We start from the raw sequence: 72,089 nt of genomic DNA, 5'->3' as shown, positions 1-72,089 counted from the left end.
AGTTGGTTGTCGTGTTATCAGAGGTTAGAATGTTGAGTGGTTGATACTGTTTTTATAATATTTATCAAAAACAAAAAGCCTGTAGTCACCCAAAGGCCATTTTAAAACCATTGCTTTTGCGTGCTTGAGCTTGAGTTCAATTCATGTTCTCCTTTTCAGAGCCAGATAAAAAGCCTTTGTAAAATAACGACTCTTTCCATTGCCCCATATAAGGGAATCCGAGACAGCTTGGATTCTTGATTCCACGCCGTGGATTCCGGATTCCAGGTACTGGATTTCAGTCTTGGTCATTGGAACACGGATTCTGGATTCCAATCGGGTCTTGGGATACTGGATTCCTTGACTTGTACTTAGGATTCCAAAGCGTAAGATTCTGGATAGCACAAGGAATATTTTCCCGGATTCCCTTACGTCGGACACGCGACTTTCCAGGAGAGCCGTTTTCTTTTTCCCAGAAAGTACACTGGAGATTTCTGCTTGAACTTAGAGTTAACTCCTGTAACCCTTCTACCACCACTAGAATAACTTCTGTTTCCTTTTGCTTCATTCGTCTTCATTAACTATTCGCAGGACAAGTACTCTCAAAATTAACATTTTCTTAGATTTTTATGTCTGATTGACCGTAAAAATAGTACAAAACAAGCGTGTGTGTTTAATTCGATTGTAATGTATTTTAGGAGCAGACTGGAAATGGGGAGACCAAGATGGGGGGGCCGGAAATATTGGACGTGTTTTCTCCGTTCGTAATGGAGTTGTAGAGGTAATTTACTTTTATTTGGCATACTTTTATTTGTTTATATGCAGAGCCCCCCCCCCCCCCCCCCCGTCCCCTGTTTATATGGCACAAAGAACCAATAGAGCGTTTTCACATGACGTCAAGACTAATCCTGTCTGAGTTGAACTCTTTAACTGGGCTGCCTGTGGCGAGTCCAGTTCAAAAAATGCCCTCGATTTTTCCATCGCGGGGGTATAAGAACCAAATTGAGAAATGTATTGCTTGTTGACAGCGTTTTATGACCCGCAGAACGACTGTGATTTTTGGAATTACCGTTTAGGTCAAATTAGTCACGTTATACTGTTAGTCTATGTCACTCTATATTTTTTGGGGGGAGACAGAGGGATTGGGGAAGGGGTGCTTGAAAATAACGTTTATTGTTTCCTGCTTAGGCTAACTTGCCTACTTTTATTTATAATGGTTGAACTTGAAAAGTTACTATTTACAACCCCGACTAAATAATGTTACTCATTTTTCTTGTTATAAGTGTTCCAAAAGGGTACAATGTTCAAATGAGTTTATCTTTAACTCTCACAGGAGATGCTATGTCACCCAATGGTTTAGCGACAAGGTTATGTGGTGACCTAAGTGTGTACAGCACCCCTCCCCCTGGAAAATTGCCTTCGGCAGTCCAGTTAAAATCGCTTTTGGGCGATTCTTGTTCCTAATATGTAAACGCTAATTCTTTTGTTCCAATAAAATTGCAAAGATGCTGGCCACGTGGTGAGTGGAAAAGCTCTTTGTACATGTTGTTTCGTGCAGTCGAAGGGCACTTGATGCAAATTCATGCAGAGCGAATTACGAATTTCAGGGAAGAAGCGTTACACACTTTTTTCATACTTTCTTGAAACACTCAAAGGCTTTTCGAGCCCAACCGGAGAGCTAGCAAAACTAGCACCATATCATGAAGAATTTGCTTTTTTGTAGGTCCGTTGGCCAAATGGACATCAAAACACTTATCGTTATGGTGCCGAAGGAGCTTCTGACCTTTTGATTCACCCAGCGGTGAGCCCTCTTTTATTTTGTCCATCTTGTCATCCATTTGTCCGTTCGTTGGTTCGTATATTCCGTCCCTATCATCCCTACTTCGTCCATTTGTTCATTTCCTGGTTTTTTTTCTAAAAGGCTTGACGTTAGTAACTCCTCTCTCACCTTGTAGCTGTCTACTTACAGTCAACTGTCTCCTAAATGACACCTACCGAGTCCAAAGGCGGTAAAAGCGAACAACTAACCAAATAACAACATAGAAATAGCCCAATTTGTTGGTTGGTGGGTGGGTCTGTTGAGGGGGGTCTAACTGTCCTACGGTATCTGTTTTATTTTTTCAGTGATATATGCTAATTCTCTTCGAAAAAAGGTTATATTTGTGTGTGTATGTATAAATTTCTAATTCTACCACTGACTTAAAGAGTTTCTTCTACAATGTTCTGTTTTCTCAATCTAGGACGTTTTGTTGATTGGCAGTCGGCCAACGTTGGGAAGGCCAACGTTGGGAAGGCAGGCATCGTCTGATGTGTGCAACGTGATGTAATGAGAATCAACAATGAAGCTAGATTGGTCATAATCCTCGCGACAAAGCATTAACCGCAAGATTGCCTTAAAAGACTTATAAACTAAACTGGTATAATGTGCACAGTTATTTGGCACCGTAAAGAGGGAATTTATTTGTCTCAATTCAGACTTTAGCAACACTTTGAGGAGTCGAAAGACATGATTTTGAATCAAGGGAGCACTGATTAAAATTTTTACCCCTTGAGGGCTGTAACATGTAATTTGATAACGTAATAATAATAATAAGTAATAATAAAAAACAAAACAGTTAATTGAATAGTTAGTATTAAAAAAAATGGAAATACCTCCCTCGGCTTTTGTTGGGTAATTTTAGAAATTTTAGGAGACATACCTTCTTTTTAAATATAACTCTTTGTTTTATAAGTGTGAAAGTGTATTTACCTGCTCTTTTAGCTAGCTTACAGGCACTCCTAAAATTGAGTGAGTTATAACTTCTAAATTGACATGGCGTACAAAGTTTTGTTGTGGACTTACCTTTAACAATAAAGAGTCAATTTTTTAAAAGGCGTTTTTATTTATTAATTTGTTAACTTTTCCATCCAATTTTATGGGCACTATCATGAGAGATGGACAAACCCAAAGGCAAAAATGTTCCTTATTGTTTTGTAAAGAGGCGCTTTTTAAGATCTTAGATCTAAGGTTGTCTTTTGTCCTTTTTTTAGCAAATTGCTAAAAATAATACGATTTTGCTTTCCTTCCATTGAGCTACTTAAAATATACATCATTATTGATTCCAGGCCGTTTAAACCCTAATATTTTTTAGGATATAGCCCATCACTGATCAACGCATTTTCCGTGTAATGATCACAGTAGGTACACAGCATTTTCTGCTCGACTTCCTATTACTAACAATTATCTACGGCAATTAATCGAAGTAGCGCCTAGGGTGTTTTTTCAGGGGTCGCTCAACTGGGACGGGGCGCTTATTATTTGGGCGGTGCCCAAATATAGATTTCTAGTTCGCCATATTTGCTTCAATTGGGCACGCAAAGCCTGGTCAAGCCTGCGAACGCAGCGGTATTTGCGGTTGTCGCGCTCCCTGGAAACTGAAAGACATCTTGCTTTCAAGGCTAGGACAGGGCGCTCTAAAAAATAATTATTGCAACTTAATAGTTACTTAGTTACAAGTGAAGCTGTATTGCCCTCGCACCTCATTTGTTTACTTTCAAGTCTTTCTGTCTACGATATACAATCCGCCCAAATGAACGCTTTCAAAGAGTCTTGTTACTTTTTGAACAACAACCCAATTAGAAACATGGCACGAACGATAATAGGAACGGTACCAGTGCAAATACTGTGCTCAAATACAGTCGAACCTCTCGGTACGGACACCTCTCCAGTACGGACAGTTTCCAAAGTCCCGACAAAATTCTCATATATTTTCTTTCAAAAAACCTCTATAATACGGACTCTCTCTAATACGGACAACGGACTCTAAATCTCGCCCCCAGAGAGTAAATATGTATAAACTTATAATAACCTCTTTATTACGCACTCTGCGGTGATCTGGTGAATCCCGAATCTCAATCAGGTGAATCTGCACAGGGTGAATCCAGTATGGCTGCAAGGTGATTTCAAAAGCCCAGTCTTTGCATATTAAACAAGAATTTGCGAAAGGTGTATTCAGGAACATAACCGAATTTTTTAAGGCTTGGATAACTACAGTTAGCATAAAGATCTTTTCTATTACATTTTGTACTCTAGTTACTGTTTGCTGCACTTGCAAAACAGCGAAAGACGCTTTCAGAATTGTGCTTAACGTTACAACTCAATTACCAGACGTCAGTTGATTTCAAAAGCCCAGTCTTTGCATATTAAACAAGAATTTGCGAAAGGTGTCAGTTGTAGCTGAGATGTACAATGTTCTATGCTACTGAAGGACAGTGTCTTTGTACTGTAATTAATAAATTGAAATGTAGTTTAAAGATTAGTGTGAGCATAGTTTTAGCTATTCAACACTTAAAACTGTAAGTGGAGTTATAAAATTGACGTCATCATAGTGACCTCTTTTATACGGACATGGCTTAGTAATACGGACATTTCGCTCTGTCCTTTCGGTGTGTGTATTAGAGAGGTTCGACTGTATGCCTCTGTTAGGAATCAATCGTTTTAAGGAGCGTAGCAAGACATTTTCCTGACGTACAAACAGTTTTGCAAATCCACCCTACCCCGTCCTCCAAATAATAGGGAGTTTTAGCAACGACGACGGCGACGGCAACGAGAACGCCAAAAACAGCAATAGGTTTCTTAAGCAAAACAACAACTCTGAACGTGCATCACGCTTTTGTGTTATTTCTTTGCCGTCACTGCACGACTACGACGTGAAAATGCCTGATTTCACGCTTTATGGAGGACGTAAACAAGCGACGACGAAATGTTCTTTCTCTTTCTAAACTTGAATGCGGTCCTCAAGAAACAACTCTAGGGAAATTCGCCTACATTATTATAATTTTGACATTTTCAGCGGATTGGAATAAACGCGACAACGTTTCAACAAACGCGAATACCATTTCAAAGCGACGTTTTCTCTACCGTCGCCGTTGGCGATGCTAAAGCTCCCTAATTTCCACGCGGATGACTAGATTAAATTCAATTTACGTTTCTATCCAGTTTGGTGAAGTAAGCATCTTTCCTGCAGGCGGGCAGGATCGTGTTCTGACGCCAGTAACAGCCTGGCCGCGGTCCAATTCAATACTCAGCTGGGTCTTTAAAGAAGTGAGGAGAATATGCTGCTATTGTTATGACATTGCCAGTCTACTGTTCTCGGATAATGACGATATGATAATGATGAGCTTCGTGTCACAAACCTTGCACATACGATCAAATTCTTTGGGACGTTAAAAAACCCACACACCATTCCCTTAAAATCCCTGAAGGATATGGATAGTATATTTGCAATTTACAGTAAGCTGTTTCTCCTCGACCTCAACGCCCTGACCATGCAAGAAAAAAGTATTCAAACATTGCAAATCTCCTAACTCCTTCCTCGTTACGAAAACGAGGCAAAGGCGTAGAAACTGGTTTGACCTGATTCGTTGTTTGGGTGTTTATAAATAACTGGATGCACTCTGTTTTGTATATCCGAAGAACAGAACTGATTCTCCAACACTTTTCAAGTCTCGACTTTCTAAATTGAGGTATGTGTCGTGAGGAAAGTCTTTTTAAACGAATAAAAAGATAGATTTAATTTCTTCATTAGGGTTCAATGTCGACCTCAGTGCTAAGGGATAAATATTTTTCGGGCGGAAGTGGCGGAAGTTAGTTTCGGTTTGAAACCTAGCTGCTGCGCTTCGCCTGGAGGAAGTGAAGCTTACTTCATATGCTACACCAGACGGAGAGTATATAGCACCATTGAAAGCTTGTCAGAGCAGCTAGAAATCTTGAGGACATTTGTATAACAAAACAGTGAAGTTAAGTCAATGTTGACAGTTATGAACTTCGCTTTTTTGGAATTGTATTGTTATGTCTGTGCAGAAAGTTATGAATTATGACGCAGTATAGTTAGTTCTTGCATATCAAGAAAGAAATTGCATAGGTGTGTTGAAGAAAAGTTAAAGCTATGACAAAACTCTCTTCTTGTAGTTCCAAATGCTTGCTGTGGAAAGAATTAGATCCTTCTTGAGCTTGGAACCCAGCTGTGAGCGTTCAGAGCCGCGCCTAGCGAAGGCTTTGGCTTTTTAAAATGACTTTTACTGATACTTGTATATTATCTATCGCAATACACCTTTCTTAGCACAAAGTTAAAGAAGATGCCCCTGGATACAGTTCTGTGCCTGGATACCTCGGGCTCCATGGGCTCTAACAATAATGAAGGTATAAACCAGCTCAAGGCTGCAGCCTCGAAGTTTCTTGATGGAGTGGAAGACACTGCAAGACAAGCGGGTTTACAGGTAACCAGTTGCTTTCTTGTTTTTAAATAGAGAAACGGTTATAGCCCTAAACGAATTATTTTTCTTACTGCCAAAGATATCGATTGATATTTTGTTCCTTTTTTTTTAATTAACTGTTGATTTCCTTCTTAAAACCACCATTCGTGGTTGTGCGATCTTGTGAATAATTGTTGTTTACAGCTAGATCATCAATTTCTCAGAAAGCAGCTCCTTCCGGCCTTAATCGGAAATGACTTGTTTACGATGTTTATCAAGAAGCCGAGGTCCTATTTTTACGACAAAATATAATTGTAGAAATTTCTGTACGCTCATTGGTCAAAAAAGCCGTCAATAAGAGTTTTAAAAAATATTTAGAATTCCTCAGGCTCTCCTTGACTGAGAGCTATTGTTAAGACAAGACAAGACAAGACACGATTTTATAATAAATTTTCTAAAGAATATTTTTACAAGTGTCCTGGCACCGCAAATAGCTGTAGCTCGTCTAGGCGGGCCAAGAATAATACGAAAAGAAAATAACTGCAATTAAATTGAGGTAAAAAAAGTAGAAAGCGAGAGAGATTCATCAGTTTTCAAATAAATATTTGGCGGTTAACTAATTGCAAAAATTATAATCTTACGAAGACAAAGAAATGAAAAAGATGCATTTAAAACTCTAAGGAGGAAAAGAAAACAAAACATTAGCTCGCTGTCTTTATAGGCAGGATTATAAAAAAATTGGTTCTGCTTTCTTCATTGTTAAACAATGTGACTGTGCTTCAATTTTGTTTTTCTCTGCTACGCGCGCGCGCGTGATTTTCCAAGAAACGACTCCTTAACTATAAGTTCAAAGATTACTCACTTGAGGCGTAGTAGTGGAATCCTTTACAGGAAATCGACACGAACACATTAATGCAGTGATTGTGGGGGAGGGGGTGGGGGGTGGTGATGTGGAGGTAAAGGTTATATTTGCACTACCGGACGTCCTTAATTCTTCTAGTTCCATTTCATTAATCAGTGAATTCCACTTGACTTAACCGTCCTTCGTATTATACGTTCGCATAGTTAATTGAATTTTATTTTTTAAACTGACTTTTCATTTCATTTGAACAGGAAAATGTCGCCATCGTGGAATTTGGAGCAAAGACGCAAGTTTTGCACAGCCTGTCAACAGATTACCCCAGCATTCGTAGAAAAATTGGTAAGTGTTCTGAATTTATGTGTGTAAGTGTTAATATATTGGGAAAGCTCGAGCTCGGGAAAGAATCTAGCACGTTATTTTATGTTACGTATAGTGTATGTTCGGTTGGATGCTGCTAAATGTATTTCGGAAAGTGGTGGTGGGGATTTGGATAGGGGAAAACAATAAAATTTTCCTTCACTACCAAATATGTGACAAATTCGGCGAAGAAACATGATGTGAATGTTGGAAATAGCCTTCGCAGTAAACAATCAATAATGAATTTAAATAACTGCCAAGGTAACCGACCAGCCTCCATCATCTCAGCGTTTGGTTACTTACCGGGGCCCATACTCGTAAAGGGCCAGATCTATTGCTAGTTTTCAAGTTAATTTCCAAGGTGGTCTATAACTGAAGCGTCGACGTGTTACAAATTATTAATTATTGGATAATGCCATTCTGGAGCTATGATGGCCTTAGCCATCATGGTATATCAGCCATTATACCATGCTCTCCAAATATGGTAACTGTACGCGCCCGTTCAAAATTAAAAACAAGCTGAAAATCGGTTGTTTTTACAAATAAAATCGCACTTGCTGGATATGAGATAATTATGGCCAACGAAGCGCGTAGCACATCCAACGCGCACTCGTGGAATAATTGTTAAAAGATCCTACGTAACGTCTACCATCACTGATACTCAGTTACCTCTTCTTCCTCTTTTAGCTGGTCTTAAAGCTAATGGTGTGACTCCTATGAAGGACGGCTTGTTGACAGCACTGAAAGAAATAGTGACCAACGGTAAGACGCCGCTGTCCACGTTTTAGTGATAGAACGATTTCCTGACATCAGGTTTCAGCTGCCCTTCGATGTAAGCTCTGTAAGATTTTAGTGGACCTGAATTTCTTTAGCCCTACACATACCTTGCCTGCATCGCAGACGCTCTAAACCTTCTGTATACAAATGATTTAGACGAGTACGCGGGCCGGTTGCAAGGCAGGCTACACATACCAGTCGCCCAAATATTGCCTGAGGCGTAGCTTTTGACGATCTACGCGTTACATCTAAATTGCTGTCACGGGGTGGGGTACATTTCATATTTTGCATTGTCAGCCATCCCATTCGTGCTTTAATACTTTGTATCAGTAAATCCGCAAACTAATTACATGAGAACCAATGCTGTTTGAATTTAACCTGTAATGCACTCAAACATTTTCATTGAGTATCTAAGAGCCCCTAACTGCCATGAACGGCATTAATTTAATAAACAACGCTTTATTTTACCAGCTCTAGTTGTTTTCTTCAACTTTTTAGGGGGTGTGGTTAATGTAAACGGAAGAAAACTCTGCCCACGTATTATCCTTATGACTGATGGAAAGCCTACGGATGAAAATGGACGCGACACGGAACAAGTAAGGCTATGATTTCTCTGTCAGTTAAAATAATCTAAAGCTTGCCACTTAGTATTTTTTTTAAACCAGCCGAAATCGTATGACAATGATAAAATTCAAAACTTAAACTTTGAATGTCAAGTCAACACGTCTGAAAGCAATGCAACCTTGTGTTCAAGAAATCCTGAAAGAGGGGAACTGTCCGGATCCAAGAAGAACAGAAACGTAATGAAACGGTGTGACAGAATAAATGCGCAAGGAGGTACTGTTTAAGTCGAAGGGGGCATAGGAGTTATTTGTGACCTTGATTCCGGTACATTTTACAGTTGGTAGCGCGAATCGCCTTCACCGTATAATGTAGATTCGATTGTTTGACCGATTAAATTGGACATGCGATCTTGTTACAAATCATGGTAATTATCCAAAATTTTATCCAATGCTCCCGCTCAATAGGAACGAACGACTCGCCCTACAGGCGACCCATTCGAAAAGCAAAGCTTTCCTAGCGAGGCATCAAAGGTGATTCGCGCTTTCAGCTGTAACCTTTAACTGGAATCAAGGCCGCAAGTAACGTCTCTGCGCCCCGCGTTAAAGTTTTATGACTGTACGTCTTAACTGAAAACAAGAAAAAAGAATAGAAAAAGCCACGCGCTGATGTAATATTCACCAGTCGTCTGGCTACGTTCGCCTGTTTTTATTTGTACTCAACTAGAGAAGGAGGTGGGAAGTTTAGATGTTTCTGGATTGTTTTCACAGGCCTTGAAAGAAGTGTTAGTCGCTGCAGTTCTTTTTGGAGCTCGCTGGCAAGAGGTGGGCCTTCCACATAAGATTCCAATTGCTTGTGTTGGGTGTGGCAAAGCAGACAAGGTAAGGACAATTTTGTTTGTCTTTTCGAATTTGACTGAGACTATGATGAAGCTGTAAAAGATCTAAAATTATAATTGTTCTAACGTTCTCCTTAACCAATTTAAACCCATAGTTGCATTTTGCTTGAAAACTAGTTTTAATTCATGACTCAAGAAATAAAGATACTAGCCGGTCTTTGTTGAAGGATTTCGTGGTAATGAACAAAATGACCGACATCTGCTTTCCTGGAATGTTATAGATTAATTATACAACTGACCACCTTATATTTCCGCGTAACAAATCAAAATAATTAACAATTACCTTGGCTATAGGGAAAGACTGATGATCATCTTCGTCAATTTTTTTCTGCCAGCTGGAGTAATAGAAAGTATTAAAATTAATGATTTGATCTTTTTAATTAACTATTAATTTGGAGTTTTTCGGTTTTTTTTTTACCACGCGTATATTGAAATAATCGAATACTCCCGCTAAGACATATTATTATATAACATTACGCGGCTACTGTCCCATTAAACTTTCAATTTTGCCTTCCTTATGAAAGAAACTTCTTGAAAGCATCGCTCAAGTGACTGGAGGGATGTACGTGATGGTTCAAGACATGCAAGAGCTTAGTACATTCTTCAAGAGGCAGGTGCTATTGTCGCGTTTCATCGCTAAATTTGCTCACGGTGAGTGAAAACAAGTTATCCGTGTTTCCAGTTATAATATTAGCCCTGGATACGACGTTGGTATTGATTTTCTACAGCTTTTGAGATTTACGTACAGTTGTGAAAGAAGTAAACAGAGGGGCTCTTTTATTAAAATTGGTCTAGCTTTTGTTTTAGAGATGTCCGTTTTACACTAACTACGGTAGACACTTCTTCTGTAATGCGATTAGTCGTTGAACTTTGCCCATTTAATTTTGGGGCCTTTCATTTACTAAGGGTAGGCAAAATTGTGGGGAAGGATATAGCGGGATATTTTGGGAAGCCTTGTTAGTCGGGTTCATAAATTTTTCTGATAAGAAAAAATGTGAGGAAAGTCAAGCAAGGAGTTTGTGATTGCTATTGCTCGCAGAGGGGAAGAGTTAGGAATTTCATGCAGACATAACAACGGCGTTTGACTAACTTTAAGTCGTTCTGATTGGTTCATTTAATAAGACGATCAAGAGAGAGATGGTATGCAAGTTCGCCGTACTACAACAAAGTGCGTTAGTTCAATAAGTAGAAATATGGGCGTTTTAAAAGGCTTTATTATCGAGTTTTGGCTCGTCATCAGAACGAATAATTCACCCGTTCCTCACTTCCAGCTCTACAGTGTATTACATTTAGCTCATATTTACTTCCGTTTTTTCTTTCCAACAGATTTGGCCCAGCTCCATTCTTTGATTGCTTTGCAACAATTTATGAGAGGACTTGGCGAGGAAATGAATGAAACTGAACTGGTAGAGAAATATATTCATGACTGGTTCATCAAGGGGTCGGGTAGAGGGGACCTTCCCCCTTTTCTGTGATATTTTCTATAAATTTCAGTAAAATAAAAAGTATCCATAAAGCCGATAAGTAAAAAACTGAAATATTGTGCAAAAAACACTAGCCTCAGTCGCTTTTAGCTAAGACACTAACAAGGTAATAAAATGTTTTCGCTGTTAGCAAAAGCCCATCGGGCTAATAAATTCATCTTCCGCACTGTACGAACACCATCCCCCGACGGATACTAAAGTCTCCCATTAGCTACTCCGATACGTTGTTAGGGCTTTGTCACGCGTTCGTTCCCTACGAACGTTCTCCGTTAGGAGATGATTGCGTGACGACTTAAAAGAGCCTGTGCTTGGGAGACTACGGACACAATTTTTTTAATGGTTAGACTTTTGTGATTGGTTTTCCGGTAAATGATCAAAGCACACGTTTAAGCAAGCAAGAGTGTTGTTTGCTGGTTAATCCCTAACACCAGTAGAAGTCTCTAACCATTTTAATATTCAAGAAGCACTGGTACCTACTGTTACAGATACCGTGTTTTGAGGCCGATTATCCACCAGTAATTTCACCTAAGAAACTTACTTTGAATTATACGGTGATGGAAAATACATTTGGTAAGTTAAATAGCAAGTCTGAAACGGTACACATAAATTTTAGTGTCATTTTGTCAATAAAGACACCAACATTACTTCCACTTAACGTTTTTTCCCACAGCGTCCTCTGATGGCCTTACTTTTGGCAATGATTGTAGCAGACGACGATAGTGATGATAACTCTGGGGTAAGTTCGTGGGTGTTTTTTGTTTTCAAGGAACTTTTGGTGATCTTAACGGTGTGATTGAAAGGGTGTCCAGGCAGGGGCGTTTTTGTACCCGCGTTAGCTCAAAACTTGAAAGCTCATTCATTACTTTTAAATTGCTTTTTAGTTAGATTAGATTGAATGTCCTTAATACTGGTTTTTGGCACAATGATAATCCGAGATGTCGTATCCAAAATGGCGGGTATTCCGATTTTAGACCAAATTTTAAATAGCAAGTGATGCGGTCACGAGACGTTACTTGTTTAAAGAGACACCGACGCACTATAACCCCCAAGATTCATATTTGTTTCTTTGTTCTAAACAAGAGTAACTGAAACTTGCAAACCATATCATGTGAAAGTCGATTACCTTTCACTGTTTAATCAGTAAAATCTTCAGCTTGAAAAGAAACCTCCTAACAAACTTCATACATTTACTTTTAACTCTGATTCCATTATCTACCTAATGGGATTTGACCACTTTACCAATTTGTGTTACGTCAAAGCTCTTTTTTTTTTTACGGCTAACCTATCGTTGCAGACTAAAGTAACATAAAAAAAGGACTAAAATGGAGATCATATCCAACACTGTTACGATTATCACAATTCTAATCGTTTCTTTCTTGGACTAATCTACTATTATTATCCAAATCCACAATCGGGTTTGTCTCTCTCTCCTCCGCAGAGGCTGGCTTCCACTGGGAATCCTAATAAAAAAAGCAATGATCGAGAAATAACAAGCGCCCTGGGGAAGATGGGAAGAGGGAAAAGATGGGAGTCTCTCTTTCTCTCTTTCCCCTTCCCATCGTCCCACGCGCGCTTTCTTTTTTCCCTCTCCCCCGCCCCCTTACAACACAAAGAGGCCTCTGGGGAGGAGACAGGGTTTGTCTAATTTGTTCTTCCTTTTCATTGCATAGAATTACCCCAAACCCCCTCCGGTGGGTACGCGAGTACGCAGAGGACCCGACTGGAAATGGGGAGATCAGGACAAACATGGACCTGGCACCATTATTAAAAACGACAGTACACCCGGTCAGTGGTGATGCTATATTGTTATTTTCGTAAGAGTTAGTGTGTTTTGTCATTGATTGATGAATTCATTTTAATCGTCATTGTTAATGACATCATCACCAACGTAAAACTGCCATGTCCGCCTGCGAAGGCGCCATGTCTCGAGGTATTTAAAAAATAAAATTCTCTAGAACCCAGCTGTGTTTGTCTTGGATATATGGCCTTGACAGCTATTGACTACATAATTCGCTGTGTGCCATGTTTTTAAATAGAACAAGTTTTAATTAGCGTTTAATTTGAATTTGCTCTGCACATCGTGATCTAGTTTAGGGTAGTCATTTGCGAACCTGTATTGGTTATGTCAGAGAGACCGCGATCCTCTCCCCTTGCCTGTAAATGGCTTACATCCTTTGGTTAATTTCAGGGTGGGTGGATGTCCAGTGGGATTCAGACACCAAAAATTCCTACCGCTATGGAAAAGAATCTGCATATGACATTAAGGTGAGACAGACAAAATATCCCTTCTTAGACCTGAAGCGACACACCGAGACATAGGGAGCGAGGAACCGAACCTCGCAAAGCGTTGACGAAGTTTGCTCGACAGACTAAGAAAGCGAGGGGGGGTAGGTGTCTCGTAGTCAACCCGATTAGTGCCAATTTTTTTTATCAGTAGCGAAGTCGTTTGCGGAGGCGGGAAGAATTCAGGAAGAAGACAGCAACCGGATGACTATAACACAATCAAAGTGCCGCGACGTTGACATACACGACCGCCCAAAGTAATTGCTAGAAATCTGTTACATGTGAGTTGCGATTCATCTTGCAGGGAGAAAGAAATCGAGCGAGACAATTTTTAAAATTATTCGGTGGATTTGACATTATTAAACGTTTTAGGTTGTTGATGAAAACAGACGCGTGATCATAGATCTTGAGGGAATTCAAGTTGGCTGTCGTGTTATCAGAGGTTTGAATTTTTGAGCAACTTACCCAAGGTGAAACCCTTAGTTATTACCAAAACCTGTCCTGTACATATAAGCGAGACACAGTTTAGATATCGTGCAGTGTAGAGCATTAAAGTGATTGACCTCACAATGACGAATCTAGGGCCAAAAGGACACCAGGGATCCCCGGGTAGCCTCGGCTTAAATTATGGACCAAAACCGAAGTACTTCATTTCGGTTAGACAACACCCGACATTTCCTCCTTAACTAGAGGTCCGGCGGATTCGCCAGTGATTAAGATGCAAATATAAACAATCAGCGGTAACCTATTGTTTTTATATACCTATATTCTTTTTGTTTTAAATTTAGGACGTTGTGTCGATGCCCTCTCTTAGCCGTCAACAAATCCGAACGCAGCAATCTAATGAAGTCTGTCTTGTGATGTAAAGCCGGGCTTGGGAACTCGCCGACAAAACATATAATACACTGAAGTAGGAAATAAGCATTATCAAGAGAGAGTACTTCAGCTAGTAATGAAATCCCTACCTGAAGCATGAAAAAGGTAGTACTACCACTTTCAGGCGGAGCCTCCCCGTATAGGTCATCATAGAGAGTGATTCCCCAGTTAGTGTACACATCTGGCTTTTGTATCAGAAATCTTCAAACATGATGGAATTCTTCTTGATTAAAAAGAGCCTTATCAGTTGCGGAAATTTCGGTTTCTACGTTTTCTTTTCTCTCTTAGCGCAATCAATCAGAGCTTTGACCTTTGCCGCGTGCCTGTTTAAACAATTATTTCAGTGACCTGCACAGTTTGCGGAAAATTAAATTTTAAAATTACATTTGTTTGAAGAGTATTTCAAGCTTATACCCATGTCTCGTATATTTACTAAGCATGTTACTATTAAATAATGTAGACGCGATCAGACTTAAATATTTACAATGTGATCGTATTAATGAAAATGCATGTGTTAGATTTTGATTTTGTATATTCAATCGGTTCTCATTAGATGCGTTTTGCTCTTGATACCGTGTAAGACCACGCCCATTTACTCTTGTTTTTAATGATTTGAGTTTTTTTAATGATAATGTCATGCCTTAAGCTTAGAATCATAAAAATAAATGAATACTCGAGTTAAAGAGATAAATAAATAGGCATAAAATCAAAAAGGCTGCTTTTCTTTGTCGGTGGGTGGAATCGAATTAAATGTGACGTCGTTTACTTGTTCTAGAGGGCGGTGGGTAGGGGTTGTCTTCCAGTTCTCCCTAAAATAAGATGAACCCCATCATGTCAAACTAGTAGATACTCAACCTTCATATACTATAAATGAACAATATTCATTTCAGATGCACATGAACTGAACTCTGTACAGTATATATAGGCTAAGGCCCGGTTCAGACGCCAAACTTTTCACGAGCCGAACCTAATTCGAATTAAGGCCGAAATATCTGAAATATCGCTGTTTCAAGACTGTGGATTTGGCAGATTTTAGCGTGAAATTCCAATAGAGCTTAATTATGTTTCGGTCTTGTTTTCATAACAAAAAAGGACGCTGTTAATCGTTTTGAATTTAGCTGAAAATTGCTGTATATGAGGGCCACGATATTGAATTTCAGGATGTCATCGAAAATGCATCAGAGACCACATCATCACAAACGCTGCCAGTTCAGGTGAAAGACTGGGATTTAATCAATTTATCACATGTAAATAGAAGGATCATGAGAGCAAGATGACAGCTAAAATCAGCCTCAAAAAAGACGGTTACAGTGTGGTTACGGATACTTTTTACCAATGAATTCCGACTTCACAAATTCTACAGGTATGCGAAAACTTTTTCTATCCTCAAGTATAATTTTCGCTCCATACATTTCTTTGTAAATCAAATCGCCATGTTTGCCTACGAAACATGAGAATGCCGCTGTCTACCCGGGCGTCGCGTCCGTGATTTCTGGCTATGCGAAATAAAAGAGTCGTTGAAACAACAGAACGGTTACAAACTTTGATGTTAGGCAGTTGTTCGGCATGTTAAGGGAGTAGTAAAGTTGACTCATAAGAGACTTATAGTCCTCAAATTAAAAACACGCTTGCTTTTGGTGAGAGCTGCTTGATCATGATCAAGAGCGGACGACAGGTTACCTGGCAAGACCCTCCGGGGGGGGGGGGTATTTGGGTTAATTTTTGCTTTTTTATGTGTGTCGCTGGCCTCTTAGAGCCCCTACCCCATTATAGTCTATTCTGTGGCCAATTATAGACCCCATCTTAGTGACGCTTGGGCAACTATGTAATTTTCGCGATCCCAACTTAGTCACTTTCTATTTTTATGAATTGACCCATTTTTTAGACTGAATGAAGAACACTTTACTTTTCATCTGCAGTGCAAACATTCTGGTACGTTTGCTAACCGTAAATATGAAGAACTGTCTTAACCCAAAAGATACGAAAATTTGCGACCGCTGAAATCTCGCAAAAAAATAATTTTTTTCCCTGAAGGCATTATCGGGATGACTGATAAATTTTTCGCATCATATTGGTGTCTTGGTGTTAGCATTTACTATTTACTATTATTCCATTCAGAACTTTCACCCAGAACGTTATGCCCTCTTTTAACCTCCAACATTTTGCATAACCATAGTCCAATTTCTACAAGGTATAACAGCCGTCCCAAGAGAAATCGAAGATAATGGCAATTCAAAATTTTGGGGGATAAACAAGGTGCATTGTGGTCTCGGTGTAAACGGTGAATAACGCTTGAGATGGGTAAAATAAACAACTAACTGCTGCATTTTCCTTCGATTTTATTTTCTGAAAATTTCCGAAATGGACTGGAAATGGAATGTTCGCCAGATCCTAAATTTAAAACTTTTGTGGTGGAACATGCCCCCAGTTCCCCCAAGATTGGAGTGCCTTTTCTTTCCGTGCGAGACTTTCAAAATCTCATGGTACGCCCCTGCTGCAGTTTCGAGTCTCGCTCTGACTGCTTACTTAGATCCAGAGCAGAGTATTCAAGATCATGAAACCAACATTTTGTATTATAAAAATACTTCACTAAGTAGTCTGCCCGGCTGATGGGATCGTTAGCGCTAGCAAAGTAATAATAGAGGAGAGGCTACGAAGCCGTGCGGACAATGCGGAGGAGACAAAAGAATGGTGGTTTTACCGCGAAAACTTTCACACGCGCAAAAATAATTCCGTCCGCTTGCAGGCTAATAACTACGCGAGCTTGGGTACGGGGATGGTAATTCATCACTGCGATAAGTTCGTTGAGGCTCATACAACTGTAAAGCATGGAAATTTTGCGTGCTTTCGCAATAGATGATTTTCCTGCAACACCACTGACTTCGATATTCTGAATGTAAACTCCAAGAAGCTATCTTTATGTGACTGTGAATGGCTGACGACATCTAAAACTACTTTAGCGCCCAACCAAAATTTGATCTCACTTCCTACTATTAAAGAAAGGATAAAAAACTACAGTCCCATGTAGCGATTTACAGAAAATGTGATCGGAGAAGCCTTCTAGTTGGAGAAAGGGTGAAAAAGCGGAACTGTATAATAATCCCTCCTCTTCGCGCGCGGCATGCAGGTAATCCCGCTCTTCCTTGACTTGCCATGTCTGTCGAGCTTGAAAACTCATAAACTTTAATGAATGGTACATTTATGAACCTGACCTTCTAAGATTATTTAGGTTTTTAAAAGGTTCTCTGTGTAAAGCCGAGAATGTAGGCGAATTCCGAGTACACCGCAGAGACCGCTGAAGTAAATCTCAGCTTGTACAACGCTCAATTGGGTTAAATCGAATTGAGGACTTCCTGGATATTGATAATTCAATTCAGCTCAATTTCGATACTTTTAAAATTACATACAGTGACATGTATCGGCCTGTAAAACATCAGACTGAGTGTTGAAATCATGTTTGCACATTTGCAAGATTTCTAAGGAAAAATTACAATTACCCTTATGGCTAAACTTTACACAAAGAATTTGTCATGAACTGATAATGCATAACCTACAAATGTGTGTCTGTATGTGCGGGGGGGGGGGGGGGGGGAGGGGGGCGACTGTAAAGGTGAAAGAATTGAAATTGTTAGCGCGTCTTGATGAGAACAAGTGGTCTCAAGCCAGCTAGCTTTAATTGTGATGTCAGTCGATATTTGGAAAGTCCTCATAGATCAACAACTTGAGTTGAAATGCACACCACAAGAAAAAAACATTGAAACTTTCAGCCTAGCTGAAAGGCTAACTGGAATTAATCACCCTTATATAGTACAGTAAATAATTGCAGCACTTCCATTCCGAAAAATGTGGTATAGTGAGTAGTGGTAGTAATAATTGATCCCCCAGGCGCTAGTCACTTGTTATGTGTCGCTAAGCAGGATATTGAGTTCAGGATCTTGAAACGTTTGAACAGGATGTCTTTTTGGGCCGGAAGGCCTAAAAGAAATGTGAAGGTTGGCGAATTTGTGCGAATTTTTCCCAAAATCTGATTCGATGATGATAGCTTAACAGTTTACTTTATTTTGTATGCGAAACGAAATCAATCATCGGCGGCACACCTCCACCCAAACTGTCCTTGAGTGCCTCCTTCCCCCTCTCCCCCCCCCCCCCCCCCCCCCCCGAGTAACTGACTTAGTTCAGTCGTGCTTTGATCACCAATTTTGCCGCGAAAGAAAATATGCAACACCTCAAACTTGTGGGCGAGTTTGGGACTGTCGGCAATCACGAAGCCCTGCGGCACTAATCAGGAGCAGCTCGGACCACCAATGAGGACAAACGTCCTAGCCAGTTTTGCGCTTGCTTTTTTAAAATTGGAATAATTTTGGGATAGAACTAACTTAAACCCTTAATCACGCAGAGGAGAAACTGCAAAATGTAGCAGCTCTCCTAACCCTAAAAGCCAATTGGTTCGATACCCTAACCGTAAAACTATGGGAAAAAATGATTATCAATGATGTGTTATCGGTTTTTGCGACCAGTGAGGAAACACCTTACGAGCAGCTCCTACATTGCTGGAATTTATACCCAGGAACAAATAAACAGAGACACTTTTGTGGTGGTAAGTCACAAGTTGATTCGGCGGACCCGTTTTCGACATCGACAAACTTGGCGTACAGAGCATATAAGCAAACAATTAAGGTGAATTTACGCCAGGTGGCGATTCCGGCTGAGTTCGTGTTTGTAATTGCCTTAACTGCATTAACTGCGTATCAATCACCCAATGTTTAATTAGAAGTTCCGTACTGGCATTTTTGAAATAATTGGCACATTGGAAGAGCGCGATCTAGTGGTAATAAAACTGGCTGATCTCCTATTAGCAAACAGGATTTATTCTAAATCTGCACATAAGTTGTCGTTCTTGGCAATTGTACCGGACAGCTCTATATTTGTTTCGAGTGACTGTTGATGTCCGTTTTAAGAGATCAAAACAGCACTTTTCACGATACATTATATGCCAAATAAAACTTTAAGATACGAAGAAAGATACTAGCAAGGGGATTAGGATTTTAATAATCTTAAAAAACACCAGGCTTTGAAAAACGCTACGTTGCACGTTCCCGAGTCCCTCGCTGCCCGCGCCATTTCGCGATAGATGACGTATGACACGAGAAAATACACATCAATGAAACAAGATACTATTATTTACGACAGTGAGATACTTAACGCAAATCAGTGAATAAACAAATAAACACTGCAATTTTCCGGCCGTATATTTTGCGATGATATTTGGACCATGATTGAGCACATTTGTTGCACATGTCCTGTTTTATCTTGTAATTGTGATCTCTAGATAGTTACACGGTCCCTGCTGTAACAGACCACTTTGATTCATAAAAACAAAGCGTTTAGTTGGTGTTTCCGTTCTGGGTTCCGGCCATTCGCCTGTTTAACCTTTTTCTAAGGTCGTTCAATATTTATGTCATCGGTTTCTGTTCAGTGATTAAGGTTTGAAAGATCTGTTTGATCTACTATGAAAGTTTAAACAAGAGGTTTCTCGTCAACATATTGCAGCTGGCTCATCCCCAGTGTATGCGCTAAGACCAAGATACAGAGATACTTTTCGGCCATATTTCCACATCCCTTCATTGCTGCTTCATGTTACCGATCGGTCATGGTCGTGCGCATGGGCTGGGTCAGTATATGACAGGTGTTGGTACATTTACCCTTTACACATGAAAGGAACCGATAACTCTCTTGAGTCCTCTCTTGTCTCCTCACACTCTCCCGTTCAGTTTTTAAGGAAGTATTCAAGAACACAGGTCGTCCTTCTAACAGCTTAACCTTTTTAGATCAATTCCACTTTGTTTGGAGGTACACAGTAGCCAATGGACTCGCTCCTGATAATCAGACGCTCTGTAGGGGAGCCTGCATTCCATGACATTCACGGAAATGGGTCCTTTAGATAAGGTGCTACTCTTGGAGAACTGCATTGCTGCAGCTCAAGCATCAGGATAACAGGTTTGTGGGGCAGACCTCTCTCTCAAAGGATTGGTTAAAATTTCATATTCAGATGTCATATATTTGCCCAATTGAAGGGTAATTGGTAGAGCGGTGTGGTGACAGAATAGGGATTGAGTATGTCAAATGACAATATACATTTTTAGAGGACCTTAGAGAGTACGTAAATGAAGTGGGTCGTTTTATCTTCAAAACCTTACCGCCCTTTTCTGACTCCGACAGCGGCAATGAGTGATCTAACTTACTAGAGATACGCACGTGGGTGAGTTGATATTTAAGCTTCCAGAATGATCACAACAAGTGAACTTTTTCCTTATGTCGCGTAACGTTTAAGCCGTTCAATCTCCTCTCTCGTTTCAATCGATCCGCATCTTATAAATTCCTAGGCTTTACTTGATTGACCAGTCAACGACACTTTGTCCTCGTGAACAGACTCGAAGCACGCAATCGATTGATCAGAAATGTTTGGAGATTTGGAGTGGCTGCTCTCCAGTGCTCGAGAACCGTACCTACTTTTGGTGTCCGTGGCTGCTGTCGCTGTCTTGAACCTCGCTGTTTTTTCAGCATCGGTTGTTTTGAAGGCCTACAGTCAAGTGCGAGGATTTGATGGTCCGCAGTGTCACTGGTTCAAGGGACATCTTGATCAGGTGATGTGTAAACGAGCAACATGCATTTACGAATTTTAATAATCATAGTTTCCAGCCCGCTATGTCGACTGCATGATGTCTTGATCATTTGTCTCCACAAGCGTTAAGTACGTGTGCGTACTTAACCCGAATCATAGAACAACGCAAACAAGGTCCGTCCTCGGTTAGAGCACATGGTTAGAATTCGAAACATTGAAAATCGTGGTAAACATTAAGATATTATAATAAGATCATCATGGATATACTGTTTAACTAATAAGTATCGCACAAGCTCATTTATTTGAAACAATCGATGCTTAAACGAAGAGATTGCGAATTGTTCCATTATTCTACCTGCACAGGAAATGCACCTAATGAAGCATGTGCACCAGCTAAGTCTGCTTCCGATTAGATCAATCAATACTTTGAAAGCACATGAGCAGTTACCTTTTCCGTTCGTGCACTCGCATACGCGCATGCCACACAGACTCTTCGCCACCGCCGTAATTTCTTAATTGCTCGCGCGTGTACGAGTAGCCGGCTGACGCTTTCGAATTCTTAGAAAGGCAGAAGAAATGAAAGACAGAAAAATAAGTTAAAAATGGAAGATATTGGTAAAGTTACAGTTTATTTAAATTGAGATCATAGAAGAGTCAGAAAGTGTTCTCATTCTTGTTGTATTATTTTGTTTTTGTTTTTTTAATTCTTGTTATTGGATTTTTTTCAGTATGTACGTGCGGGTGTTAAGAGGTTAATTGCAAACAGGAAAAAAACTGAAAATAATACAAAACAAATAACCAAAAAAACAAGCAGATATTTCTGTTATCTCTTCCTTTCATCCTCGGGAAGTTTTAGGTCAATTTTTAGCATTATTTATCTGTCACATTTTTGACCTTTGGCCACGTTTCCTGTTGATTACTTTGTCCATGTTTCCCATTCGAATAAAAACGTTTCTCAGAGGTGAAAGCGCGGGGGCGGGGGAGGGGGAGGACTCCACATACCTTACCCTTAACAGAAAATACGCTTTCTGTACAGTTTGTATTAAAATACCCAAAACCTATCAATAAATCACTAAAACAAAAAGGCGCCTTTTTTTATAAATAATAAAAATTCATACGGCCAAAACTTGCGTCTGAGTGGAAATATTGTAATTAAAGGCCTCTGAAATACCAGCGCTTAGCCCTTTCATACACTCAACTTCTAGCCTTACCAGAAGCATCTGAATAAACTTACCCCTTTCGGGTGGAGCCTCCCTGTATAGGATATCAGAGAGAGTAGTCCCCTCGAGAAATGAAGGAAGTGCTGAAAAGGCTGAAATCGACTGAAACGACAAGCAAAACATTTACATTTTCGCTGATACTGACGCGGAAAAACTTTATCACTTATAAAAATCCCGAGGTCATCTATTTTTAATCCTCTCGGGTGTCGGACGTCGTGAAACTAAATATACGCGCTTGAGAGTAAGTTCCACAGTCAGTTCAAAAGAAAGCCATTTTCGAAAGCCATTTTCTTAAATCGAAGAAAAAACTGGGAAGTTAAAGCTCAAATTGGGGCAGCCGTAAAGCTTCCTTAATTTTAAAGCCATGTAACTATGAACTGTAGAGGGCGAAGGAAAAGGTCCGAGGGATTAGTAAAAAAGGTGCCTTAAGGGAGATGGCAGGCTCAAAAAAATTCCATGTCCTGTTTAACCATTAAACAAAAGAAGCGAGGCTGTTTATACAGTCGGGAATACATGTATATATATTCCCTATTGTATAATCAGCCTTGCTTCTTTTGTTTTAGATCTTCACTCACTGCTGATTAGATCCGTTATTAGGATCCGGTGCTCTTTTTTTGTAAGCTGGTCCTTGCTTCAAAAATTGATCCTGTTTAACCACATTCTAATAAACTGGTTGAATACAGAATTGTTCATAGACTTTATAATGTATTGACGGGTTATGGGGGGAGGGGGGGGAAGTTTACTCCTATAAATAACGGATAGGCTTGTGTCGCCCACGATCATAAACCATGACCAAATTTAAGGATAAGACAAACAAAAATTTGCAGCCAATTTAAGGCCCAAACCCGAAAAATTACTCCCTCTTCAGGAAAACAAAAACTAACAATTAAATTGCAATACATAAACCTTCATTCAGAATCGCTATTCTAATACTCTTAGGGATAGATCCTTCAGTTTAACAGATGCTTGTTTCTTATCCAGCTGGGCATTTAAAACACTTGAATTTTAGCGGAAGATACAATTCAGGTACCCTAGCTATGGATCACACCAGGAACATAATGTCAACAAGGGCAAAAATGTTGCCCGGCTATTTAAGGTTTTAGGCCTTCAAAAACCATACCCTATCTATCCCGTACATGGAAGTATCCCCCACTCGAGCGATGGGTGTAGAGCATTTCTGGTCAGCTCAACTCACCTCAGAAATGCTTTCCTATGTGCCGGCAAAGCCCAATCTACATGCCCTTTTTTCATGCCATTGATGAGCTCAAATCCTAGAGGGCGAAAATGTTTTGGTGTTGCTTTTGTATGCGCTTAGGTCCCAGTTTTAATTCTTTTTAATGCCGGATTATATCAGAGTGAACTCATTGCACAACAAAGACAACAATTAGCCTTTGTCTAAACATAATTTTTGATTGTCAATATTAATTGTTTGCCCTTTATCCTTACTTCCATTGTCCATAAACCTTTAGTCTTTTGTCCTCCTTGTATTTAATATAGCTGTTAAATAAGACATCTTTAGACTTGAAGGCTTGAACTTTGAGTAATTCTATACACTCCAAATTTAAAGCTTTAGATACACGGTCAGTAATAAAGGTATTTATAATCCCTTTCTCACCAGACATGTCCTTAATGATACTCAAAGAACTGTCAAAAACCGACCGAATTGAAGTTATATTACGTGCAAACTTTCGCTAATAAAGTGAAGGGGCACTTTCCATAGACAAGGATTTACATTCCATTTTTCACCTTATTAGCATTAACACAGATTATTGGCAAGATCATGTAGGCCAGTTTATCGTATTTTGAAATAACCATAATTGAGGAAATTAAACCTGTTTTGAGGATGATCATTCTACATGTACGTCGTCAGCAATGTATCATTTCAAGCACGGTTTGGGTAACGATATCGTTACACTAGCGATAATTTGCAACACATTTACTTGGAACAACAAGAAAGCGAATAAGCCGAGTTCCTTGCATACAACAGGCATACCACAGACTCAGTGCGCACCAGTAGAAATTAATGCGCACGCGCTACCAGCTTGGGTAAGCGACACATCCCTCAGGTTAATCTAAGATCTAAAGATGGAGATGAAAGATTCTTATGGCAATATGCTTTTTTTAGCCTTGCACGTCAGAATGCCTAATTCTCCGGTGTGTACTACTGAAATAATACAGTGTTGCAAGTAAAATTAATATCATTATTATAATTTAATTACTATGGAAGGTGAAAGCATTTCTCTCTCTGTATTAAGTTTGGTATCCTTGCAATGTGTACGTGACTCTATTTCTCTTTATCGTACACTCTGTTTTGTCTGCGTTGGCTTCAGTTGCCTTAAATTAACCAGCCAGATAAGACTGCGTTCTTTACATTCCAGAGGAAAGTCAAAAGCTAAATAAAGTTCCAGATAAGAATATGAAAGATTCCGTTTATATGACGACCGCTACATTTATAGAATACCTGTCTGAAGGGCAAATGAATACGTGCAGTAACTGAAAAGAAGAGTCGCGACCCGAAAAGCACAGTATGTCCATTAAAATTGACATCGCTGTTTTAGTACTTCCCCGCGTTAGAGCTAAAGTAGGTGTACGCGATAGTCTCACCGACGTTATGTCCTCATCTGCCCTAAAACAGGGTCTGGAAGGGGGCGGGGGCGGGGGTGGGGGTGGGGGAGGGGGTCCTGATCCCGCCGCATTCCCGGTCCTTTTTCAGGAACATCCCGTGTCCCGCTTTTTTTCATCGCTTAGAAAAATTCATTCAAAGGCTAATTAAAGAAAGATGTATATCGGCCCCATTAATTGATATAAATATCATATATGTTTGGAATTTATGCACATCCAGGAGCCGATTAGTAATCGGCTCCTGGCACATCTTAAGGCCATTGCACAACAGAAATAGCTTTTCATTCCTCAAAATGACGAAAGAGCACGATATGACAGCATGATAGGTCGTCCTGCACTTGTGCGCACTGATATCAAAAAGTAACTAGTACCTTGGAGCATCCTGTTTTCATGGATAAGTGAGTCAAACTCATAGTCAGAAAAGCATCTTGTGTTCTCATAAAGGACAAATTTCAACGCCAATACCTGCATTTGCACTCTAGCAATCGTGACCTCGGGGTTTTCTCTTAGGTCATTACTCCTTGTGGTTTTAGCTAACGCTTGGACCTTTAATACTGCTTCTGGAATCCCCCAGTTTACTGCTCTTTATGTTCGTTACGTAGCGGAAAATTAATTAGCGTTGCTTGTGGGGCTTGCCTGTCCAAGAAGTTCAGTTAGTGGAGAGTGGCGTGAGGTATAGAGAGCAGAGGGGAAAAGAGAGGAAAAGTGGAAGAAAGGAAGAGGGAGAGAGGAGGGTTTCTTCCCCCTCTGTCCCTATCCTCACCCCTTCCATTTTCAATTTCCGTTTCCATTTCATTTTCCTTTTATTTCCTTTGAACGCTGAACGCTGAACGATGGAACAGGCTTGCTGGCGCTAAAAGACTCGCCTGTGGCCGCAAGAAAGAGGTGCATCAAAACTATGACATTTTGCCATATCTAAACTCAGTTAAAGTGATGCAATGAGAAGTCCTTCGAGATTTACAATAAATGTAAAGAGCTTGGGCAAGTGAGGGCATCAAGAATCAAGAGCGCACTTTCCCGGCATTCGGTTGAGACAGCGGGGCTTCTATTTGCTTGTCTGGACAGTTTCAACTAGATTAACCTGTTCCAGGCTCTCATATAGTGGGGAAGACGCGAAAGTGTCGCGCTTTCTCAATTCCGCGGGCTCGTCTATCTCGGAGCCTGGTCAATGTTTATCTAGTTGTAGCCTGTTCCAGGTCACTCTTTCGTTTGCTTGGCTTGGAGACACCACTGAATGCTCGCCTGGTTGATCCGCTTTTCCCACTGGAAAGTACATTTTAGTTCGTGACGATTTCCCGAATTCCCGACGGAAGGGTAAAAATCCCGCATCCCCTGTCCAAATATTTGTGAATCTCGCTTCCCGTGTTGCAGTCAAATCCTGTTTCCCGTTAAAATATTTTGCATTTTCCTGGATCCCGAAAATAACCTTCCAGACCCTGTAAATAGTGCAGGTCTAGAAAGGTATGCCGTGAAGTTTATGCCCTACAAACAAGTCACCCGTGATACAGCGTGTTGCAGACGTTCACCGTCGTTCAGCTTGTGCATTCGGAAGGCACAAAGTGAACTCGAGCAGGAAAACAAACAGAAAAGTCTACCCGAGATACTATGGTCCCGTCCACACGACGAATCCAGACAGGCAGAAACAGCATTTTTTAGTTCATTTAATTCGAACAGGGTTTCAATTGTGCACACGTGGAACTGGCGAATCTGGAGAGAGGTCCGGTGAGCGGATTCACTGGTTTCGTGTGGACGCACACAGACACATACACTCACAAAAATATGCGGTTTCAAAAAACACCGGATTCGTATAAACGGGGCCTATGCATCATTCTATTAAACACTAACCATGATTACTTTTCCTTTATTGATTTCAGGCTACCTTTGATGGACGCGGTCTCCAGTTTCACTTGAAGTGTACAAAGCAATACAAAACAGCTTACAGAGTTTGGTTTGGACCCACTAAGTCAGCGGTGGTCCTCTGCCATCCTGATACAGTGAAACCATTGCTACAAAGCACTTTTAAAGAAGAATCAGTTTGTCGCCTCCTTTCACCATTTTTAGGTAACAATAGGATGCAAAAATATACTAAGCTTAGCAGCCTCAAGTCTTTTAATATTTTGTCATTTTAAGTGTCATTATATTAACCCTCGGACAGCAGGAGGGAGGGGGTGCCACTCCCCTAAGGTTTTTCTGATTTTTTTCCTAGACGATAAAACATCAGCACCTGATGTTTTCTGTAGCTGTTCGTTTATCCTTCACGCGCATTTTGAGACAAGTTTAGTGATGGTCAGTTACTATGGGTACGAGATATGACGTCATAAGTAGCAGGTGGTCAAGCCATTTTTGAGTGAAAATGTATGTTTTTCTATTTTTTTTCGGGAATAAAAGTAAAGCTTGTGGTTAAAGTGATGTAAAGTAATTATTTATAAAATATACCTCATCTTGTAGAGAAGATCAAAGGCTTTCCACTTAAGGCTAAATATGAAATACTGATATGAAAATGAAAATTTGAAATTTGAAATGCTGCAAAATATCAAAAAGTAATTGCTTAAAACTGCAAAAACCGTGGACAAAGATCCTGCTGGTTGTCAACGTTGGATCTCTAGAAAAGAGATTTAATCAGCTAAAATATTAAGAACCAAAAAACGAAATGATGTTACAGATATTATTTAAAGGTCAAATGAACCAAAATTTCGACTTTTTTTATTTTAGTTCAATTCTAGTGAGATGTGTTTAATATGAACCAAATAAACATACTATGAAGTTTCAGCTCAATTGAAGCAAGTATCTCCGAGATATTTGCAATTAAAAATTGCTATCTTTTGGCCCTGATCTTCGTAGAGCGGTCGGAAAAATTGTCGGAAAAAACAGCTTGTGACGTCAATGTTGGTCAGGTGAAAAAACGCGGGAAATTCAAAACAGAGTTTTTCGAGTCCACTTGGCGCAAAAGTGGTTTGTGCGACCATAAACCTGGAAAGAACAGGCAATTTGTCTTCAAAAGTTGCAAGCTGTGGTTATAACCTTCTTATTATTTAATTTTCTCGAAGAATACATCATAGTAAAACGGACTTTAACGACATTTACTAATTTCCTTGAGTTGTACTGGAAATGTGCGAGCGTAAGTCCGATTTTTTTCAAGACGTATTCACAAAATGTGTTCATATAAGGAGGTTCCTGGATATATAAGGTCCGGAGCTCCACCGTGGACACAAAAACAAAATATCTTTGTATAATAATCTGCCCCAAAAAAATTCGAGTTTGTCCACAATGTGTTTGAAGACACTGAACTTTGTCGCACTCGAGCTGATATTTTAAAACCCACGCTCGATGGGACACTTCTAGCTTCGCAGATCACTAAAATATAAACAAAATCCTCAATGTAGCAGTTTTGGCGTTGATATGTGGGCAGAAAAAGAGTTCATCATTATCTCGTAAATCTTCCCCAAGATCGGTTTCAAAGCAACCATAGTTTTTTCAACTTGATCGTTTCGCGCAGATTAATTTTGCTTTGTGTTGTCAAGTTGAACATGCATAACACCTGTCAAAAACCTACGTGTAAGTAAAGTTTCCTTCAAACAAAGTTAAAGTTACATTATTGCAAAAACTTCTTTCCAATTATGTATAAGATTTAATTACCGGTTGAGGTCACTTTAAGGACCATAGACGCCAGTTTAAGCTGGCAAAGAGATGCGACAAGCAAAGAACAATTCCATCATTCATAAAATTCAGCTTAAGTGAACTAAAAAAGCTTCAATAAGGTTGCAAAACAACAAATTTTCATTAAAAAAAACATAAGGGTTAAGGGTCTTATACCTGCTGACAAAGAAGAAGTGAATTTTCTGTACGGAAACAACCTACCTTAAGATCTTAAAAGCAAAAGATCCGTTGCAAGCTTCGCAGCCAAGCCATGATTCCGACTACTTAGCTAGATTAGCTACTTTTAATAACTGGTCCATGCGAGGGTCTTCATTCAAGCAAATAAAACTCAGCAAACTGAATCATTAGAAAATACAGAAAACTGCACATAAGGAGCTCCAGCAATTGTTTACGGGCAAAGAGTCGATTGTTTTGGAGTCACTGCCGGCAGTTGTCGTTCTCCGCTACTTCACAGCGAGTGAAAGGAAAATTTGCGTACAGAAAGATAACAAAACTATGTAATTAAAACTGAAAAAACTAAAGGAAAAAAACTCTGACTATTATTATTATTACTTGAGCAACAGAAAAATGATCGAAGTGGTCTTTTCTTCTCGAGTAAACTTGATGGCCTTCTAAAGTTCCGAGAAAGTTTTTAAAACTTAAAAGCTCAAAGCGCACAAGGTTGTTCACTCGCATGCGTTAGCCGTTACGCTTCTTTGACTGAAGACAAGGATAAAGCTGGTTCTGCAAAAGTAAGTAAATCTGGGCATGTAAAAAAGGTAACCATAACTACTAATAACAAAATAAAAGCAGGTTTTCATTCAATCCGGCGAAAGAAGGCGAAGCACTGGACACAAAATCAACTCACAAATCAAATGCACAATTATCAGAAAAATACAAACCTGTCTGGAAATGTTCAAAACGTTTTATTCCACCCCAGACTGACGGAATGATCTGTTTTTACTCTAACATTGGTTGTTCTGAATCCAAAGTAATTTTCAAGTGACGAAAAAACAACAACTTGAACAAAAAAAAAAAACCTTTACAAGGAGCAAACGTTCGCACCTCGTGTATTTCATTCAGTCTCAGTTAGAACTCTCACAGAACGAGACAAACAAACGCAGGCGATAAGGGATGCGCAGAAGCTTGCGCAGAACGTTTTTCCACCCTGGAAGACCAACATTGACGTCACGTAGTCTCCAGTCTATCACGCGGCCATTTCAGAAACGTTTTCGTGAAGTCTTCGGAAATGCTCGGATTTTGATCTTTTATCTTTCTATAAAGGCTTAGGAAGAAAAATCTTTGCCCAAATCTCACTTAGGATGCTTCTTTTTAGTGTTTGGTGAAGGTAAAGCGACAAAAGAAAATATTTCAATTTTTTGGTTCATTTGACCTTTAACATCTGTAAACCTAAAAAAGAGTGGTTTGGCCAACCGGAATACTATTATGTAAAAGCAGTATGCGTTGTTAAGATAAGCTTTGCAGTAGTCTTTGGACTTCTCGTTTTTTGGGTATTCAAAGGGCTTCGGCAATTGGTGGTCGTACAAGCGCTTTAGGTCTACAGAAGGAAATTGACAAGGCATGCGCAGTCTAGAACAGCAGGAAATATCGAAAGATCTCACCATTATACGAAGACGAAATAGCCGGACTAGTTATGCGAAGACAGATCATCCTTAGAGGACCTTCATCATCATCATCATCATCATCATCATCATTATTATTATTATTATTATTATTATTATTATTATTATTATTATTACCTTATCAGTTACTTTTATCATTGCATTTTTTATTTGTTGTTGTTGTTGTTGTTTCTAGGCGTAGGCCTTGGTCTCCAAAATGGCGCAAAATGGAAAAGTACAAGAAAGATCTTAACACCTGCTTTCCACATCGAAACAATCAAATCCTACATGAAGGTCTTTCAGCAATCAGCAGAAGTTCTTTTGGTAAGAACTGCGCAAATGTAATCACAATATTCCACAACCATAATTACAGAGGGTTATAACATTCTACCGATCGATCTAACTGCTCAGGTGTCTTAAATTCAAAGTGCGTCGCGTTTTCTGAGAATCTCAAAGATTTCCACTTTTTCCCGCAAAATTCAACAAAATTCTTATACTAGACATGTGGCGCCAGCGTGTTTCTCCCGTGATTTGAATCTTTTTTTTAAATAAAGTGTTGCCTACCTATCTACCTACCTAGTATCTTCAAAGAGAATGCCCTTTCTGAATTAGGTTGTAATGCGGGTAATTTCTTGAACATATTTTCAGGGGAAATGGTCGTCCTCCCCAGATGGAGAGATTGAGCTGTTTCAAGACATTGGATTGTTGACGCTGGACTCCATTTTGAAGTGCGCTTTCAGCTATTGGAGTGACTGCCAAGTCAAAAGATAAGTATCCCTACCTTTTTCTCAGCGGCCGCAGATCTGGAAAAATAAAAAAAGGACCGGAGGCCTTGGGGTGCATCTACCTCCCTACCCGGCATCCAGTGGAAATGTTGGGTTTGTTATTCGTTAATTATGCATCTCCTGGAGTATTAGAGTCCACAGGCGTACACTCTGAAGTACGTGTTTTAGTAAAGAGCGATACAAGTGGAGCGAGGGTAGCGCAGTGGTGAGAGCACTTGCCTCCCACCAATGTGGCCGGGGTTCTATTCGCGCATTCGACGCCATATGTGGGTTGAGTTTGTTGTTGGTTCTCGCCCTTTGCACGGAGAGGTTTTTCTCCAGGTACTCCGATTTCCCCCTCTCCTTAGAAACCAACACTTCCATATTCCAGTTCGACCTGGAACGCACGGACACGTATCAACGAGCTCTTATAAGAACTTCTAAGTGCTCTGTGGGTAAACAATTTACAAATACAAATACTTTTAAGTATTTGTATTTGTAAAAAATTTCTATCCTGCCACTTTACACGCATGCAGAAAGAAGCAGTTAGACGCCACAAATTGCGGCAGATATTCATCATATTTTTTTTTTCTTCGTCGCAGCACGCCCGACGCGTTTATGACCGCGATTCTTGAAAATACTCAGGCAATCATGGACAGGTTTTCGTAAGTAATAACTGTGAGCTTAGATGGGACGATCATGATTAAATCTAAAAAAAATACTAAAAACTGATTATCAAAATATTCGCTCAATCTATGTCTACATCATTATTTATAGTTCTTCGTAGAAATGTTTCCATAGACACCCTAACTGTAGCTGCCTCTACTTCGGTTAAGTTTTTTTTGTCTGAAATTTTCACATACACTGCCGCCTGACTTTCCGAAATTTGCAGTCATTTTATAAACATTCTAGAAGTAAAGATATAAAAAACATTATAAAATGTCTATGCGAAAATGATTCTACAGACATTTTGTATTCCTTGTGCAAAAGTAGGGTAGATTTTCACTCTTATAAAAAGTCTGTGAATTCACGATTTAAATTAGACATTTCATTATCTCTTTAAATGGTCCAGATTTTCCAGTGAGCCTTGTTGAGCCTCTCTTAGTTCCTGAACGGGATGTTATTCCCTTTCTGCAAGTAAAACACTGTAAAACTAAAAGTTTCCTAAGAGTGTCGCTTACTCTTTCCTTTCCTTCATTTCTTCTTATTATTTGTAGAAATCCATTGTACCAGTTTGATTTCATCTATAACCTGACTCCAGCAGGAATAAATTTCAAACGCAATTCCAGTATCGTGGCCCGTAAAGCGGACGAGATTATCAGGAAAAGGAAGCAGAACCTTTCGGAACAGGTATATCAGACTTAAAACTCCATAAAAGCTCACTTGATTTTCCACAATGCACTTCTTCGCTAATAATTGGCCCCGCCTAACTGAATAGCTGGGGTGATTGATGAATTAGCCCGCTATAGGCCTAATGAATGTGTGAATTGCATCAACTGATCATTTGCCTGTCATTTGTTGCGTTCATGTTTTTCAGCCAGAGAGAGAAAAAATAAGAAGGCAAGATCATTTCGACTTCCTTGACGTCTTGCTGGAGGCAAAGGTACGAGTCCGGTATTTGTCGCCTTTTGTTTGTTTCAGTTTGAAAACCTTGAATTTACAACCCTCTGCCTCTCCTTAGTTTCAATCTCAAATGTTTCTCATCAGGAAAAACTAGTAAGTATGCGTTGCGAAAATTAAGGCAATCTCATACAGTCTAACTGTATGTAAGTACAATTTAAAAAACAAGAGATTGAAACCGTGGACGTCGAAATCCACCTCTCTCTATCTCTCCGTAGAGGTCTAAAATTATAAATTAACGTTCGTCTAGCATCAAAAGTTTATTATCTTCTTTGCATTTTCTAGCGCGACAACGAACACAGTTTAACAGACGAGGAGGTTCGAGCAGAAGTCAGAACTTTCATGTTTGCAGGCCTGGACACAGTCACGAGTGGTAACAATCTCTTATTTTATAAATATTTTTCTGTCCTTAATAGTAATTTTGCTGCCGTCAACACTTTGGAAAAATTACAGTTATGTAATCAAAAATTCCTTGATTGTCGCTTGCTTTTACTGTTTTAAAAATGGCGGGAAACTGGTTACGGCTGCAAGCCAGGCACTGATGGCAAAAACATGGGCGAGGGGCTAGGGGAAGGAGAAGATGCTCTGTGATGAACAAGGTTTTTCTGTGAGAAGTCCACCGTTAGGTCCGATTCTCTTTCCTTTTCACGTGCATCAGCCACTTTATAAAATGTTTGGATGAATCGACCACTAGATGGTTGTGTCGAAGACACTATGAAAAGCTCTTTTTAGGTTTCAAAACTAACGATAGTTTTCATTTTTTTTCCGAGTTAAAACTTGTAAAATGCTTCAAAACAAATCGCCTGCTATGACGTTATCCAAATGAATGGGAAAGAGGAAATGGTTTTACTACCACCAATCTGAAGGGACATGCTTCTTCTATTTGAGATTACAGATTGGAAGAACATTGATATTTTTTTTACATTATTATTAATTATTTGCAGCAATCTGTTGGATTTTATACTGTTTAGCGCTTCATCCAGAACATCAGAAAAAGTGCCAAGAAGAAATTGATAGCATATTTAAACAAAACAAGGAGCTACAGTGGTAAGGCCAAGTACTACTGAGTAAGCGAAGTTTACGTATAGTCATGCGCGCAACACATAAAACTGCATTTTTTTGCATCACAGCAATTTGCAAACATTTGGAGGAGTATTGAGGGATATTGTACTTTTTCCAACGCCATGGAACTAAGCTTCTTCGATACTATATATCAACCGGTAGGCCTGTTGTCCGTCATGTTTACAAAGCAGTGACCCATGCAGGAGCTTCACCATACCGATGGCCGCCAACGGGATTCTTTATTCGCGAAATCTCGATTTTCCCTCAATTATTCCATAATCCCGACCGTTTTTATCTTCTTATCCCATACTTCCACACATGAGTTGAGAGGTTCCAGTTTTTACTAAAATAGACGTCTTTAATTTAGGAACATGCCCAGATTGGTCTTCTTTAGTATAGGGCTCAACTCTACTTTTTCAAGTATCGCCCTTGTCCTTTTAATAAGGCAATCTTTCACAAAGCCCTCCTCCCCCTTCCCCCACCCCCCCCTTCCGTGAAAAATGGGTGTTACGATCAAGTAACAAGGTCAAGAAAGTTTGTGAGAAAAACCTGTCTTAAGCTAAAATCCCTGTGACCAAATAACTCGTAAGTCCCGTATTCCATAGGAAAGCTTACTGTAGAAGACTTTCTATACTGAGTGAAGTGTTGAGTCTCCCGGGAAAGTTAAGAGGAATGATTTACTGAGAATACTTACGTCGAATTTTCAATTTGGTTAATCTCGAAAGCTCGATCGTAAACAGTTTATATTTTGTAGGCATTACTTTATAATTGCAATTTGGTTTTGCATTATTTTTTGTACGGAGTCATAAAAATACAAGGTTACCTTCAAACTTTAATTTTTTTACTATTTTTCCTTTAATATAGGAATGACCTGCAGAATGCCCCATACTTGAAGTTGTGCATCAACGAAGCAATGCGATTATACTCGCCTGTTCCTATAATCTGCCGTTCATCGGACAAAAGTTACAATGTACAAGGCAGGACAGTTCCCAAAGGTATTTTTTATTCATTAATTCTTTAATCATTTTATCTAACCTTTGGCTTTTGATTACGTAGTTGTAATTGATATTTACGGCGTTGTGTCAAAATTCAAGCGGAGGTAGCTGCCACCAAATTGAGTGAAACATGAAAATAACCGATCAAAACGTTAAAAGAAAAGGGATGGGAAAACTTAAAAACTTGTCTGCCTAACAGTTATTCAAAGTTTAAGATTTTTATTATTTGTAACGTTTAACACAATGCTTGGGAGACTTGTTTGTTTGACAAGAAGCTGGGATTGTGTACAAAGTGATTCACAAGTAATTTCTCAAGATCCTTAGCGAATAAGAAAGCGTAATTGGTGTTGAAAACAGGTTAACAAAAACAATAACCTGGACAACCGTGGCACTACAGCGCCTTTAAGAACACTCAGTGATCATAATTAAGTTTCATCGTTCAAAAACAATTGCCACGCACATGCTTCTACCGCATAAGACTTACAAACATTTAAAAACTCTTTATCTTGACGTTTAGTTGTAAAAATACAAGTCTTTATTTTAATAGTTGGCCGTAAATTTCCTGAATAGAATCTCAAAGTGAGTATCTTTTTGTCTCCCTGCAGGTACCTTTTTGTACGTTAGTATATTTGCTCTTCATCGTAACCCTCATGTCTGGGAAAATCCTGAGGTAAGATTACTACGAAATCATAACCAATAACTACAAAGACCAAATTTAAAAGAGTTTAGGGCCTAGGATCGAGGGTTGTCAGGTTTCTATGTCGAGGGTCGAGTGTCCCGAGGGTTGAGGGTCATACTAAAGAGATGTATCTCGACAATTGAAAGCCAGTGCGGTAAGCCCAAACTGTTGGTTTATTTTGCGTTCTTCATATCAGCGAATGACAAATTAAAGCCATAGTAATATTAAAGAAGACATGTAGGTTTGTCACAAGGTCTTGTGCAGAAAAATAAAAGATCTGCAAAATTTATAATTAGAGTTTATCTAGTTTAAAATGAAAGCCCAATAACATTACAACATTTTCGTTTGTGCTAATCAACTCATGAAATTAGGTCAATTAGCAGTGTTAGTTATATCCTTTTGCATATTAACCTTTCACCTTTGCTCGACTGTGCTTCTTGATGCAAATTTACGAAATTTCAATGTTTTGGTATATTACTGCTCTAAAAAGGTGTATCGAAAAAAGTTATTTCCTCATCGGATACTACGTGTGCAAAAAGATAAGAACGAGTCGATAATAGTTTTTCGGGCCAGCACTTATATACTCATTAGATAATTAACAATTATTCCTCGAGCCCGAATGGGCTATTGACTCAGAGGCCATGAGGGCGAGAGGAACAATTGTTTTAGTAAAATCCAACTAGTTGGTCAAAAATATTGAGAATAAAAAAAAATTGGCTAGTTAAAGCTAGACTTTAATCCTTTTTTGCCGCCAAAAGCCCGCTTTTCGGTACTAGTGGGCTATAACATATAGCCTAGTAGTAGCTCAACCAATCAGAACGCAGCATTGATAATAGACCACTAGTTGGATTTTACTAACATCAAATACGTACATTTTTTAGGTGTTTGATCCGTTAAGGTTTACAGAAGAAAGATCAAAAGGCAGGCCGTCGCACTCGTTTATTCCATTTTCATCAGGACTAAGGTACTTATATAACTTTGTCTGAGTCGCAATAAACCAAATGTGACTTATCTTTATGCATAGCTAGTTAGTCCATATTGTAAGTTAACTCAGTAAAAAAAAGTCTCTGTTTTTTTTTAGGAACTGCATAGGACAGTACTTCGGTATGGCGGAAATTAAGATAACCGTGGCGATGATTCTTCAACGGTTAGTCATTTTTGTTCTCTGGAGAGAGCTTATGTTAATAAACTACGGTAAATGACCGATTAAGCGCCGCTCTCGAATAAGCGCCGCACCTATTCCGAAAACAATTTAATAAGCGCCGCGACGCTAATTTGGGTATTTACAAATTGACGCCCCTCCTTTGATACGGTGCTTGATATAAAGAGATGTGAAAACCATATCACTTGAGAAATAAGAACTTGACCAACTCGTGAGCTCTAAAGTTTTAATGTAGGGAACCTCTTGAAACCCGGTTCATGTAACAGTTCTAGGTGTACATATTTTAGACTTAATTATGCACCCCTCACTTAATTCTCTCTATATTTATTCCCCTCAGTGTTTTACCCGTAGATGAAATAAGCGCCGCCCTCGTATAAGCGCCGCACCCATATCAGGGAAAATGAAATAAGCGCCGCGGCGCTTAATCGATCATTTACGGTAATACCCAAACCATATCAGTGTCAGTGTCTCATGCGATCATGCGATTCAGCTCTATGGTCCCAGTGATGATCCTATCGAGTCATTCGTTTAGCGGCAAGAATGTGCAGAAACCTCACCAGAAGGCCAAGCGCTTAAGAGCGATGTTCGCCTTTGGAGGTCGGAAAAGAAAAAGGCATTTGCGCAAGGTCACCGCAAAAATGTCGTAAAATGACAAAAAAACTGATCATACTTTGTTTTCCCTTTGATGGAATTATTTGATAGACTAAATTTGACACAAGATGACTGAGAATACTTAGTTGTAATTTCAGCTTTGCTTTTATAAAAAAAATATATGGAATTGATAACGTGGCATGACCTCTTTTTCCGTTGATTCGATATGCAAGTGTAACACCCAAATTATTCTATATTTATTTATTCTCTGCTATTTCAACGTACTTCACAGATTTAACCTCAAAGTCAGACCGGACCAAATTGTCCCAATGGAGGATTTGCTCACTGTTCTCATGTTGCGAAGCAAAACTGGGTTGCGCATTAACATTCATCCACGAAAGTCTGATGTTTGGCACGACGACAACGATAATTGCACGCATATAGAACTAGAAAATCACTGCTGAGCAAGGCTGCAGATATTGAAAGAAATATGACAAAGTACTCAAAAAATGTTAAATTAAGAAATATTATTGAGAATTTGAATGTACTGTATTTAAGTTATTTTTAAGGTCCGCGTTTGGACGTATCATTTAAGATTGCCTGACATAATCCGGATTAAGGCCGCTATTAAGCTTTGTATTGCAATGCCTTCTAAAAAATGCGTTGCCAATTTAGTGGTACAATGAAAAGACGTATCGTCTATAATCTGGTATTTTAACTTCCATATCTGAAGTTCTCACTTCGTCACTATTAAACATCTTTTAAACGGAAGCAAAGAATCCCAAAGCTACGTTCACACATATACGTACTGAGCACCGAACGAATTTTCGACCGGCTGAAAAATTTGACCGGACACTTGGTTCACACTGGATCGTTCAATGTTTTCGCTTTGTTTACACGAAAATCTAAACGACTAGGCGTCAAAATGTTCGTATGGTTAGGGTGGTTGCCGGCGTGTGAACACCTAAGCGTACGAATTTTCAACCGGTTAAAAGTTCGCCCAGTGTCGTGTGAACGTGGCCTCAATGAACGCCGTCAGACTAATGGATTTGAGGTAAACGCATAGATGAAGCCAGAGGTAAGGGTGGGGGAGAACTAACGCCTTTAAGTGATGATTAGTTCACATTTCATTCACATTAACTGGCCATGGTTAACTGGTTAAAGTTCGACAATAACTGAAGAGAAGCAACTCGCAAAAACGTTATTTTATTTTCGTGACCTTGATTAGGTTGTTTATTTTAGAGAATGCAGCAGGCAAAAGAATATGTAAAGACAAAAAAAGTAGTAACAGAGGAAACCGTTTTGCATAGTTTCTATTTAAAGACATTATTTAACGTATGTTTTGTTTCGATGGATGCTTTTGTTGTCATGTTATTTCCCATGCATGCTTCTACTATGGCCATCCTCTTTTTTTTCTCCGTTTAGCGTCGTCCGACCGACCCAGCTTTTTGGCACTTTCCAAAAAAAAAAGTGAAGACGTAGTTAAACCATTATTCACATGAAATAATTCTTTTAATCTGAAAAATGAGGATAGTAATAACAGTTGCTGAAAAGTGAGGGATGCTTGCATGTCGCATAGGAGTTTCGGTGGTTGATCCTTTTTCCCACGTTGTCTTAATTTTACAATAACATCAACCAACTTTTCCGCCATATTGATTTTGGGTTCTTATCTTGTTGTTTCCAGGCTCCACAGCAATGATGCCTGGGTACCAGGCCTCCTATTCCGAGACTTCCTGTGATTTTTTATTTAGGGTTTTTTTTTTCAATCCGACCGACCGAGCCAATATATAACAGGAAACGCATTCGACACTAAACGAAAAAAAAGGTGATGGCCTAATAGTGGTTTCCTTCTAATGAATTAAAGAAATAAACTTAGAAAGATTTTTAAAGCTGCATCGTTTTTTTTTGTTATCACTTGTTTTGAGCGCCTTTGGTCTAAATTTGGGTGTTATAAATTTAATAGCGGTTTGGCTCTGGAAAAGGTTATTGGGTCTTGTGCTTTGTGAAACCAGGGTATATTGTTTTCGTATTATTTCTACTCTTGCATGCAGCTATCCGTGTCTCTATGTAGGGTAGACAGCTGATCAGGGATTGATCAGTAAAGATGGCCAGCATAGCTGGAGATACTCGTCAACATTACTTTCTTTTTCAACTTATTGGAAATCGAACAAAAAAGGACATACATCTCCATTACTTAAAAAAAAGACGTGAGTACGAATCAGTGAGAGATAATTATGGAAATCATTACATCATACATGTAATTGTCGATAGATGGAGAGCTCTGCCAAACGCCTTACGTCAATGAATCGCAGCGCGAAGTAAACAGGCCATATTTGGACATGCCTAAATATCTTAGTCTGTGTGCGTTATTATTATTATTATTATTATTATTATTATTATTATTACTATTATTATTATTATCATCATCATTATTATCGTTGTTGTTTTTGTTAAACTCCAAACATCCAAGGTCCTCTGATCATCTCAGTATATCTCATGAATTATCAATCGCGTCGAAAACTTAAACACCAGTCACATGTGACGACATGTACCTGGCTTCATTAGAGTTGTTTACTGAACAAAAATGTAATAAAATTATTGAAGTTGTTGTCACCTTTTACTTTCACCAGAAAACTGAATGTTGTCCGGGCAATTCTTGTAGATTGGTTTTCCTAGCAAAAAATTAAAGGTACATTTGTTCCAGGTGAAATATTAAATACACGCTCAAAATATTAATAGTATATTTGTTAGCAGTTTATAACTTAAAAGCAAATGAAAAATTTCTGCGTCGCTTACCAGCCCCTTGCTCGCAGTTTCACTGAGAGCTTTTTAGCTTATATATTTTGTTTTCCAAATTCAGATCACGTAATTTTCTCAAGGGAATTTGCCTTTTCTCTTTTCATAGATCTTGCATATTACGTAATATGTACTAAAACTGAGCAGTCCTCTAGTTTTCTCTGGGGTATCATCACGCAGTTATGGGAAAACAAAAATGTACAAGCTAAAAAGCTTGAACTGTTAACCACCACGAACTTGATGGAAACGAAAACAATCGGTGTTACGAGCAAAAGCTCGGTACGTGCATATATATATATATATATATATATATATATATATATATATATATACACCCGTTTTCAAAAAGGTTTTCATATAGAGAGATATATAGATAGATATACTTTTGTTTTCTTGCACGTGCGCCCGTGCGCATTTTTCATTTGTTATTGTCCAACTTGTGAAAAACCTCGGTTCAACGATAAATTTTTTCTTCGTCTGGTTCTTTGTTCCAATTTGAAAAAAACATGTCGTTTGAGTTTTTTTAGAAAAGAGCATCCGCCCTGCAATACAAATTTGCAATGGCGAATTATTTGACTGATTTTGGGAATGAGGAAAACAGCCCGCGAAGAAGCGGCCGAGTTATGCGGTGTCACCGAATCGATAGGCCAAGCAAGTGACGAAGCATTTTCATTGACGGGGTGTATTAAAAAATGCGCTGTCCTGATGCATACTTAAGAGAAACTGTCAAACTAACTTGAAAACATTTCTGGCCGAGAGTTTATTATGTCTTCAGTGAGACGTTGCCTTACAGGCCGTGATTTTACACGAAAAAAGGTGAGACATTAATGTGTATGACCCGCTCATCATGGTTATGATAAAATCTACTTCTATGAACCTAGTCAACGTCTTGGTCCGTTTTAATCAACTGCTATGATCATGATATTTTTGCTCCTTGCCACGTATCCAGTATCGACATCCACCGTCACATCTTCCTTCTCAGAAGAAAAAAAAAAATCAGCGGTTTCGAAAACACTTTTTTTTTTCATTTCATCTGCATTGTTGTGAAAATGAAAATCTTTGATGATTTTCTCCTTATCCTGTGACTACAACAATGATATGACCTACAACTGACCGAATTCCGCATTCTTCAATTTTCAAAAGAATGCAAATCAAGAGAATTGTAGACAATGTTGGTGCATTATTTTTTTTAATTGACAAATTGGAACAAAGAACCTGACGAAAAGAAAATTTATCGTTTAACCAAGTTTTTTCACAAGTTGGAGAATAACAAGTGTAAATGCACACGGGCGCACGTGCAAGAAAACAAAAGTATATATCTATCTATATATCTCTCTATATGAAAACCTTTTTGAAAACGGGTGTATATATATATATATAACAATTTTTAGTAAAATCTCGAAAATTTTACGTCCAAGCCTGCTGACAGCCGAACCTTTTAGTACATTTCTTTTACGTACGAAAACTCCCAAATATGCGACATTTTATTCAAGACGTGAACACAGGGCAACACGTCACCACGAACTAATCTTCTAGGATTTCTTGAAACTCAACTTGGATGCGGTCCTTCAGAATTCAACTACAGGAAAATATTAATTCGCCATCCACGTTTGACGAATTGAGCGAAGCTATAGCGCAAATTTATTTTCAGTGTCGTTTTCATGCCGTCGTTGTCACGAGGCACAACGGCATATTCCGGCTGCCGGTATGAATATGATCGATAATACGTACTCAGTAACTGAAAAATTTCCTGCTCGTTAGCCTTGATAAGGAAGCAACTATACTTTGAGAGCACTGTCGTCTTCGTTTGCAAATGAGCTTGATATGCAAATTATCTAGTTGTTGCATGACAGGACCAACCGCAACAAAAGACATTGGGAAAGTGAAACTTATACGAAGCACAACCCAGGTCTGCACGATAAACAGTATGATTGTCTTTCATTATTTTATTTTCATTTTTCTTTTTCTAGGGGACCTACGCGTTCCAATTTTGCGTACACGTGTAGAACCAACTTTTTTGATGACGGCTGTTCTTCCCGCAAATTTTTCAAAGCACGTGATGTTTCTATAGAGAATTTTCAAAACATTTTCCATATATTAAAATTCATACTTGGTTCTGAGGCTTAGAGACTCGTATCGAAGTAGACCTTTTTAGCTTGTATGTTTTGTTTTCCCATTTCAGACCACGTGATGGTACCCTAGAGATTTGTTTCTTTCAAATGTCCTATGCTCGTGCATCCACGTTCATAACACGTGCATACAAAAGGCAAATTCCGTAGAGAACATCATGTGGTCTAAGACCCTGTTTACAAGGAGTGGGGGACCCCGGTCTAGTGGGGTAGGTTTCTTTTGTTTTGTGTCTCCCAGAGCGTGAAAACAAAAGAAACCAACCCCACTGGACCGGGGTCCCCCACTCCATGTAAACAGGCCCTAAATTGGATAAACCAAACATACAGGCTAAAAAGGTCAATTAGTCTGTTTCTTTCTTCATATTTTGCGTCGAAACCACGTGATAAGGGGCGCATGTTGGTGATCAATACAATTTTTTTTTGCAGAATTTGAATGAAAATCGAGTTAAGTTCTCGGTGGAGAAAAACATTTTTGCACAGACAGCCCATATGATCGCCGTAACGTCACGTGTAAACCAAGCAAATGTGAGCTTACACATGAATTTGATAGCAACCAAGCCAATTGTAATGAAAAGGTCAGATGCATACAAGGCAAGCACGAAAACAATTCAACCATAACTTGCAAATAGTTTAATTAGCTCCTCTCGGGAAACAAAAACTAGCTATATATCCAGGAACCCAAAATCCTATTCTTTAATATAAGACCAACTATGTTATTATCCGCTCAGTTTTCACATTTCCCTTTTTATACCCATTAATACGTGTCACGTCGTTTTTACAGCAGAGCGTTCTACGAGCCAAATATGGTAACTTAGGCAAAATGTCGATGACATCACATTCATATACAGTCCTCAAAGGTCCCCTAATAAAAAGCGTTTGCACAGCTAGACACGTCATTTATAATGTAACTAACTAAATCTGTTTTTCAAAGTTCTAGCTCTTGTGTTACGTATGTTCTAAAAATATCCCTTTGCTAAGCGGAAATGGATCGGAACCTGTACGTTACAAATGAAATATTAACATTTTTTAATATAAATTTCACACTTTCTAAAAAGTCAACAAAGGAAACTGGCTCAGTATAAAAGTTCTGTTCTAAATAACTGAACACTTACTATCTTGCGTCTGTGGCGTGTTCTCGGAATCCTGCGTAATTTCTGCGTTACCGTGCCATTTGAAAAGCTTCTTGTACTCTTCTCTGAAAGTTTTGTTCATGACGCCATATATGACGGGGTTAATCACGGTACTTAGTTGCCCCAAAAATGTGTACATAACGTAGGCTTCGCGAGGAAGGTTCCAACTTCCTTGAGCGAACCCTATGAAATCTACGATGGAAATCGGTGTCCAGCAAATGACAAAACCACACACAGTTATGAAAAGGGTCTTGGTCACTTTGATGTCTTCGACAGTTATCTTTACTGTGGACGGCTGGTCGTTTCGACCCCGCATGCTCTGTAAGCGCTTTTTGTGCTCTTTTAGCGTTTTGAAAACTTTGTAATAGCAGAGTGTAAGTACGAACATGGGAATCACAACGAAGATGTAACCCAACAGCGTAAAAAAGTCAACCTCAACGACTTGAAAGCAGAAGAACTTCCCTGCGTGGTAAACGTAGTTGTGACCTGACAGCAGATAAGGAAGTGGCTCAAGCAAAGAGAGAACCCAAATGGCCAAGATCATAAGCCGTGTTCGGCCGGTCGTGAAAATGTTCTGATAGTTCTTGGGGCGCACGATCAAAAAGTACCGGTTTACAGCGACCAGAGTTAAAGTTAATAGCGAGACGCAAGCCAACGTCGCGACCACATACCCTTGCATTTGGCACACGAAATTTCCATAGGTGCGTTTTCCAACTATGAGAACTGTAAGGCATGGCGGCTGGCAGATCGTAGCCATCGCGATGTCACTTAACGCCAGCGAGATAATAAAATGATTGGGAATGGTTCGTAGGTTTTTGTTTTTGCAGACCATCCAAAGCACCAATGAATTTCCTAGCAGGGCTGCCAGGAGAAGTACTACACAAACCAACACTTCCAGAGCCACTATTCCTGTTTCTCTTTGCGCCAAAAGGCTCACATACTTCTCCAGCGACGGGTGTCCTTTGTACTCTTCAGCCATAGTTTAGCAGTTCCTCCCAAATTTGTCTCCTATCCAGGACGTAAAACGAAAAAGAAACCGTTTTCTTCAACTGTGGCTATTTATCCTTCGAGCCCTTTGTTTGATTTACCGTTTATGTTGTCGGGCACGACTTGAACTGTGGCAGATGTCCAATTAATGGAAAACACTAGTATCTTTTGTTTATCTTATGGCAGAATTTTCGATTTTTGTACTGGCATCAGCGAACACTTCATTTTCTGTCTAACAATTAAAACAATTCTGGCTTAAAACCACACTTGTCATTTTAATACGCGGTAGAACAGACTAGCAGGTGTGGTTTGGCGATAAGAATAGAATTACACTCAATTCCTTTCACTAAAAATGTAATGTTACGTCAAAAAAAACCAAATTTGTTCTTTTTTAACTGTAGGTTTGTTACAATTCTTTATGATAAATATTGCCCCAAATGTATGTAAACCATCCCTGACAAACTAAATAGCTTTCTTTTACTTTGGCGAGAATTAATGCAAAATAGAATGTTATCAATTAAAGTGTTGTTCTATTAATCTTAACAACATGTATGGACTGCCTGTTTTGAATGTGCATGTAAATGTTCCCTGGGAGAGCACTTTGTCAGAACTATAAATGGCAATATTATAATAATTAACACTTTTAGATTCCGACACGATTTGTAGGTTTCATGCATGAGTTTCAGACTTAGAGAACCGTCACAAGAGAACATGTACAATCACATTCTAAAAACTTCTGAATTTAGATTTATGACGAAAGATATGCAGTCGTTTCCATTTACCCCAAGATTACTAACATCATCACTTTAAAAGTCTTACATTTAAAAGTCCAAGCGTTTTCGTGCTCCAAATGTCACAAATGTGTCCAAGTCACGTGTTTCCAAGGTCGGCATGAGCTATTGAACTTAGAAACAAACAGCTTTTAATTTGAATTAAACATGATATTGAATAAAACAATGTGTTCCATTAGAGTAAACTAAAGCTTCTAAGCAGTAGTTACTAAACATGAGGATTTAAAAACAAAAGAAACAAAAAAACCCAAATCAGGAAAGTTGCATTTTATTGTACATTGTGGTCAATTTGTTTTTTCATCAGTAAATTGCTTTCGGTTTTCGGTTTTTAATATTTTCCTGTTGTGGTTGTCGGTTTTCTGAGAGCATTATTTCTCATTAAATTTTTTGTTTTGAAAAAACAAAAAGTGAAAGTTGTTGTTCGTAAAATTCGAAGGGCCAAGGTTATCTAAAATTCCTCGCGCTAACCATGCCATACGTATAGGTAGCCAGTGGCTTAACTTTTCTCAGAATAGAGAATAGAGCTTTCAGATACGAGAGTAGAGCTTTCAGATATGTCCTTATGAAAAAAAAAACACAACTTCTGTTTTTGGATTAAAACGGAACCAAACTTGTCGATTCTGTGAACTTGAGCAATTAATTAAGAAAACCACGCCGGCGACAGTCAGAGAGAACCGCGCGGAAACAAACTGACGCTTGGCTAAACAATGGCTCAGTAACAGAGAATGTCAACCGGGCTGAAAGGAGACAACTATTGGACTGAATAGTATATTGGTGTACTGGTATTGCTTTCAGTCTGGCTTGCCAAAAGTCTCAAAAACCAATTGTAAGAAATTATTTTCATGTCTAGCTCCTTCAGTTTCTGAATAAATATATTCCTTAGATGCTTTTTATTTTCGCTGGAATTTAAATTGTACGCAGGGTACAGCTTAATCATATTCAACTTGGCCTGAAGAGCAAGGCTTGTATTTTCGATTGTATTTTCGTATTTAAAATGAAATAGGATTTGTCACGGCAGAAATGCCAACCAAAAGATCAATAAACGCGCTCATAATCATGGTGGTTGTCTTCCCAACAATTTTAATTTCTGCTTTTAAATTTACTTCTTATTAAAATTTCCACAAAATTAAATAATAACAAAAGGAAATGCAAAAATATACATTAAGACTTTTTAAATGTTTTGGCTTAAATCAACCGGATACAAGGTGGTGTTTTCTGTTTCCATACTTTGGCAGATCTACCATTTTACGCAAAGATTAAAATTCGAGTCTGATTTCTTTTTGTTACCAACTGAAAAATGTATTTGATAATAATTAGAAAATGAGGGATCTATTCAGAAGAAAATGTTTTGCGAATTGTTACTAGTAAATCCTCCTAAGAAGGCCGAAAGCAGGAAACATCTGCCATATCTTCCTTAGTAATAATTATAGTCCTTTTATAAATATTATAAAAGTTTCAGAACATATAAAAGCGTCTAAGATTTTGTTGATTCTTCGTTAATTAGTCCTCGAATTAATTGCCGAATAATATAAAAGTGTTTACCTTGAGCCATCCACCGTTTTGGCAGTCACATAACCTCAGTCACATTCCGTCTTAATTCGAAAAAATGAGGAGGCGCCGGTCATATTCTAGCCATAAACAGTAAAACGAAAAGACAATCAGATGAGTGCTATTTTTTTCTGTGTTTTGCTCCTGACTAGTCAAACTTCTGCAGCAGAATGTACTCCTTTTACAAATTATTTCCCTTTTACAGGATATTCAGAACATAAAACGGCTTTGACGAATTCCACGTGACGTTTCGGCTAGTTTCAAGTTCCTCTTTTGTTTAAAGAATTTATGGAAAAGAGAAGCAAGTGATAAAAAATATATATCCTCGACGTAGGGTTAGAAATACTGCCGGAAATGTCATGTTTTTTAATTCCATTCACAGCAGAAGCGGTAGGGGAAAACCAACGGGCCTCAAATTATTAGATTTTACTTGGGAAAGGAAAACCAGTCATGCAGCGAACTTCAGTGCTCGCCGCGTTGTTCTATTACATTGTCCAGTGAGTTACCATGAGGTTACCATGGCCGCGTCGTCATCACGAGGGTGTTGTTGTTATTTTTTGTAATTAGCTTCAGTTGTTTGATTAGTTATTTGACTAATTTATTGTTCAGGTCAAGCAACAACCAGTTGCAAAAATGTTTAGAAACGCCAGGCAAAAGCTGGCTTTTTCACTTAACATCGCCGCTTGTCACGCATCTGCCTGTGTGCATTATAACCGCCCTCCCTCCGGCCCCTCCGTTCAAGGGAGGAAGGAGAAATATTGATCAAATTAGCGCAAGATCATGACAGGCCACTTAAGCCCAAATAAGATACAGCGTCTCAAGTATTTTTTAAATGCCTCTTGTTTTGCCACGCCATGTTAAATCACATGATCATAGCCTTCCTACACACATACCGGTAATCAAAGCTAGGCCGGATTGGAGGGCCGCATGAAAAATAGGTCATGGCACCCGCTTCAAAACAGCGGCGCCTCGCATAGAGAAACGCTCATACCGCACGAATTTTATGAATAATATCGGATCTGACGGGAAAAAAGCCTGCATCCTGTAGATCTCATCACAATTTTCGAAATCCATGAAGTAAACAAACGCAAATTCTGGCTTATGGTTTCTTGAATCGTTATTTGGTTTTTACTGTCATAGATAAAGAACAAACGTCTAACATTATTCTATTTCTGTATACAGGAGCCCATCAATTGGAGCCTCCATCTCCAATAATTTCTTGAGTCAACCCTTTCCTGGGTATATTTATAAATAGAACGGCTTGTTCCCGCGAAAAGTGTCATATTTATGTGAGTCTTGTATGTCACCATAACAAAATAAAGTTGGATGACGTCGAACTCAGAAGCCCGTCCTCCGACCGTTTTCCTTTTTTACTATACGACCATTTTTACGATTAATTTTACAGCCACTGAGAACTGGGTATCAATTACCCGACTGAGCATGAAGCGATGGGACGATAGGAGCGAACTGAGGATCAACGAAAGGTTATCTTTGCGATTTTTTTTTTGGCCTCGGAATGAAGCTCAAGGAATCCGGAATCACATTCACGACTGAAATCCGGGATCCAAATTCCAATGACAAATTCAGGAATCCAGCACCTGGAATCCGGAATCGACGGCGTGGAATCCAGAATCCAAGACTGTAATTGATTCTCTTATATGGGGCGACTTGTAACTATTGCAGGAAATACAGAGAAACAAAGTGATGAAATGGGACGTCAGCATAATATAGGCACACTTTGTTTCCGTCTCAGTCCATTCATAATTTCACCTCCCATGTCCACCCAGGTAATAATGTGATCACAGGCCTGAATGTTGGTTAACACTACAGATTTTGATGAAGGTTCATAATTGAAAGTTTTCCATGTGATCGACGTTTTTCTACCTGTGTCATGCAGGGTGGCCGCCATATGTATAGTAAGGAGCTATTAAATCCCACCTTAAGGTCTTAGTCCACTTAGTTCAGCAAACCCATACATTCAACCATGTCAAAACTGCAAAGGAAACTATCTGTATTTAACCTTTAACGACGACAACAGACACTCGGTATAACTTTTAGGGCATCGATCATTAGCATAATGGGCCTGAAGGATTTTTCATCTCGATCTCCTCGCGCACTTGTCATCGGCTTTCCCCAGGGGGGAAGCGGCATAGGGAGAACAGGAACGCGCTCGGCTGTACCCAGGGGTCTAAGCATTCTCTCTTGAGACAAACCTATTATTACTGTATTGTTTTGACTTTCTTGTCTCCCCAATTCTCTTCGGCGTTTAAAAACAAAGCCTCCCCCCCACCCCCCACCCCGCCACGATAAGCTGGTTACAATGCAGGGTGATGCGCGTTATTGCAGTTGAGCACTGTGTTTGAAGCCTTGAGCAGAAGTGAGTCTGGTAAACTTAATTTTGGTAGAAACCTCACTGCTTTTCAGATATAAATGATGTTCTTATGCATATTCTAAGTGTACTGAGGTGTCTGTGAAAACAAGGAAGCAATGTCACTGCCAGCCTCTCTTCCATTCAGTGGCTATAAGGTTGCTCAGGACGCAACTGTAAATTGACCTCCAATTGCACATCTCCCACGATACACCTTGTTTTGCCATACCCCCCTACCCTATTTTGCTTACCGTAACCTTAGTTTTTTATTTCTCCTGGGTTTTATAGTCGCCCCAAAAGAAACTGAAGAAAATGCCTATGCAAAATTTTGCGGGCAGAAAAGGTGTATTATGGGAGATGCCAAATGGTGCATTAAGAAGTGTTCAAAACACACTATCCAACGGTCTTCTATCGGCATTATAAGAATCTTGATACTAGAAACCATAAAAAACGTGGTGGATAAATTAAGTTTTATTTAACTAACTTTTAATTTCTTACATTAATGAAATAGACCCTCTTAGCGTCAGCTTTTTAAATAAATATAAAATAAATACTAGGTGTTTCGATATACAAGCAATTACTTTAGCTAACACAAAAATTCATTAAAATCTCTTGTTTTTAATAAATATTCTACTTCTCAAATGGGTGGCATTGATTTGGAACTGAGAATGGTTATGAAGAAAATGACTAATTTTATTTTTAACAAATGTAAGCATATAAAACAAATTTCATGACAAGTTGTCTCAACCATTAACAACTTGAAACAAGATCTCTGCTAAAATGGAATCTTAAGCCTCATTCACACCCGAACTAAACATGTCTAACTGGGTTTAACAAAATGAAAAATAGTGACAGAAAAATGGATCACAGGCTTTTACACAGAATTCAAATAAAATTTAGCACGTTTTGTAATTGCACAAAATTTTCTATCAAACAAAAGTACAGTAAGCCGCTTCTAAACCGGTAGCTAAAATGTTTTTAAACATGTTTAACCTTTGGTGTGAATGGGGCTTTAGGCCTCTTCTAAAAGGATACTTTTTATATTTCATATTTCGAACGTCCCTCCACATGTATCCCATGGAAACAGACAAGGAAAATCCTTTCCAAAGTACAGATGTTTAACCCGTGCAATCGTGAGGACGGATTAATCTCGAAGGATGGGTTTCCGTAATTATTACCGCTTGGCGATATTTAAAAACTAGAAATTCTTTAAGGACAGTCTTCTAGCTATTGACAGTTGTTTAGTATAAGAAAATATAAGAACCATTTGCATATATCGATATTAAAATAAATTTACTTTCATATAGAAGCAGGATCGAGCATCAGACCCAAACTGATAAGTCTACTTTGATAGACTGGCTGACTTGAAATCCTGAATTGATGTTTGTTCTCTTATGCGAATAGATGTTATTCATATACATGTATGAATTAAAATAATAAATAGTTTTCAGCGGGACAAAAGGAGGACTTAACATTTTGTAATTTTCTTCTCCTATGGTGGGTAGTTTAAAATGTGGACGACGGAAAAGGCACTAAAACGGATACGTTTGAGACAGATATTCGCTTATAAGTAATGATAACAGGACTGAGTGGAGCCCAATTAGGTCTGTAATCATACGGATGATTAACAAAATCGGACGACCGAGTAGCGGGAGTCCGATTTGTTTAATCACGAGTATGATTACAGACCGAATTGAACGACACGAAGTTCTGTTACCAATTAATCATAACTTTAGCAAAAATTGGTGATGTATAAAGCTCTTTTTAAAATCAAAACACAAGAAATTCCAAGCCATTTAAGCGCGCACGTGATGGTGCGTACTGTCCAATTACTTACGCATGACGCGTACTGTCGTACTAAACTGTCCTATTACGGCTGAAATAAGGGCAGTTGATAACCAATCAGATTTGAGAATTTTGTTATAGTTATGATTAAAAGGTGTAATAGGTGAAATTACACATCGCGGACACCTTAGTATAAAGAAAGCTTCCCTTGCAGATACCGTAAACTTCTGCTTATAAACCCTTGGCTTAATATACAACTTCGTACGGGGTTTTAAGGGGTTCTTATTGGGGGACTAGGGGGGGAGGGGCTTATAACCGGACTTAAAAGCGTTTCAAAACATTTCCTTTGTTTCAATACAAGCTAGAGGGGGGCTAGCCTGTGAACAGACCGGAAATACGTCTGCTGTTCGCAGGCAATGCGGGGGGGGGAGGGCTTATAACTGGATGTATTTTTTTGTTGTTGTTTTCAGGTAGATGAACCGATAACGGGGGGGGAAAGGGGATTTTGTAAGCTGACGTTTACGGTTTCGCAGTGGTCACTCCACAAAATCCATCTCTGCGTCTTTAGAAGTACACCTTTGATCTGTAAAATGGAGGTTGGATGTGTTCCTTTTAGGGCGTTGTACTGGATTATTTAATTCTTACATGAAAAATTATTTCTTATCAACATGATTGCCTCCGGAAAAAAGCTTTGCGATTTCCCCCTTTAGTTCCTAACGTAGCCTGTCCTGAGGAATCGGTCTTGATATACTTGTTTGATGCAACCGATCGTATTTTATAAGTAGTACAAGTAAGACATACCGCGCGGACGAAAAATCGATGGTGATCTGTTACGGAAGAAACTTGCTAGAAAATAAAAGTAAAAAATGAACATAAATTTTTTTTAGAACGGCTTTGCAAGAATGCTTTAAATTGTAATATTTACCGATTGGTTTTCAATATAAAACAGAGAGGTCACATTCGTCTTCGTGATAGACAGGTCCAGGAGCCCATAGGCCGGAGCGGGCAACTCCTATACTAGGTCTATTTCCCCGCGTTTTTACTGACCAGTTTATTCTTAGACACATTTTAGGACACCCAGTTCCCGAGAAAATAGAATCTCCACCATGTCTATGAGGGCATTCAAAGCATAAGATATCAAAAAGAAAAGCTAAACATTCTGAAAAGGCAAAAAATATTATTTTTAGGTCTGTAGGTTTGGCAGTTTTAAAAGACACCTTATTATAGGAAATTAACGATCGATGCACTCATTATTAACGCGATTTTAAAACATCGCGTTAAGTTAATGCATCTTAATTTACGTCGATGTTAATTGCGGGCAACAAGAGGAGCCCGGAGCCTAATCTTGACTTGGTCAGCGGCACTTTATTACTAGAGATTCCGTTGTTCGTCCAACTAATATGCTTGGTATGTGAATGGTCAGCTTTTTAAACGGTGCTGCAAGGTCAGCTTTTTTCATGGTGCTGACGCTGCGTATCGCTGCATGTGTAAAAGTTCGAGAAAGAAGAAGAGGTGCAAGAAGAAAAGCGAGTGTTCGGAAAGAGTGAGTTGAGCTTAATACAATTGACTTCAGTTTAAGCTTATATAAATCCTCAAAGTTAAACACTTGTTCTCCATTTCTCTCATTGCTTTCATGGTTGGTGTTTAGTTTTCGAGGCATGTATATTAATTTGCATAAAATGTCAGCAAGTCCACAGCAAAAAACCGATGAGTGGTGCCGGATCTCCCAGTTGTCAGTAGACCTGGATTAGTACAATTAAACTTGTAGAAAAATATGAAACGGCAAACTAATCCTTACGGCAAGGCGATGAAGTAGTAAACAAAAGAATACAACAAAAAAATTTCAATTTGTCTAGGGCATTGCGTAGCTTGTTTGCCGGTCTGGAACTATTTACCCAGGAAAATGAAAGTACAGCCTGATCTCAGTTTAGTGCGGGACAAGTTTTCGGTAAGATACGAGTGTTAGCAAAGTCTAGAAATCGATGTAAGTGTATTCAGGTTTTACTTGTATCCAAACAAATGTGAATAAAATGGTTGAATTAAATATGTGTTTGCTGGTTCAATCCAGTCTAGTTTTCATGATCGGCAGTGATATCCTTTTGCTGACACTGGAACAAAAAGGGCTCCCACAATTGTGAAAGCAGTTTTCATCAATCACATCTTCGCCCCCATCTCCTAACCGACGGCTACTACTGGTTTATATCACACTATTTTACACCATTGTTGCTCTACAGCACCTATATTTCAATAACAAATTAAACCTCGTCTGCTCATAGTTCCTCTATCAGCGCCTCGGAGTCACTATCTGACAGTTCTTCTTTAAGAATTGAGTTCAAAATGTCTTTCGACTGGTCTTCGTCCAAGGGAGCGTTCACTCTCTAGATCCATTTACGGAGCAATAACATGATCGATAACAATGAGATAACAATGACTGGATGTATGATGAGAAGTTTGTATTGTAGCAAATCGCGTAAAATAAAGTAAGGCCACATTGTTTTTTAAAACATTCGCGTTAATTTGATGTATGTAAACCTAACTTTTGGAAAATTCGCGTTAATTTTGTGTAACGAAATCTTCTTCGCGTTGTCAACGTTCATCGTAAATTTCCCATAATAGGGTATTAAATACGCGCCAAAACCGGCCTTAAAATAAACTGGTCAGTAAAAATGCCGTGACACGGACGCATGGAAGTTTCTCGCTTGGGGTTATGGGCTCCTAACTTGTCTCAGTTTCCCCCGTCCAACCCCGTACTCTTTCATAAGTCATTTTTGTCAGAAACGTTACCCCATTCCAGTACCTTGTATTGATAAATGGTACCCCTTTCACACACCTAGTTTAGAACTTTGTATCCCTTTTTACTGTTGTAAATGCATTGTCTTTAAATATGAATTATATCACTAAACTACGAAATTTTCTTATGATTCTTTCACAACCAAAAATAGCGTCTGTCAGCTGAGCCCTTTAAGGTCCTCTTACAGAACTTAATGACAGATTTCCAAATCATTAATTTTATATCCTTCAGCTAGTGAAATACCTACCCTTTATGAAAGAGGTAATTTTTTTTTTTTTTTTTGGGGGGGGGGGGGGGGGGCGGGGGGGGGGACTTCCCTGTATAGGCCATGATAGGGAGTACCCGTCTGGACAGGTTCCAAAGGACTAGTCCGGCAAGAGAAAAGGTCCTAGTTTTATTTTGAGGTGATTATCGCAATAACCCTGATCTGTATTACTTGTGTTTCTTTAACTTTCCCAGACAAAAAAGAGATCAATAAAAAAAATATATATAGTAAAAATTAAAATAAGCCTGAAAGGGTTGTTTCCTTGGCAACAGTGTGTACTGTAAAATGAAATTCTGATCACAAAGCAACCAATTAGAGCGCCCCATTCAGCCCTCAGAAATGCTTGCCATATTTTAACAAATGAATAACCCTTGTGAAGCTTACCTCCAACCTGATTTGGCCGGCTCTTACGGCCAAGTAGTATCTTAACCCGTTGATATTGGATTTCCAGTGTATTGTAGTAACTAATGTGACTTGATTGGTCTGTGTCTGATGGGGACAGTTTTCAAAGTGGAACTCTGTCGGTGTGGCAGAAAACAAACATAAATTCGATGAAGACACCTATTTGACACCCATTTCTAGATGTTGTTTTTCTAAAAATACTCTACGTCAAGCCTTCTTAGTTTTCTTTTCCTCGTCGTAACATCTGATATGAAATACCAAACTGAATTACTGGGAACATATTCAAAGTTGGCAGAATATTAGTCCTTTTTCTGCTTGACTCAGTGAATTCATACGACCGGGCAATCAATTCAATTCATGAATACGAATTGCCGCCGTGATCCACCGTAATGAAACATTTCATGGTTTCATCTATAGAGCGAACATGTCATAAAGCAGATGAGATTATAACGAAACATAACTCTCTCTTACCAGTTAAGTTTTTTTGATCTTTCAGTCCGTCAAATGCTATTTTAGTTGGAATCCCACTTTGAACTTCTACCTTCATGTACGAATAGTTAGTATTCTTGATGCGATGACGATAAACTGACATCAGTTTGAATTTTTGCAACGGCATACAGCTTAAATTGGCATAATTACATAGAAAACCTGTGACAATAACCAGGCCCTGAAACGAAAAATAACACAGAACTTTAGCAGAGCTTTTTGTTAATTACCATTTCGCCCTGTTTGGGCCATTTTCCCCTGCTTTATATGTTTTCATTATCAGAAGTTGTACAACTGGGTCCTTTTCAGCTCTAAGAAACAGTGTCGGTATTAACGGAGTGCCCGTAGAGTTTAAGTGGGTGATATTATAATGTAAAAGACATCTTTTAATGTAAGGGCAAAATACTAAAGAAATAAAAGAGGACAGTTATAAGCATCGTCAGATTAGGTGTAAACATGTCTAACCTTCACAAAGCCTTCATTCCGCGGAATAAATCCACGGAAATATAGTAAAAAATCGCCCTCGCCTATACTTATATTATTATTTAATCAAAACCGCCAGTCTTTGCATAACTCGTTTGATGCCAAAATAATCTGAATAGTCTACAATTCATCCTGTTTGGTGTACTGTAGCGTTGGGAACATCGACATGCAATCAACTGAAGGTTTTTTTACATTTTACAATAAAAGGAAATGTCTAATACAGCATAAGTGAGTTTGACTTTGTATGAGAATCTGATGATTGGGTAAGAAAGGGGTGTCCATTGTCTGCATTACGGGTGTCCGTATTAAGCCCCGGAGGGGGGAGGGGGATACTCCCACATATGGGCTATATAGGTACGTGCCGCGGAATAGGGTATGGTTTTTGAGGTTCTCGGTCCTTAAATAGGGTATCTTTTTTTACCCTTTTGTTTCTGTATCCCTGGTGTGGTCCTTAGATAGGGTAGCTTAATTGTATTATCTAATACTGGAGTGTGAAAACGCCCGCCTAAACGAACATTTTTTTTTTTAAACTAGGCTTATTCTAGTATTTTATGCTTGATAATATACATCCAGTGTTACAGTGAAGAAATAAAGTTTTCCTTTTCATGCTATTAATAATTTTGTTTTTCCTTGAATAGGGTGTCATTTTTCGACTTTGGGCCTTAAAAAGGGTATTAGTTTTCGCTTTCTTAGTCCTTAAATAGGGTTAGGGTCCACGAACCTTCGCGGCACACCCCTATCAAAAATCCGCGGGAGTACCCCCCCCCCCCCCCCCCCCCCCGGGTATTAAGCGGGTTGAATTTGGAGAAAATGTCAGGGCATTTTCCCAGGGACGAAGAAATCTGTGTGTTAAACGAGGTGTTTGTTTTCAGCGGGTGTCCGTAAAGTGAGGTTCGACTGTACTCATGACAAGGACTTCGTTTAGCCGGCGAGAAGTTATACAAGTTTCTTACTAATCCACGTGAGCGTAAGTTGCAATTTTTCATATAAACTATTTGCAGGGGCACCTAACGACAATTTTCGGAAAATAACTGTTCGGAAGACGATTTGAGATCTAGAGTTTTCTGAACATTTTTTGCAAAATTTCTTGCTTGTCTGCCTTTCCTAGGATTTTCGAACATCTAAAAAATGGTATAATTGCCCATTTTTAACGGATTTTTACCCTAAAAAGGCCACCTACAATTTTCGGGAGCCTTTTTTCTGGCTGAAATTTTCGAAAAGGTAAGTTTTGATCCCTCTAATTTTCGAATCGCTAGACTTTCAGCTAGGAAATCCGAACAGATGAAAAACTTTTAGGGGATAAAAATATGCCTATATCTACCGTTTAAATACTAAAATATACGTTTAACAATGCTATGTTTGAGTGGTTTTGAACTATATTCTCGTTGAGTGCCCCTGTATTTGGGCAAATAACTTCGTGTTTCAAAAAGCAGCAATTAACGACAGAATCTGTTACTTGTTAATCTTTTATCGAATATGAGTATGAGCTCGCACTCTGCCTTTTCTGTGCTAGTCTTGTCGACATCTTTTCTGTAGACGTGATTTGATTTGCCTTTTTGGTGGTTGTAATCATATGAAAGTTTCCTCGAAGGGCTTTGTTGGGCTGATGATGTTCCCTTACCAAACCCTTGCCGTGGGTGTCGGATGCATATACTGTAGGTGTAGCCTGCACCCCCAATACGAGGACAAGCCACGCCTATTACACGCGATAAAATCGCCATATACTAGCTAAACACTCGCTATTGTCATTTTTAGAAAATGTTTCGTTGAAATATAAACCTAGACGTCTTTCCTGATTTGTTAGAAATATTGGTGTAAAATCCAAAGAGCATGAAGGAAATAAATTCTCAGTAATCAGTACTGAATCCGTCTTGCCTTAAAATTGAACTGAGGAAGTGGTATCAGACACTGAGTCATGACATTACTTAACAGACGGGATTCGTGACGAGAGCCGGATCTACAGAAAAAGTTTTAGTTAGTTATAGTTACCGGATGCCCAGTACAAACACGTTTTTGTATCAACGGTTTTATCAGTTAAGTTAAGTTCACGTAATTGACTCTTAGGTCAGGGCTTCGAAAAGCGTTACTTCAAATAGGACAAAGTGTTTAAGTGTGAAGTTATTTTTAGCGCGGAGAATAAGCTACGGTGAACTAAAGCTGTAGTTCTGTCATCCAACGGTCTCACAATGCCAGAGGATTTTGACCTTGAAAAAGTTGAAAATCATTGATGTGGAGACACACAAGAAAGGAAATAATTGTTTGAATACAGAAGTAAGTTCTTCTTTCAAATTTTTACTCTAGATTACGGCTTTCGACTGTTAAGCCCTTACGCTCGATTAAACATGCTAAAATGATAACACAGGAACAAACAAATTATTGAACTATTTCCGCTCGTTGAAAGGAACTGCCGTAATTGCCGTGTTTTTGTCAAAAAACCGCACCCGAGTAAAGTTCCGGAAGTAAAAGTGTGGGAAGTGCAAGTGTCCCTGATAATTATTTATCGAATGGGCATACACAAGAAAGTCAGTCTTGTTTAGCCGACAAGTCCCCCCCCCCAAAAAAAAAAGAAAAAAAAAACAATAAACAAATAAAGACTGATTTTTTTGTGATCAATTTGTGGGAAAGCTTACGAGTAATTGCTGATTAACGACTCCATAGTTTGTAAATGGCTGTCTTTGTTAAAATAGATATCAATAATATTTTTCAGAGGCAAAGATTAAAAAAACAACAACGAATATCTTTAGTTGAAACTACAACACGTTGCAGCGTCTAATTTAGTCACTGTCTTCAAGAATGTTTTTAATTTCAATATTTAGTTTCGATCCTTGACGGCTCACTGAATGCCTTCGAGTAATATCATGTCAGTAGTTAACAATGTCTAAAAGACTAATTGGGTAGTTGCGGTGAGCTCTGAGTGCGATGAAAAGTCACACTTAAGAACGATAAGAATCTGCATGCTATCAAGCACTCTTTGCACTCTCACAGGTACAAAGTACAGTAAAAAAACTAAAATGAAAGAAAACTTGGGTATGATGACAATAAGATGACTACACTGAGCTAGGTACTTTGCCATAACGATCTTCTGCTTTCCCGGCTTTGTTGACAGTTCCGGCCGTGTTGGCAACAGGGCAATTTCATGCATGTTAAAACTACCCTCCGTACGTGTCTCTAGACAGTTAGTCGATAAAATTTAATAGTATGATAAAAAGAAGCAAAAAACAAGGGCCTCTCGCGATTTCAGTCATTTAGCAATAATGTCTTAACATATGGCGGGAGCTAGGTGGTAGTGTTCTACTCTACGATACTAAGTCCAACCCCGGACGCGGAATGGTATTAGTTCAGCTCCTTACCTAAACAAACTTTGGCTTGGAAACTAAATAAATACTTTCAGGTGTTTTATCTTAATCTATCTCTTGGTAAATAACAGTTCCCAAAGTGGGATTTTGTCCTGGAACTTCATAAGTAAAGTAGAGATCATAGGTTGGGTATATGTCTTAAAGCCCGTTTTAAAATGAGAGTCATTTTTTCATTTTTTTGGTGACAATACTGTTCATGTTGTTGAGTAAGTCACTTACCAGAAGTGTTTTCGCCATGTTCATGGTATTCCTTAAACAACGAGTTCCAACTCGGAGAAACGATGATAATTTTTGTTCTATGCATTTAAAACTCAGGCCTTTTTATACCCTGTGAAACGTGCTCATAAAGAATCGGAAATTTGAAATTAAAGCCCGATTTTAATGCCGATTGTCGGTCAGTTTGTTTTTCCGTAAAATTAGTAACCCGCCCCTTTCTTGGTCGGAAAATCTTCGCTTATGCACGAAGGCCATTCAGAAATTAAAGGTTGCATAGTCTAGCAAATGTTTGTGCTTATTTAATTGCTAGCGTTCAGGTGGTCATAAAACCACATTTAAAGAACCGCTTTCATCTTAAGAAAATACCGAGTCAGAGTTCTAATTCATGGGTGTGGTCAGTAGACGTACCCTTACCCTCTGATGAGTTGGCGGTTGGTCATCCGACGAGGATGGTGCTATTATTTATAAGATTAAATGAGGAGAGAGGGGCGGAGGACGTGTATTAAATTTGCCTAAACTAAATCATTCAAATTTATATACGATAATAATAATAGTATTTATTAATTAAAGCAAACAAGAAACACGGCAATGTCATAATTCGGAAATGACTGTTACATGGTGGTATGGAAAAATCAACTTGTGGCATCCTATCTTTTGCATTGCCATTCAGGATTATTCAACTGTGTGGTCAATACTACAACCCTTTTGGTTTAGGGCACAAAGACATGTTTTCCGAGCGTAAATGAATTTAAAGTATTTCTCTTAGGTGCATATTCCAGATATTACAGATACCGAGTCAATATAAACTTCATTGCAATATGACAGTTTAAAAGAAAAAGTTAGATTATATCCGTCAAATACCACACACATACTCACACAAAATGAGACTCGAGGGAACACTGACACTAAGACCTTAACAGAAAGGAAGTTTTTAAACTATACAAACAGAAAACTCACACACGACGACAATCGAAAAAAGATGATTTCTACATCCGGCGGTATAGCTTTTAATATGACCTTCCCACTTAATGTGCTGATACAAGGAATTATATATGCAACAAATGTACTTTAAAAAAGCGTTTGCGAAATAGGATGAACTTCGCGTGCAGTTGCTGTGCGCAAGGAGTTTCTTTTTAGATAAAAGTGCAGGATACGTACGTACAGGACACATGGTTTACTGAACCTTGAGTGGTGATAAAACAGTTTTACTCCCCCACGCTTTTAATCTTGTCTGAATTACTAGATTCCTGAATTTCGCCGCTGAAATACCTAAAATATTTATGCATTGTTTTGGTTCAGGAATTGATCCTTAATCTCGGAGCAATTGGCTAATAGCGTCATACTGATCAGTCCGACCCCAAAATAAATAAACTTAGATGAAGTTGTATTACACAATCCTTTATTATGTATTTGTTTCCAATAATTTTATTTATGTTAGTAATTGTGAATGTTAAACATGTACTTAGCAATGGTCATAGGTTAAAAGCAATCTAAAGCTCAATAAACGGCCGTGTCAGCTGAACGTTCTCACGCCCAAAATTTAGTGTTACTATTGAAAACATAGAAAAAAGACCGTAAAAAATGTAACTAACGTCCTCTATCAAAGCAAAAGTAGGCACAGCCACAATTGTTTCTACAGCTTCTTCAACATACTAGATTTCTTTTTAAATTCCAGGTCTGTAACTTCGATCGAACACTCCAGCTGCATTCCCTAGGATCAATGCAAACAGGAAATGGTAATGACTTTTTGCGTTTGACCACAGCGTGTGGGCTGTAGGCCAGGACATCTCATGCAACCTTTTCTTTTTAAGAAATTGCTTAATCCAATTACCCGTGCTCCTTAACACGTTTATGTTCTTTATCTTGAATTTATCCTAAATGCTTACGTTTTTTAAAGAATACAACTTTATGAACATTTATAAATATCTTTACTAGTGTTTATCCAAACTGATTTTTATTTCTTATTTCGGATGATTAAAATTGTTAATTATTAAGTCATTTCGGACTAATCGACGTGAGAGGAGTCAACCTACTTGACCCAATTTTATCATTTTCCTTTGATATTCGTTAGAGTACCAGATACTTCCTGGTTCACTTACTAACTCATCATGCTTCTTTTATATAGTCATCAGGTTAACCGCAGGAGATTTGGCAGAAACGAAAACACTTGTTTTATTGAGAAACCTTTGGCCTTGATTCAGTAAACGCCGCCTAGAGAAAAAAGAGGCGGCAGTGTCGTGAATTTGTCCTTACAACGTTGAGAGTAAGTAAAAGTTCTGTCAGCCTTATAGATTGAAAAAGCACTAGAGCCCTTTCAATCGGTATGAGATGAAAAATATCTGATCCTTTCTCTTAAAGGCTTCAGGAAACTTGAAAATAGATTTTAGGCAGGATTTTGTGCTTTTCGCTTAGTGTCTATAATGAAAGAGAGAAAATATTCTGTAACAGCTTCAACAAGCAATGTATGATATAAGAAAGCCTTGAAGTACTTCAAGAGTTGTTTTTAAGGCTACCCCTTCTACCTGAGATCGTGTTGACAGTGGGCGTTCATGCCAAAATCTTAAACAAAGTGCATGAGTTCTTAAACTGAGTATCCAAAATCAGTTGTCATCGGTAACTGGAGCAACATTCTTAAGTTTGCGGTTATGCTCTGTTTTCTAAGCTTTCAGTGCTAGGCGGTCTGTTAGGCTGAAGCAGAAGTGATTAGTGGGTTGCATTCATGGTCATTCAACCTAGCGCTAGTTAGCCAGTTTAAACTATCAGATAACTACTTGGCCACTTCACCTAGGTTTTGGAGCCTAAACCTTATATCTTCTTATATGGTCAAACAAGATCATTAGCCGCTCTAACAGTTATTTTGAGGGCTCTTGATGTTATGCACGGTACACTCTTATCAGCTTGATCATGTTTGATAGATTAACAAATAAACACTCTAAGGGGCTGCAAACCACTATGCTGCAGAAAGCAGGATCTAAAGAAGACTTGATCAGCAAAAAATAACTAAGTAGAATCACATTGAAATCTGCAAAGCTTGTAGATAATTATATTGATAGACTAGGCTATTGGGCAGCTTTCACTGCACAGCCGGACTGTTGTCTCGATTGTAGTCCCAGAGTTGAGGTGGTTGTAGTAATTATTGAGTCAATGAACCACTGCTGCCATTGGATAACCAAAAAGCAGAACATTTATGATAGTTATGGACAAATTATCAGATTTCATATTAACGTGTGTCAAATCAGAATGAGAGGTCGCACCATAATGTGACCTACAGTAAGTATGCCAAAGCACGTTCTAATGACGATCACGCTCAGAGAGCTAAACAGAGCATAACCACAGTTTAAAGTCACGTAAAATATTGGGTAATGTCTTTGTATATCAGACTTCAGTCACAGCGCTTTTATAAAATGTCTAGACTTTCAAAAAAGTCCTTTGTCCGATTTAATATGGCGCGGGACGAATACCTGTCGCGACTTGGTCGCTCGCTTGGCCGCTTGGCCGCCTAACAAGCTTGTTCCGCTCGCCCTAAGAAACACGTGAGGTCAACTTGTTGCAAGTTTATGAAATGTCACGAGCGGGCACTTTTCCAGTTGCTTGAACGAAACCAATAATTCCCACTCACATCACCATAATTACTAAGTTTGGTTAAAGCTGACTTATTATCTCACTACCGTAGTGACGCAAGTTGTGCCTCGCACGTCTTGCCGGGTTCGGTTAATACAGAAGCACTATGATAATATAGGGGTTGACCTTGCTAAAGGAATTTTTGCAACGTGTAGGCGATGAAGTCAAGTGGATTTGCGTTGTATCTACACTGCCAGTAAAGATTAAGATACTTTAACTAACAAAAATCTCTTGTTGAGGTTTATTGCATGAGATGCTGCATGCGACTGCTTGGCAGATATAGCAAAGGCCAGGCAACGTCAAATAAAAAAGGGAAAGTGCGCGGAAAGGACCCGGCGATCAATTTGCCTCTTCGTCATTGGTCTTGCAAGGTTTCTTTAGACTGCGTGCTCCGTCATCACTATTTGATGCTAAATATGCCTAGGTTCAGTTAGAGCGCGCGTTTTGTTGTAAAATATGCTCAGTATGCCTGATCTGCTTCAAGAAACTTTGCGCCCATCATTTTTAGTTGGGCCCAATTGAATTAAAGAGAAGATGCCTTTCAATAGTTGGCGTCAAAATGATTATGGCGAGGGAGGAATTTTTTTGCCTAATTAAGAGACCCCTAAAGTTGTTTTTTTTTTTAATAACAGTGACAAAAAGACGAGAAAATTTCACTTTTCGAGTCTTATAAATTATATCTCACTTTAAGTTTGACAGCTTATATACCGCCACTCAGAATGCACCTGTAGAGTTATAAAAACAACCCTCAAACCCTTAAAATGGCATTTAAGTTTTTTGTGAGGAATTAAATGTCGATTGATTCCGTATTCTTTTGTGTTCATTGGCTTTGCAAAAAACCCAGTCAAGGATTCAAAGTGATTGGTTGTTCCAGTCCATAGTTAATTAAAGCATTTACTTTTACATTATTCATACCAGACCAAGGCCTTTTAAAGTTAAAGTCATTCGAACAAGAAATCAGTATATATACTGATCGTAACAACGGATTTTTTTATTTACACAAGTGAATTTGGTTTTTAAAAAATTTGTCTTTAAGCTGCCAGCATTTTTTATGGACACATTGAAGTCTGCAAAGCTGATCATTTTACGTGAAAACTAACTTTACTAGACATTAACACGACACCGCTAGAACCCAAAACAGAGTGGGGTTGTAGCCGTCTACAGCTGTTTCAGTAGCCATTATTGTGGTTCGTCCTTTGTGTCTTCTTGGTATATTTTTGTTGATCAGTCTTCTTTAGATCCTACATTCTTTGGCGAATTCGTTTGCGGTCCTTTGCAGTTCATGTTCATTTCTTTGAGCAAACCTCAGAGAAAATCTCGATAGGGTTTGAAGTAAATTCTCTACCTAGGGTTTAATGGTTGCGCGCAGCAAAAGACGTTTTTTATGTTCTTTCAGAGACTTTTATTTGTTTTTTTTTTCTTTTTTTGATCAGCTGTTCTGATTCCCATGCAATTTCATCCTCATTCGCTAAAAAAAACACAAACAAAACGACAAACTCAAATAAAAATATACATATACCGACCTATGAACTTTTCGTAAACGGAATGCGAATGAACCGGAAATTCCAGGTCTTCTTTAAATGAAAAGAAACATGTATTTTTTTGTACAGCCCCTGTCAATAATTCGAGCATATGTGAGGTCATTTTATTTATCACCATGTCACATAAAACACTAAGTACGTACATTGCCTTCTTTATTTATTTTGACCCTTCTGCTTTCTCTCTTTTTTTTTTTGCGTTTCTACTCTATCTTAAGCAATGCGGTGCCCTTATATAGCTAAAAAACGCATTCGGCTTTGCTTAAATAGTAATTATAATAAGATGTATTACACAAAAAATCTTGTGAATGGATTAGTCTTATGTCCGCCTCTGTTGGGCTAACCTGCGTGTGGTTGCTCAAAGCGACTTCCCTTTTTGTGCTAACTTTTTGCAACAACTCTACCCTACCCTTGTTCCGGAGAATTTTCTGCACGCAAAAAAGAAAGAACACGAGAAAATCCTTTGAAACGACAGCGAGCGGTTGCAAATAAAAATAACTTCCCCATAACCTTTTAAAGTCGCTTTATGCAACATGGCCATAAAAATCAGAGGGAAACGATGTTTGTTGTTTTGTTCCGTCTCTCTTAGGAACAAATAGGTAATGTATATATCTGGGTATTAAAAAACCACAGTATTTTTAAAGCCTTTTGATCTAACAGATGACAACTGGGTAAAGTACCTTGTCATTCTTTTAACTGATCTTCAGCGGCACCTTTTAGCCAATAACTGGGATATTTGCGGTCGATAATACGGGTATTATCTTGAGCGTCCGTATTTCAATAGCTGCTAGAAGATAACTGGTGAAAAGCAAACCCGGATCAAACCTTAAGCGAAAGTTAGCGGCTTAAAATTCAACAAAGGCTTCTTCAATATTTTATTCTGCCTTATTTTTTAAGGTGAAAATGCAATTTACACGACTAAGACTAAGTTCTCTTGTTCATGGACGGCTTCAGTGATGGCCGCTTTCATTTTCGGGAGGTGCAAAACTGTTCTCGTCGGCACAGATTTAATCTGCAATCAGATCAAACTCTCTTGTACTTCTTTCAATTTTTACAGTAAATACTTTTGGGCGTCAAATACAAGGTAGAGAGTTGGCTTACATTGGAAAGGATTCAAGCCATTTAGAGGTAAGCAAACGGAGATTTAAATAACAACAAACAACGGAATCATGAGGGCCGAGGGGGTAACCTTTTTTGTCGGCCTACTAATAATCATGTCATTTTAAAATGCTGGCGGTGCCATTGCTATTCGGGGAGAATGTTTCTCAATACACTTGGTTTTTCGGGTCGTATCCTAAGAACAGATTAAGCCATAAGGTGTTTAGAACGCCTTTACTAAAGAGTGGCCATCGACAAAGCTATTTGAAATATGCTCTATAATTTACAAAAGTCTGAATGGTTACGAAAACTTGTTCTTATGGACTATAAGGAAGTATCTTAAGCCCCATAAAATGTAGAAAGATAATGCATGGTTTGCTTTACATTTAGAGAGTGAATAAAGAGTAATGTTTTATCAGGCAAAGCACAAAGTGTATATGATTCATTTAGTCAAGGTCAGTAAACCGTTCGAGTACGAGAAAAATCGTTCATGTTAGTTCAGTATACATGCGGGCCACAACGCCTTCATCTAATGTATCAGTAAATGTAATGTACTTTTCAAGGTATAAATGACTGGTTAGTAATAATCGCTTACATGACTTGGAGTTAAGTATATTGATTTCAACAATTATGTTCAAGTTGATGATTTGTCGTGATTTGAGGTTACGAAAGTGTTGTTCTACGCCTGGCTCAAACTTATACAGTGTAGGCCACAAATAATTATCAGTAAATGAACGGGCAGAAACAATTAGGCCGTTAAAAGTAATTTGCCACATTCAGGCAAGCCATAAAAAGCTAGACATTTGTTATAAAAACAAGAATGCAGTGTCATAGCCTGTCTGCATGGTTAACTCTGCTTTTTATATAGACCCTTGCTTCTTTGAAAAATAAGCATGCCAAGAGATTTGAAAAATTAAGAAAACATAATAAACAAAATAATCTTAAAATAACAACCTGTTTCCCTGAGGTTAGTCAGAGCTTTAACTTTTAGTGTAAGGTTGCTGTACATAGCCGGTCGATGCAATTCAGTGAACGAGTTCAGTTCCGGCAGTGTTAGAGTACCGATACAGTTCGTGATCTCGTGATTTACCTTGCAACAACATGGCGTTTTAAACCTTGCAGTTTCTTTAAAAAATGTATCTATATTTTAATTAATCTAATTCCCAGCGTTCAGTAGAGTTCCAAGACGAATTACTCGCTGTGAATGATCAGGAAAGCCATTCGGCCTGACTCACTGGGAAAGGTTATTGTCGATCACCGTTAAGTTCAGTTTTGAATTTGATTCCCCTTTTGCATGTTCGCTACCGTACGATGTCTGTACGGGAAAGTAGTTAAGTTCACTTGAACACCAAACTGAGTCATAGTGAAATGTTTGATCCTGATGACAGAATCGAACCCTAAATAAGATAATAAACTGTTTTAAGGGTTCGCCTTACCACTGTTTACACACTGGCTTGTTGCGTTGATTAAGACAGACATACAAATTCAAAGTAGCTCAAAGTTTGTTAGAAATCTTCTGAATATATTAAACGTAGACGACCGTAGACGCCTATGACCTATCTAATTGCGTGGATAGTGACTTCTTAACCAGAAAATTGTGAGGAGCCCGCTGAGAGGACGAATTCGAAAGCACACCGTGTAGTATTAGTGCTGTAGACTTTGTTATAAATGTAGCTGTAACATTCTAAGCTGAAACAATTTCGAATACAGTAGCTACAAAAATTATACCTTAGCTGAAACTTGTAACACTTTAGTCCGAGTCGGGTGAATACTCGCTTAATATAGAAACCGTGTAAAAGTAAAGATTAGTTTTATTAGTTACAATATTTAGTAAAATTATAGAAATTTAACTATTAACATTCTTCTCCACTTTTTATAATTTTTTCTCTAACTTTCACACTTTCACTTTTCAGAATCGCCGACAGTACGGAAATTGAAGGCCTCAAAAGAAGCATTATCACAATTTCTGTTACAGTAGAGCCGCATTTCTAATGAAAATAACAGATGATCATTCCAATTAGCTGCATAGAGGATCATGATGTCTCGAGTGCTGACCCCGGCATCGATCTAGGCGGAATACAGTTGAGATTACCGTAGCTGGAATGAATGGCTAAAAATCAATTACTTCTCGTTTTGCTTATTGAAGAAACTTCTATTTTGCCCGTAAAGAAAGGTTGTATCGGACAGGATTTTTCCAGAGGCCGACAACTCTCTGTAGATCGGACATCAACATGGCAAATGATTATTTCGATACTAGTATAGTTCTGGCACTGAGCACACTGGCCGAAATCTACTCAGCTATCGCCGAGAACCTGCACTTATAGTCAGTCACTGAAGAAAAGAACATTTAGGTAATAACAACCTGAGTTCAAAAGATAGCTGTCTCAAACCCAGCGTTAAGCTAGTTTAATTCTTGTCAGAGAATGTGATCGACTCGAGTATATCTTGTTGAGCATTATGAAAAAGATTGGGAAAGAATATTCAGGTAGAGAGTAAACATGCACTGAATTGTTGGTTGCCTAGGACTAAGAAATCTAAAACCAAAGGCCTTGATTTGTTAAGATTCAGAGCCTGTGAAATTTGATTGAACTTTGTTCGTTCAAACACAATTATTCGGGAATGTTCTACTGTTCTCAATTGCTGTTGTGAAATGCATGCATGAGTCGGTATATTTTCAGCAGTTCTACCTAAGACTGGCGGTCCTTGAATTGCAGACTTCGGAAACAGTATTTTTCATGATCAGTAGCAGTCCTAAGCAACTCTTGCTAGTTACAACTCAGTGAGCTCAGGAAGCGACACGTACATCCTTTGTTTAACTACGTTGTTGTTTGTTGCTTTGATTCTCTTTATCCTATAAATTTATTAACATCATCAAAGCGAAAACTAGAATAACAGTACATCGCTAAGCTTCGCCGCTCACCACCTTCTCTGTTAAATTTTATGAGGATACCACAACTAAGGGATTGATGCTTCTCATTAAAGTCAACGTAAAGGAATTTTATCTTTTGTAAACACTTTAAATGACTTTAGTTAAACTCTACCACCAGAAAAAGTCTGAAAAATTGATTTAGAGTGATTTTACCTGAACAGTGAAACAGATACTAACAAATAATGCCAAACTGCAAGAGGTAAACAAAAGAAGACAATGGATTAAGAGCATAATAGTTCGTAGTATTCTACTACCTATTTCACGGATAAAGTAGAATCACTCACTTTGTCACGTTATGGATGATAGGCTTTGCATATAATTTGTACATTTTTCTTATCTAGAAACTTCTTAATTCTATATACTTTATCAAGAATAACAGAGTTATATCATTTATTTTAGTTCATAGTAACTTAAGATTATACTGAAAGCTTAAAAACAGGATTCCACTGCCAAGATATTTAAATTTTTTTCGTATGATAAACTAGCCACTAATAGTCACATCATCTTATTCCAAGCCTGGGGGGGTGGGGGAGGAAGAGGGGGCAGGGGGGTATCGGATGTTGATAGGTAAAACTATCACTCAGTCACATTCATTCATCTCCTAGGGTTTTTGGGGGGAGTGGGGGGAATATCGCGTGATTTTTTCATTGAACTAAGACCTGGAAACTCCCAATAGGTTTTTGAATGTGTATTTTCGGTAACCTTTTTAATGGATATCGTGTGCTTTGGTAGTTCTACTAAATTAATCAAGTCGAACAATGAACATTCAGCATGTTATTGCAACTTCCGAAACCCCACGAGATCAATATCATCGAAAGAACAGAAAAAAATATCTAGATTTGAAAAATATTTAAATCTAAAATATCTAAAAGTTTGTCAATAGCCTTGGAACTGAATTCAGCCAAAGTAAAAATTTTTAAAAGTGCCCAAGTTTCGGCCCACAAACAAGTAACACCCGGCACTATGAAGAAAGTCCACCATGCACAAAGTTAGTTGTCGAGAAAGTTTTGAGTAGACTTGTTGGAAGATATCATTCTCACTGATGATTATGGAGCACCTCCACCACAAGCAAAACGTGGTCATGAATACAACACTTTCAAATTTGTTACATATGACAAAATGGTGCGTTCTTTAAGTTACCTCAAGTTAAAAATACAGTTCTTATCATACCTCAGTAACCGTGATCAGTGAAAGATGGGTACTTAAAAAACGAAAAATCTCTGTCTATTAAGAGCTTAGAAAGCGACAATGAGAAAACAACACATTGGAGGAAATCAGTAAAATTTAGAACACATGATCTCCAAGGTGTTTCAATAAACAATGCTTTCAAGGCATATTAGTAAACGTTAGGCCAGCCAAAATTTGTTAAAGATGATGTATAATATTTTGGTCAATGAAAGGATTGAATAGTGATAATATGATGGCTCAGATGAAGAACAAATGTGAGGCCTTAGAAGAACAATGGCACACACAAACTACTTGGTGGAATTCCACTACATATAACAGTTTAACGTAAAGGTAACATTAAAGACTGAGTCGTTACAATTACAACATGATGCAGAACCATCGTTTACTAAGGGATAATCCCAGTTCTGAAATATACAAAAGCTAACCTTTTTGTTAATCGTCATCTATCAAAAATGTGGGCAATATACATACAAAGAATACATTCTAAATCAAAGTTTCAGTATTGCACATTTCGGACTAACCACGTGTATGGAAGTGCACCCACGTGCTAACCCGGCCAAAATCTTTTCGTCATATACCATCTAAATGCATGAAGTAGAAATTCCAAACTTACCACAATCGCCTTAAACATGACGTACACTTTTTGTGAGTAGAACGCAAAGATGCTGCCCACGACAATTCAACAGGTGGTTGAGGTAAATAAGAGGGGTGTATAAGTTTAAATATGAGGACGGTATCTCCCTGCTAGCGGGATACAAACCCGGTATACTTAACTTCGCGTTGTCCATGTTAGTGTTTAACGTTATGGAACATGATGCGTAAAAACATTTATAAAATGGATTATGAAGTACAGAGTCACTGAAAAAGCGTAATTTAGTAAGTTTATGGGACAAACTCGAACTAATTGCTTAGCGCCCTTTTCCGCGTGGGCGACTTTTCCTCGGCGTTTTCAATTTGAAAAACGAATGACGCCCTTCGTCTTGATAAGAATCCCGCCGACAGCATCAATAACATCCTAATTTCACGCACGGGATTGAAAACATGTAACCTGACTGCAATGATAATTACCGTATTCAGCAATCTATCACTAACATGTAGTAAGTAATACTCTAACAAGTATTACATAGTCCCCTTCGGCTAACTCCAAAAAGCTTCCTCGCGACTTCCTTGGATTGAATGAAAAAGCAGTTGTTTGATGTTAGTTTATAAAAAGGGCAAGTGAAAGGCTTTTTTTTTTCATCTGAGTTCTCAATATTTATTCGGTTCATATTTTTTTTCCAATATATTTCTTTTTGAAGTATTGATTTTAAAGAAGTCAACCTGTATAAGTGGACATCTTTGGGAAATGCCGCTTAAAACAGTGTCCGGTTGAATACAGTTTCCTGTTGGCTACGTTCTGACGGATGTCATAATAGAACTGCATGCGCACGAAGCTTTCGAACGCTTTGCGGTAGTTTTGATTTATTAGGGGTATTAATCACGGGAACTTTTGTCCTTTGTTTGTTGGCCTTATTTTTACCTGATCTCCGGTTCCTGCCTTAGCAAAACGTAGAATTCAAGTAAACATTTGCAAAGTAAGCAAACAAACTTTTCTCTTTTATTGCGATTTTTTTTTATTAGAGACCAAACTATCACTTAACCACCGCTTGTTAGCTCAATCTGATGGTTCTGCCCGCAGTAAGCCAAGCGGAAGATCGCGGGTTCAAACCCAACGGACCACCAACTTGGGGCTTTGAATAACTGGTAAGATCATACTGGTTATGATTTAAGAGATGATCCGGTTAATCATTTGGCAGTGAAGTTAAGCTGTCGGATTTATTTCCTTCATCAACCTTCTATATCCGTTTAAAGGGGACCTATACAGGCCCGCGATGCGCTGTTCGCAAAAAGTAGGAGATGTAGTTTACTTCAGGCAACAATGAAATTGGAGCCCAGCTCTGTTGTTTTGGCCTTAATATTTTTATGGGGTTAAAGTGCTTTAAAATCTTAAATGCGACAGAAATTTGAAACGTTTGCTTACATTTGTCAAGTTGTAATTTTGCGCCGAGTTGTTCAAAGCAGGGTTAAGATAACCCAGGGTTAGTGCGAAGTATAAATTCAGATCTGAAAACTCAAAAAAAGCAAATTCAGTTTAATTCTTTTTGCCTGAAATGTAAATAATTGATGCTCTATAAAGAATAGTGAAAAGTATCCGGGAAAATGCTTTTGAACAAAGAATAAGAAACCGAGACTAAAATTTAATCCTGGGTTAGCGCTAATTGGTTTCAAGCAACTGGGCCCTATAATTCTCGTCTTATTCTTTGGTGACTTAAGATTAGAGATGTCCTGAAAATAGCACTCAATTCCTAGTGATTACTCCGTGTTATACTATATTATGATTCTTCTGGTGATTCCAACTTTTGATTTCGTTTATTTAATTTTAGTGACTAAAATGATATATTAAAAATCTTCTTTAGAATATTATCAAGTGACTGCTGAGTCATGGCCAATACATTGAAATTTGTGTACGTAGCGGATAATAGTTATGATTGTAACTGTAAGTTATAAAATCATTTTAAAGACTTCAAAATTTCATATTCTGGCCTTATTACAATTTGCTGGAATGATAATTATAAAACTTTTTTCCACTTCATTTTATGAAGTAACTAGTTACAAAGAAAAAGGTATTCTAGTGCATTGCCAAGAAATGATAGTTTTCTAACGTAATATTTATAAGAGTGGGTGCTTTCATAAGCTAGTATAAAATAATTAAAAACGGTTATGTCCTAAGAACAAATAGATTGTCCACGAAATTGAAGAATTACCTCTTGAAACGTGGAAGAAAGATTCATTAACGACTTAATTCAATTATTTAACCCATATCCTCACGATTTCGTCATCATTAGCTGGGTTAAGAATTCCACAGTCCTAGCATCCGCACTTACAACACAACCTGCGGTCGACATCATCAAAACAACCCAATTTTCAGTTTTACTTAGTTTAAAGGCGGACAGATAAAACCAGATTTACCTTTTCCAGTGAAAAACAAGCATTAGCAAGGAATACACTAGCAGGAGCTCGCAAGTTAGACGCATGATCTTTAATAAATATTTTGTTTAAACTTCCTGACCCGAAAGTTCCAGGGGAAACAGAGATCCATTCAGTGTTGTTTTCGGAATCCTTTATCCTTCATCAAATATTTTAAGTTTCCGTATAGCGTAGGAGTATATCCGCGGCGAAAACACTGATGCCGCTGTGGTGCGGTACTTCTGTACGTTGTTGTGTCTTATCAAATTT

The 72,089-nt window shown here is 38.6% G+C and overlaps 4 protein-coding genes across 4 annotated transcripts in view; 3 read left to right on the top strand and 1 right to left on the bottom strand.

Annotated features, from left to right (window-relative positions):
• Positions 1-2,851, top strand: part of LOC140927410 (uncharacterized) — a 28,250-nt gene extending 25,399 nt beyond the window's left edge. Inside the window, exons 12-15 of the mRNA XM_073377049.1 lie at positions 1-23; positions 678-760; positions 1,703-1,780; positions 2,220-2,851. The exon at positions 1-23 is cut by the window's left edge and continues 47 nt beyond it. Coding sequence (XP_073233150.1) covers positions 1-23; positions 678-760; positions 1,703-1,780; positions 2,220-2,306 — 271 coding nt within the window. The 3' untranslated portion in view covers positions 2,307-2,851. The remainder of the gene's footprint in view (positions 24-677; positions 761-1,702; positions 1,781-2,219) is intronic.
• A 2,554-nt stretch (positions 2,852-5,405) lies between these two features.
• LOC140924863 (UPF0353 protein Mflv_3659-like) lies at positions 5,406-14,249 on the top strand. Its single transcript, XM_073374866.1, has 13 exons — positions 5,406-5,484; positions 6,081-6,237; positions 7,327-7,414; positions 8,120-8,194; positions 8,708-8,805; positions 9,541-9,651; positions 10,193-10,319; positions 10,995-11,074; positions 11,823-11,888; positions 12,823-12,937; positions 13,341-13,417; positions 13,808-13,877; positions 14,224-14,249. The coding sequence occupies exons 2-13, from the start codon at positions 6,097-6,099 to the stop codon at positions 14,247-14,249; spliced, it is 1,074 nt and encodes a 357-aa protein (XP_073230967.1). The 5' UTR covers positions 5,406-5,484; positions 6,081-6,096.
• Positions 14,250-20,468: 6,219 nt separating this feature from the next.
• LOC140927407 (cytochrome P450 4A10-like) lies at positions 20,469-39,070 on the top strand. Its single transcript, XM_073377047.1, has 14 exons — positions 20,469-20,955; positions 26,650-26,836; positions 30,230-30,357; positions 30,682-30,800; positions 31,403-31,462; positions 32,015-32,147; positions 32,335-32,400; positions 32,703-32,790; positions 33,362-33,464; positions 34,344-34,474; positions 35,080-35,144; positions 36,035-36,117; positions 36,235-36,300; positions 37,199-39,070. Exons 1-14 carry the CDS (start codon positions 20,770-20,772, stop codon positions 37,368-37,370), a joined length of 1,587 nt encoding a protein of 528 aa, XP_073233148.1. The 5' UTR covers positions 20,469-20,769; the 3' UTR covers positions 37,371-39,070.
• Positions 39,071-39,207: 137 nt separating this feature from the next.
• LOC140927409 (melatonin receptor type 1C-like) lies at positions 39,208-44,203 on the bottom strand. The gene is made up of 2 exons (XM_073377048.1): positions 42,944-44,203; positions 39,208-39,578 (listed from the first exon to the last, which is right to left on the bottom strand). The coding sequence occupies exons 1-2, from the start codon at positions 43,938-43,940 to the stop codon at positions 39,517-39,519; spliced, it is 1,059 nt and encodes a 352-aa protein (XP_073233149.1). The 5' UTR covers positions 43,941-44,203; the 3' UTR covers positions 39,208-39,516.
• Positions 44,204-72,089: the final 27,886 nt, after the last annotated feature.

This window comes from Porites lutea, chromosome 2 (assembly GCF_958299795.1).
Source record: "Porites lutea chromosome 2, jaPorLute2.1, whole genome shotgun sequence".
Lineage (NCBI taxonomy): Eukaryota > Metazoa > Cnidaria > Anthozoa > Scleractinia > Poritidae > Porites > Porites lutea.
This window is presented reverse-complemented; position numbering and strand designations above follow the sequence as displayed.

Coding starts and splice junctions, on each gene's coding strand:
- LOC140924863 (XM_073374866.1), top strand. CDS start 6,097: ATGCCCCTGGATACAGTTCTGTGCCTGGATACCTCGGGCTCCATGGGC. Junction 6,238..7,326: donor CAAGACAAGCGGGTTTACAG/GTAACCAGTTGC, acceptor TCATTTGAACAG/GAAAATGTCGCCATCGTGGA. Junction 8,195..8,707: donor GAAAGAAATAGTGACCAACG/GTAAGACGCCGC, acceptor TCAACTTTTTAG/GGGGTGTGGTTAATGTAAAC.
- LOC140927407 (XM_073377047.1), top strand. CDS start 20,770: ATGTTTGGAGATTTGGAGTGGCTGCTCTCCAGTGCTCGAGAACCGTAC. Junction 32,791..33,361: donor CCTGGACACAGTCACGAGTG/GTAACAATCTCT, acceptor AATTATTTGCAG/CAATCTGTTGGATTTTATAC. Junction 35,145..36,034: donor ATGTCTGGGAAAATCCTGAG/GTAAGATTACTA, acceptor TACATTTTTTAG/GTGTTTGATCCGTTAAGGTT.
- LOC140927409 (XM_073377048.1), bottom strand. CDS start 43,940: ATGGCTGAAGAGTACAAAGGACACCCGTCGCTGGAGAAGTATGTGAGC. Junction 39,579..42,943: donor CACGCCACAGACGCAAGATA/GTAAGTGTTCAG, acceptor ATTTTTTGCTAG/GAAAACCAATCTACAAGAAT.